The following is a 72,089-nucleotide window of genomic DNA, read 5'->3' on the forward strand; positions in this document are numbered from 1 at the left end:
TTATGGCTCCCAGGTATTGTTGTACCTTGCGCGGCAGAATTTTGGATTTTGTGAAGTGGACGGTGAACCCTAGTTTGAAGAGGGTTTGTATGATATGATTTGTGTGATTTGAGCACTCTATTAACGAATGGGCCTTGATTAGCCAGTCGTCTAGATATGGGAACACATGTATTTGCTGCCTTCTTATGTGTGCAGCGACTACCGCTAGACATTTGGTAAAGACTCTTGGTGCGGTTGTTAATCCGAAAGGCAGTACCTTGAATTGGTAATGTATTCCCTTGAATACAAACCTTAGGTATTTCCTGTGCGATGGGTGTATTGGTATATGGAAATAAGCATCCTTGAGGTCTAAAGTTGCCATGTAGTCGTGTAGTTTTAGCAATGGCAATACTTCTTGTAGTGTGACCATGTGAAAGTGGTCTGATTTGATGAAAGTGTTTACTACTCTGAGGTCTAGGATTGGTCTCAGCGTTTTGTCCTTCTTTGGTATCAGAAAGTACAGTGAGTAAACTCGTGTGTTTATTTGGGTGTTTGGCACTAATTCGATTGCATTCTTTTGCAATAGTGCCTGCACTTCTATCTCCAGGAGATTTGAATGATGTGTTGTCAAATTTTGTGCTTTTGGTGGTATGTTTGGAGGGAATTGTAGAAATTCTATGCAATAACCATGTTGGATAATTGCTAGAACCCAAGTGTCTGTAGTGATTTCCTCCCATGCTTTGTAATAATGACGTATTCTTCCCCCCACTGGTGTTGTGTGGAGGGGGTGAGTGACATGTGAGTCACTGTTTAGTAGTAGGGGTTTTGGGGCTCTGAAATCTTCCTCTATTCCTAGGGAATTGCCCTCCTCTATATTGTCCCCGAAAACCTCCTCTATACTGTCCCTGGTAACTGGACGGTGTTGCTTGTGAGGTGCTGGCTTGTGTGCTCTGACCCCGAAACCCCCCTCTAAAGGGTGTTTTACGGAATGTGCTGTAACTCCCTCTGCTCTGCGGGGAGTAGAGTGCGCCCATGGCTTTGGCAGTGTCCGTATCTTTTTTGAGTTTCTCAATCGCTGTGTCCACTTCTGGACCGAACAGTTCTTTTTCGTTAAAAGGCATATTGAGAACTGCTTGTTGAATCTCTGGTTTTAATCCAGACGTTCGGAGCCATGCATGCCTTCTGATAGTTACAGATGTATTAATTGTCCGTGCAGCTGTATCTGCAGCGTCCATGGAGGAGCGGATCTGGTTGTTGGAAATGGTCTGTCCCTCCTCAACCACTTGTTTTGCCCTATTTTGTAAGTCCTTGGGCAGATGTTCAATGAGATGTTGCATCTCGTCCCAGTGGGCTCTGTCATAGCGCGCAAGTAGTGCCTGGGAGTTCGCGATGCGCCACTGGTTTGCAGCTTGTGCTGCGACTCTTACCAGCTGCATCGAACTTGCGGCTTTCTTTATCTGGGGGTGGTGCATCTCCAGATGTGTGGGAGTTGGCCCTTTTCCTAGCTGCTCCTACAACGACAGAGTCTGGTGGCAGCTGTGTAGTAATGAAAACCGGGTCTGTAGGAGGCGCCTTATACTTTTTTTCCACCCTTGGTGTGATTGCCCTACTTTTGACCGGCTCCTTAAAGATTTCTTTTGGGTGCCGGAGCATACCAGGGAGCATAGGCAGGCTTTGGTATGAGCTGTGGGTGGAGGAGAGTGTGTTGAATGAAAAATCATCCTCGACCTGTTCTGAGTGGAGGCTTACGTTGTGAAATTGTGCTGCTCTAGCCACCACTTGAGAATACGCGGTGCTGTCCTCTGGTGGAGATGGCTTCGTAGGGTATGCCTCCGGACTGTTATCTGACACTGGGGCGTCGTATAGGTCCCATGCGTCTTGATCTTGGTCACCCTGGCTTATGGTGGTGTGAGCTGGGGAGTGTGATGGAGTTTGTGCTGGTGAGAAGTTAATCACAGGCGGAGGAGAGTGTGGTGGGGTAACTCTTTTCACCACTTTTGGTTGTGGTGTCTGTTCAGTTTGGAACTCCAACCTTCTCTTTCTTCTAATAGGGGGAAGGGTGCTTATTTTTCCTGTCCCCTGCTGTTTGAAAATACGCTTTTGCGTATGGTCCACATCAGTTGATTGTAGCTCTTCCTCAAACCTATGCTTATGCATTTGGGAGGTTAGCGAGTGCTCTTCTGTATAAGAGCCTGAAGCTGGGTCGGTTGCAGTTTGTTTCGGGACCGAAACCCTGTCTGCGTCCTTTTTCTGCTCCGAGGTGACTTTTTTCATTTTCGGGGCCGAAACCTGTCGGCGCCGATCTTCTTCGGGGCCGCTGTCTCGGCGTCGAGCCGTGTCCACACCAGCATCTCGGTGTCGAGGCTTGTCTCCAGCACTTTCTCGGTCCCGAGAAAGCTGCGTGCCGGTGTCTCGACCGGAGTCAGACGATCTCGGCACTGTTTGGGGCTTTTTCGGTGCCGACGGTCGGTCACCGAATTTATGGGTGGAGCCATGGCCTGGTGGCAGTGGCGTCCCCTGGGCCTTGTAAAACTTCCTCTGTGTGGTTTTCGACGTCTTACTCACGGTTTGTGTATCGTCGAATCCTTCGGAGTCTGAGTCTTGGATCGAGAAGGTACCTTCCTCTTGTTCCTCGAACTCTCAGTGGGCTGTCGGCGCGGACGCCATCTGAAGTCTTCTGGCTCGGTCTCGGAGTGTTTTTCGGGACCAGAACGCACAACAGGCCTCGCAGGTGTCTTCACTGTGCTCAGGTGACAGGCACAGGTTACAGACCAAGTGTTGGTCTGTATAGGGGTATTTATTGTGGCATTTGGGGCAGAAACGGAACGGGGTCCGCTCCATCGGCGTTCTTCAGCACGCGGTCAGGCCGACCAGGCCCCGACGGGGGATCGAAAAAACTACCCCCGAAGGGCACCGGAGCTCTTCGATCCTTCGACGCGGTGTTGAATCTAACTACGCCGATCCCGAACGCAACAATACCGACGAAAATCTTCCGAAATTAGCTATCTTTCCGTTCCGAAACTCGGAGCGACAGGAACACGTCCAAACCCGATGGCGGAAAAAAAACAATCGAAGATGGAGTCGACGCCCATGGGCAATGGAGACAAAAAGGAGGAGTCACTCGGTCCCATGACTCGAAAGACTTCTTCGAAGAAAAACAACTTGTAACACTCCGGCCCAACACCAGATGGCGAGCTATTGCAAAACATGCATATCTACAGCGACAGATGCCATCGAACCTACCAATTTACCTCCGTGGACCAATGTCAGATTGAAAACGGATACAAAGACACGTGCAACAGACGTGAGTCATAAACAGAAAACAAAGGACTACACAGACAAACCGCGACATGCCAGGAACATTAGCTTCACCCAAGTGTATATTCAGCATGTGGTAGAATCAATCATATGTGTATCATCCTCCCCAGCCGGTGCAGTAGCCAACAAATGCCACAGTTATTATACGTCTTTATTCTTCAGCATTTAACCACAAAAACATTCTGAACCCTGCATTCACTTCACCACATTCTAAAAACGTACGTCTCATTCTACAGTCTCTTTCAGGATCCACAAATGTTCCATTATACATACCCACAAGACACAACATATGCCCCTCTGTTGAATGAAAAAAAAGTTTGAGTTGTCTGGATCATGTCTTTGTAAAGTGAGAATCAGTAGTCCGAGTCATGATCTGCGTTGGTTATGCAAGAACAATGGGAGTCTGGGATTCTCCAAGTGTCCTCTCTGAGCCAGTCTAAACATTGACATTAGGATCTGATGAGATCAGAACCAGTGTGAGGAATCTTGCGTGATAGATGATCCATTATTCCAGCACTGTATTTTCCACATGCAAACAGCATCATGCCAATAATCTTATCCACCTAGTGTAATCTTCGGGTTCTGGGTGGGCTGTCCACAGCATCATGACAAGATTTTGACCCGAATGGTTCGAGAGGCATCCTTGAGTTCTGGATGGGTTTCCATAAAGCTGACACAGAAAGCCTTGTAAAGAGGACTTTGTTTGTTTTGGATTACTTAAAATCGTTACAAAAAACAGCCCAAAGCTAAAATAAATAAAAGCAGTATAAAATCTTGTACAATTATTAATTGGAAGGTACAAAAATCAGTAATAAAATCAAAGTTGATAAGGCCTGATTGAGTTACGGGTGCTCCAGTCATGGCCAATGTCTGAGAAGCTGCTTCCAGAGGAAGCCGCCGTACGTCCGAGAGCATGGCGTCGGATGGTGGCACGAGTGCGAGAGCAAGCAGATGCTGCCGAGAGCAAACAGACGCCGCCGAGATGCTAGGAGTCTAATACCCAGCTGATGAAATGCCAATGCTGGGACACGAACTGCTAAACCCTGAGGATTAAAGTTTGGTTGCGGCTGTAGCAGTGAGCTGGATTATTAATTACAACAGCAATGGTAAATTCGACGTTTTCGCGTCAGTTGAGCAAGCCAATGAACTGCTGCGCTCAAGAAAGGATGCTTCCCATTCAAGGGGGACATCAGGATACCAAGATGCTGTGTCACTGAAGGAAATAAAAAACTTCCTGTATACATCCCTTTGGTGGCTACTGGTTTAGATTTTTTTTTTTGCAAATCTGTAATTAAAATTTAGATTATGACCTTGACAGCAGGTTAAACTTGGTGCAAGAAAGAAATTAGGTAATAGGTAGCCGGGGAGTTGCGTCAGTTTTCCTCCAAACTGGGTTTAAGTTTTATTTGCTTCTGACAAATTGGTCATGATCTGTTGCCGAGTTTGAGTTAAGGTTTTTATTCACAAGTTGACGACTGCCCCACCCCAGGAGGGGGCTTCTGGGTGCTACGTCAAGGCACCTAGCAAAAGTGCAAAGTAGGGTGGGTGACTTCTAATCAAGAGCTCTGCCTCAATGGTGGTGTGCACTAGGTGCTTGGGGGGGGGGGGGGGGGGGGGAGGAACAAGGTGGAGGTAGGGAAAAGGGCGGTGAGATAAAGCAAATATTAAAATGACGTAGCAGTCTAACTAGAGGGCTAATTGCCAGTCAGTTACCAAGCACATGATTGGTGGGTATTTTGTTTTCTATTTGACGGCCCATAGATTCTTAACAATGTTATCACGTAATGTGAATAGCTTCAATAATAGATTGAAACTGAGCAATGCACACTTGGTTTAAATCTCTTCAGGCTAGTATAATTTTGTTGCAAGAGACTTTAAAATCAGCAGGATCCTCTATGAAACTTCCCAGCTACATACAGCATGCCTTTTATGCTTCCACTAACGCTGTGTTCCGGGGTGTTGCTATTTTAATTGTTAAAGATATTTGCGCTGAAATAAGTTCCTAGTGCTGGATGGGCTTGGGTTTAAATTAAGGTTTATAAACATCTGATTAATTTAGTTGGCGTCTATGGCCCTACTGAAGATTCGCCTCGGACCCTGCCAGCCCTTTAGTGATAGGTGGAGATTTTAACATTTGCGACCCAGCTGTGGACTGCTTGTGGGTGAATACATCACAGATGATACGTAAATACAGTAAACTTTTACAGGTTTTGATGTGCAATTTCACATTGATCGACCCCTGGCAGCATGATCACCCCAAGGATAAAATGTACACTTTTCTAAACAATTTGACTCATCCTTGCGCATTAATTTTTCTGATTTCACATTGTCTTGCAAGAGCAGTCTGAAATATGAGCAAATCATTTTTCAGATCAATCTATGATTACTACTCACCTCGATTTTTTAATAATATCATGCGATGTCAAGATGGATCTTTAAGTCCCTATTAGCCAATGAGTCATGGGTTTCACAAATGACTAGGGCTTTGGAAGACTAGAGTGCAATGTAAACTTGGTGTAGGAAGCTGGCTCTGTATATACTATCTCAAAGTGAGAGATAATGTGCACAGAGCCCAAGGGTTCCCCTTAGAGGAAGATAGTGGCAAAATGAGATAATACTAATGCTCTATTTTCTGGTAGCGTTGTCAAGAAGTAGGCTTATCAGAGGGTAGTGTTAAGCATTTGTTGCATCGGGTAAACAACACACTCGGACATAACTCCAGGCCAGTAGGTTTTTAAATAGAAAAATAGTATTTTCTTAATTTATTTTAGAACCACAAGATTCAGAATTCAAATACATACATACATAGTAAGGTACTTGGCATAGGTAAATATGGCACTTTACTAAAACAGTAATGTACACAATTTTGGCAAAAATGGCAATAAGATATTTTAAAAGTGGACACTGCAAAAATCAAAAGTTCCTGGGGAGGTAAGTATTGGTTAGTTTTTCAGGTTAAAAAAAAGCACTTATAAGTTCAGTCTCCGTGGCATAGGCAGCCCACCGTTGGGGGTTCAAGTTAACCCCCAATACCCAGCACCAGCAACACAGCGCTGGTCAGGTGCAAATGTCAAAATAGGGCCCAAATAGCATAGGTGTCTATGGAGACTATGGGTGCTCTGGTTCCAGTCTGCTAGCAGGTAAGTACCTGCATCTTCGGGGAGCAGACTTGGGGGGGGTGGGGGGTCAAACAGACAAAATACACCCTCGGTGGCACAGGCGCTGCCGGGTGCAGTCTGCGAAGTAGATGTCAGGTTGTAGATAGGAATCAATGGAGAGACCCGGGGGTCACTCTGGCGATGCAGGAAGGGGTGCTTCTTGGGCCAGCCACCAACTGGCCAAGGATGAGGGCTGCCTGCTGGTCACTCCTGCACCGGTAGTTGGTTTCTCTTGGGCCTGCGGAGCAATGCTTCTTCCAGGCGTCTGGTTCCTTCGTTACCAGGCAGTCGCAGTCAGGGGGAGCCTTCAGACTCTGCAGGCGTTGCTGTGGGGGTGTAGGGAGGTCATCTCAGGGTGTCCACACAGTGGGAGTCACCTGGGGGTCCTCTCTGCAGTGTTGGTTCTTCTGGACACAAGCCGGGGGTGTCAGGTGCAGAGCGTTGGTGACTCTCGCTTCCGGCGTGAGGCTGGAGTCCCTTTATAGATGTTTTTTTCTTGGACAGAGCTGCTGTCCACAGGAGTTTCTTGGTCCTTTTGGTGCAGGTCAGTCCTCAGAGGTTGCTGGACCCACTGGCTGCATCACTGTGCAGGTCCTTTGAGTCTGGAGACAGGCCTGTACGGATGGGGCCAAGTCAGTTACTATCTCTGCTGGGCTTTCAGGAATCGGATTTCCTGGGTTCAGGGTCACCCTGAAAAACTCAATTTAGGGGGGTGTTTAGGTCCAAGGGGCAGTAACCAATGACAACTGTCCTTAAGGGTTGCTACACCCTCTTTGTGCCTCCTCCCTGTGGTTGCAAGGCCTGCCAGAGGGGTGACTTACCTATGCCACAGGCAGTGGGTTGTAGGCATGGGAGTGGCATGTCGACTTTGTGTTGTTGGGGAGAAAACGACTATCTGCGAGGCAGTGTGCATGTGCTGAGTAAGGGGTCCACAGGGTTGCATACATGCTGCAGCCCTTCGAGACTTCCCCTGGTCAGAGGGGCCCTTGGTACCAGGGGTACCATTTACAAGGGACTTGTGCCAGGACTATGCCAATTGTGGCAACAAATGTACAGTTTAAGGAAAGAACACTAGTGCTGGGACCTGGTTAGCAGGGTCCCAGCACATTTACAATCTTAACTAGCATCAACAAAAGGCAAAACTTTAAGGGTAACCCTACCAGAGGCATCATTCCCATGGCAGTCTTGCTTGCAGTACGCTGTGTAATGTTTAGTAGTGTACAGCAATCAAGCTGAGCGCAGGGCATGCAATAGGTGAAATCCACAGCTGTGCAGCAGGAACGGACCAATTCAATGCTTGCCCCTTTTGCGGCAGCTCTGCCCAGGCTGCCCTGCTCCAGCTAGCTATGAATTGGAAGTGTCATCTTCGATCATCTTGTTTAGGTCACCATGCTGTACACAGGCCTGTGCACTCTTTTCCAATCTTCATACCCCTATCGAATCTGCTACTTTAAAGTATTACCTCTCCAGCCCAGTACAACTCTCACTTTTCTATCTGTCCAAGGTATTCATATCCTCTAAACTTTAACACTGGGTTTCCCACCATATCTGATATTATTTCTCCAACAGCAAGTGCAAACTTGAATACAAGCTAGCAGCACGTTTAACCAGTTTAGTTCACTACATTGGTCTAGTAGGTTCACTAGACACCAAAACATCAGCACAGCTACATGTGCCCATCATCAGCAGATTACTTAGCTCAGACCCAACACAGCTAAAACTAAAATTCTAGCAATGCTAGATTCTAAAACGGACACGTCATGGTGACTCTCCAACTTCAGGTTTGTGACTACACACCGCAGACAAACCACGTTCACAAATGTTAGATAACTCTTATTTGCCTGCTCTGCACTTCACTCAACTGATCCAGCGCTGCTAATCACTCGCTACCAGCATAATCCCCTCTGAAGAACTGCTGGCGTGCCGCTTTCAATCCTGCCACCGTCAGCATACTTTGCTAGGAACACGACTTCCTGCTCAGAACTACTGCTGCTTGGGTTCCCAGGTCTACCAGTGGCAAATCGCTCAAGACAGTCCTAGTGGTCTACACCAAACATACTACAAGCATCAAAAGATGGCAGGCATGAACTATACAAATACCAGTAGCCTCACAATCACTCGTTTGCTATCACCCCACCTATGTGGTTCTATCCTAGATAGACTAGACACCGGCACAAGGCATCAATGTGCATACCCCAGTCCTTGCACTGGACTTGTTCACAAGCAGTTTGAAGCCACGTGCCGTATGTAGTGGACGTATGTAGTGGACTACTCTGTACTTATAAGGACCAAACAGCTGAACCAAAGGAATCTCCATTACATGTCGGCACCACACAACTAATCCTTCCCTCAGGCAAGACACCCACATCCAGAACCAACTTAGACAATGGTAGCAGACTGGAAGAGAGGAGAAGAGAACAAACTGCCTGAAGATAAATACTGATAAGACTCAATCAAGTTCTGATCTTTGGAAACAAGACCTTACCCCATAGGACTGTCTGGTGGCCGTCTAAGCAAGGCAAACTCCCACCAAAACCTGGGGAATTAACCAAAACAAACCATGACAGCACAAGTCAATGCAGTACACTCCTGCATGCTATGTAAATCTTGGGAGTGGCTACCACAGCACACCAGACAGAAAGGCGCCCAGGTACTCATCACAAGCAAGCTTGACTGTGGCACTGCACTCCATGTCAGAATTTCCAAGCAACTCCTACAGACTATCCAGAACCAGTGTTGCCAGATTTTAAGTCTTTGATAGCCCAAAGCTGTTGAATGACCAGCCCAAAGTAAGCCCAAATGAACCGGTCCCAGCCCAAAAAGTAGCCCAAACTTTTAACACTGAACTAATGCAATTGTAGGTTGAAGCAAACATTTTAAATCAGAAATCAAATTTCTATTTTAAGCAAATATGAGATACTCAGTGCCTAGATTACTTATTGCATTACACACGCCGGGGCAAGCGATTTGTTTCAGGGCAGACAATTGACTCTTTGGATTTGTCATGTTTTGAAATGGGGAAAGGATGGCAACTCCCTCATATTCAAGGTTAAATAAGAGGTATGCACTAGCTTTCAAACTGGTTTTATAATAAAGCAACAACTCACCGATAACAGCAAAAAGTTATACATCTTAATGGGCTACCCCTCATACTTGCTCAACTTTTCATGCTGAACTCAAGTTTGTGGAAAGCAGACCCAATCCTGTTTTCCCTTTGCATTTTACAGTTCAAGTCCTGTTAATCCAAATAGGTCAGCCCCAACATGCAGAGATAACATTTGCTACATTAGCTCCGTCATTAACCTATGATAATGAACACCCCCCAAATGGATTCAAAGTACAACCTTTGTTCTTTTCACTGCCTTTCAGACTCGGGCACTACCCCTACACTTGTTTTAGCGGGCTACCTCTACCCTGGACAGTGGCGGTCAACAGGGCCCTGCAGAAAAATACATCCTTGTGTGGGGTGAAAAAGGCTGTTTGTGCGAGGCGATAAACACCCTTCTGCAAATTGCTACCAGAGGCCAGAACACTGTGACCCAAACTGTGAACTTGAACTTAAATTATTGGTAAAGGCTAGCGTTGTGTCAAATGCACGTAATAGCTACGCTGAGCAGAGCATGACTACAAGTGATTTCAATAATTTAGGCAGTAAGATCACGAACAACCATGCAGTGAGGCTGTGCACTGACCATGTACCCTCATTTCGCTTAGCTCAGCCAATGAGACCACATTTGTGCTTGCACTGCCTGCAACTGGAGTGAAATAAATTAATAAATCAGCTGAGCACACAGTTCAAAGTGCATTAAAAAAAAAAGTATGGGAACAGTGATGCTGCATGCAATGGGGCAGGGTTAAACGTGTGGCTAAAAAAAATATATATATATATTATATATATATTCTCTTTCAGGCAGCCACATACATAACGCATGCCTTAAAATAAAAAAAGTTACGTTAATCACTGTATTGAAAATGTCACTTACCCAGTGTACATCTGTTCGTGGCATTAGTCGCTGCAGATTCACATGTTTCGCACAGTCCGCTGCCTGGTGTTGGGCTCGGAGTATTACAAGTTGTTTTTCTTCGAAGAAGTCTTTTTGGTCACGGGACCGAAGGACTCCTCCCTCTTCGGGTCCATTGCGCATGGGCGTCGACTCCATCTTAGATTGTTTTCCCCGCAGAGGGTGAGGATGGAGTTGTTTGCTATAAATAGTGCCCATGCAATGGAGTGAATACGTATGTACATAAAAAGTTTATAATAATTATTTACAAATTTACAAATGTTTAAGATTTAAGATCTACTTCTAAACGGCTACAGGCTTCCCGGGGAGGCGGGAGGGCACATGTGAATCTGCAGCGACTAATGCCACGAACAGATGTACACTGGGTAAGTGACATTTTCAGTTCGATGGCATATGTTGCTGCAGATACACGTTTCGCATAGACTATAAAGCAGTTACCTCCCCTAAAAGCGGTGGTTTAGCCTGTAGGAGTTGAAGTAGTTTGGAATAATGTTCTTAGTACAGCTTGGCCCACTGTAGCTTGTTGTGCATTTAGTACGTCTACACAGTAGTGTTTAGTAAATGTATGAGGCGTAGACCAGGTTGCAGCCTTACATATTTCGCTCATAGGAATGTTTCCTAGAAAGGCCATTGTAGCACCTTTCTTTCTGGTTGAGTGTGCCTTTGGTGTAATAGGCAGTTCTCTTTTGGCTTTAAGATAGCATGTTTGAATACATCTGACTATCCATCTAGCAATGCCTTGTTTAGAGATTGGATTTCCTATGTGTGGTTTTTGAAAAGCTATGAACAGTTGTTTTGTTTTCCTGATTAGCTTTGTTCTGTCAATGTAGTACATTAGTGCTCTTTTGATGTCTAATGTATGTAGTGCCCTTTCAGCCACGGAATCTGGTTGTGGGAAGAACACTGGCAATTCTACTGTTTGATTTAAATGGAATGGTGAGATTACATTTGGTAGAAATTTTGGATTTGTTCTTAGAACTATTTTATTTTTGTGTATTTGAATAAATGGTTCTTGTATGGTAAATGCCTGTATTTCACTTACTCTTCTGAGGGATGTGATTGCAATGAGAAATGCGACTTTCCAGGTTAGATATTGCATTTCACAGGAATGCATGGGTTCGAAAGGTGGACCCATGAGTCTTGTTAAGACGATGTTAAGGTTCCATGAAGGAACTGGTGGTGTTCTTGGTGGTATAATTCTTTTTGGCCCTTCCATGAATGCTTTAATAACTGGTATTCTAAATAGAGACGATGAATGAGTAGTTTGTAGGTAAGCAGATATTGCTGCGAGGTGTATTTTTATAGATGAAAAAGCGAGATTCGCTTTTTGCAAATGTAGTAAGTATCCCACTATGTCCTTTGTAGAGGCATGCAATGGTTGGATTTGATTGGTATGGCAGTAGCAAACAAATCTTTTCCACTTAGATGCATAGCAGTGTCTAGTGGAAGCTTTTCTAGCTTGTTTTATGACCTCCATACATTCTTGTGTGAGGTCTAAGTGTCTGAATTCTAGGATTTCAGGAGCCAAATTGCCAGATTCAATGATGCTGGGTTTGGATGCCTGATCTGTTGTTTGTGTTGTGTTAACAGATCTGGTCTGTTGGGTAGTTTGACATGCGGTACTACTGAAAGGTCTAGTAGAGTTGAATACCACGGTTGTCTTGCCCATGTGGGTGCTATCAGTATGAGTTTGAGTTGGTTTTGACTCCACTTGTTTACTAGATATGGAAGGAGAGGGAGAGGGGGGAAAGCGTATGCAAATATCCCTGACCAACTCATCCATAGAGCATTGCCTTGTGATTCGCGGTGTGGGTACCTGGATGCGAAGTTTTGGCATTTTGCGTTTTCTTTTGTTGCGAACAAATCTATCTGGGGTGTTCCCCAAATTTGAAAGTACTTGTTCAGAACTTGGGGTGAATTTCCCATTCGTGGACTTGTTGGTGGTCTCGCGAAAGGTTGTCTGCTAGTTGGTTTTGGATCCCTGGAATAAATTGTGCTATTAGGCGAATGTTGTTGTGAATCGCCCACTGCCATATTTTTTGTGTTAGGAGACACAATTGTGTTGAGTGTGTTCCTCCTTGTTTGTTTAAATAATACATTGTTGTCATGTTGTCTGTTTTGACAAGAATGTATTTGTGTGTTATTATGGGTTGAAAGGCTTTTAACGCTAGAAATACTGCTAACAGTTCTAGGTAATTGATATGAAATTTTGTTTGGTGTACATCCCATTGTCCTTGAATGCTGTGGTGATTGAGGTGTGCTCGCCACCCTGTCATGGAAGCATCTGTTATAACGTATTGAGGCACTGGGTCCTGAAATGTCCGCCCTTTGTTTAAATTGTTGCTGTTCCACCATAGAAGCGAGAGGTATGTTTGGCGGTCTACCAACACCAGATCTTGAAGTGGACCCTGTGCCTGTGACCATTGTGATGCTAGGCACTGTTGTAAGGGTCGCATGTGTAGTCTTGCGTTTGGGACAATGGCTATGCATGATGACATCATGCATAGAAGTTTTAGCACAAATTTTGCTTGTATCTTTTGGTTTGGAAACATAGCACTTATTACCTTGTGGAATGCTTGCACTCTTTGTGGACTTGGAGTGGCAATTCCTTTTGATGTGTTGATGGTTGCCCCTAGATATTGTTGTGTCTGACACGGTTCGAGGTGTGACTTTGTATAGTTGATGGAGAAACCCAGTTTGTGAAGGGTTTGTATGACATATGTGGTGTCGTTTGTGCACTTTTTTACTGTGTTGGTCTTGATTAGCCAATCGTCTAGGTAAAGAAACACATGTATCTGTTGTCTCCTGATATGTGCTGCTACTACTGCTAGACATTTTGTGAATACTCTTGGTGCAGTTGTTATTCCGAATGGCAACACTTTGAATTGGTAATGTATTCCTTTGAATACGAACCTTAGGTACTTTCTGTGAGAAGGGTGTATCGGTATATGAAAGTACGCATCTTTTAGGTCTAATGTGGTCATGTAATCTTGCTATTTGAGCAGTGGAATGATGTCTTGTAGTGTGACCATGTGAAAGTGGTCCGATATGATGTAGGTATTTAGTGTCCTGAGATCTAATATTGGTCTTAATGTTTTGTCTTTTTTTGGAATTAGAAAGTACAGGGAGTAAACTCCTGTGTTTTTTTGTTGTACTGGTACTAACTCTATTGCATCCTTTTGCAGTAGTGCTTGAACTTCTAGTCCTAAAAGTTCTAAATGTTGTGGTGACATTTCGCGTGTTTTTGGAGGGATGTTTGGTGGGAATTTGTGGAATTCTATGCAATAGCCATGTTGGATTATTGCTAATACCCAATTGTCTGTTGTAATCTGCTGCCAAGATTGGTAGAATTGGCTTAGTCTTCCCCCCACTGGTGTTGAGTGAAGGGGTTGTGTGACTTGAAAGTCACTGTTTAGGTGGAGGTGTTTTAGGAGTCTGGAATCTTCCCCTACTCCTTGGGAATTGACCCCCTCTATATCCCCTGAAACCTCCTCTTTGGAATGAACCCCGATATGGTGTGGTTCTTGTTTGTTGGCTGGTGGTGTCTGGGGGTTGGCCACGAAACCCCCCTCTAAATGGAGTTTTTCTAAAAGAGCCTCTGCTCTGCGGGGAGTAGAGTGCGCCCATGGCTTTGGCCGTGTCTGTGTCCTTTTTAAGTTTAATGGCTGTGTCCACTTCAGGGCCAAAAAGTTGTTTCTCGTTGAAGGGCATATTAAGGACAGCCTGCTGGATTTCAGGTTTGAAGCCTGAAGTGCGGAGCCAAGCGTGTCTCCTTATGGTGACAGCAGTGTTGACTGTTCTCGCTGCAGTATTGGCTGCGTCCATTGAAGAGCGGATTTGATTGTTTGAGATCGTTTGTCCCTCTTTAACTATTTGCTGTGCCCTTTTTTGGTATTCCTGGGGAAGATGGTCTATGAGAAGTTGCATCTCATCCCAGTGTGCGCAGTCATATCGGGCCAGCAGCGCTTGAGAATTTGCGATGCGCCACTGGTTGGCTGCCTGTGATGCTACTCTTTTTCCTGCTGCATCAAATTTTCTGCTTTCTTTGTCCGGAGGTGGGGCGTCGCCAGATGTATGGGAATTTGCTCTTTTGCGAGCTGCCCCTACTACTACGGAGTCAGGTGGTAAGTGCGAAGTAATAAACACTGGGTCTGTGGGTGGTGGTTTGTATTTCTTATCCACCCTTGGGGTGATGGCTCTTGATTTTACGGGCTCTTCAAAAATTTGTTTTGCGTGCCGTAACATCCCTGGTAGCATTGGGAGACATTGATATTGGCTATGTGTAGCCGAGAGGGTGTTAAATAAAAAATCATCCTCTATAGGATCGGAATGCAGTTGGACATTGTGGAATTCTGCTGCCCTAGCCACCAGTTGAGAGTATGAGGTACTGTCCTCTGGCGGTGACGGCTTTGTGGGGTATGAATCGGGATCATTGTCCGGCACTGGGGTGTCATATAGGTCCCAAGCGTCTTGATCCTGATTATCTTGACTTATGGTAGTTTGCGCTGGTGAGTGCATTTGTGGCGGTGTTTGTGCTGGCGATGCCTGTTGTGGTGGAGAGGGCGGAGGCGTGACTTTAACCACTTTGGCTTGTGGTTGTGCGTCATCCTTGAGAAGTCCGATCCTTCTTTTTCTCATTATTGGGGGAAGGGTTGATATCTTCCCTGTGTCTTGCTGGATGTCAAGTCTCTTTTGTGTGTAGTCGGATTCTACACTTTGGAGCTCTTGTCCAAATCTGTGCATCTGGCCACTTATTCCTCTGTGTAGGATGGAGGTGTGGAACTTTTCGGCGCCGAGAGAGAATCTTTTTTCGGCTTCGGCACCGACAGAATTTTTGTGGCTTTCGGCAGTGTGTCTCGCTGCCGATGTTTTTCGGTGCCGGCATCTTGTTTTTGCCTCTCGGAGCCGCTATCTCGGCTCCGAGGTTGCTCCATGGCGGTCCCTCGACCGGAGTCTGGTGTCTTCGCTATGGGCGTGCCCTTTTTCGGCACCTTCGACGGCTCGCCGGTTTTATGGGTCGAGCCATGGCCTGTTGGCAGTGGCGTCCCCTGGGCTTTTGTCTTCTCGATGGTTTTAATTTTCGACGTCTTACTCACTGTTTGTTGCTGTTGTTCAACGTCGGAGTCTCCGGATTCTGATTCCGGAACCGAGAATGTTTCCTCTTAGTCGTCGAAACGTTGTTTTGTCGGCGTGGACGCCATTTGTAGACGCCTGGCTCTTCGGTCCCGGAGTGTTTTTCTGGACCGGAAGGCTCGACAGGCTTCACGGGTATCCTCCTTGTGCTCGGGGGACAAGCACAAGTTACAGACCAAGTGCTGATCTGTATAAGGATACTTACTGTGACATTTTGGGCAGAAACGAAACGGGGTCCGTTCCATCGGCTTCGATGTTGCACGCGGTCGGGCCGACCAGGCCCAGACGGGGGAATCTAAGCTACCCCAAAGTATTCCGATGATCGGTGTCGATGTACCCAACTATCCCGATACCGAACGGAACAATACCAACGCTTTCTTCCCGCTTTCTTCCGAGATTCTGACTAACTTTCCGAACCGAAACACGGAGCGAAAAGGAATACGTCCGAACCCGACAGCGGAAAAAAACAATCTAAGATGGAGTCGACGCCCATGCGCAATGGAGCCGAAGAGGGAGGAGTCCTTCGGTCCCGTGACCAAAAAAGACTTCTTCGAAGAAAAACAACTTGTAATACTCCGAGCCCAACACCAGGCAGCGGACTGTGCGAAACATGTATCTGCAGCAACATATGCCATCGAACATTATGAAACCTTTATTAGTTAATGCACTGAAAGGTGTGTGTGTGTATAACCAAAAAGCCACAGAATTAAATCTTCACTGCTGCAATGGAGAATTGTGTGTTGTGCAAATGTAAGTCATTAGGTTAAACTTGCATTACTGGCAGTACAAGACAGACTGCTACCAAACGTGCAAAAAGGTTTCAGATCAAACGGTTTAAGTAATAACCAAAATGAATGATTTTTTTATTTAAATGCCCTGCAAAGCACACACTGCACAACTCAGCTGGTAACCCCCTTGCATTACAAGACGAACACAATAACTGTCATCACCAACCTTCATGCGATTCCACCCAGTGCTTAATTTGTGCTTGTTGTTTCCGGTGCAGAGCACTGGCACTTATTTGAGGGACGGCACTCTTTTTATCCTGTCTCAAGCAATTACTGCAAGCAAAAGACATATGGGAAAGACGGAGGAATGCAAACATGAAAGAGCGCCAGAAAGGGAGAGAGCAGAAAGCTGCAGGAGTGAGGTGAAATGGCTTAAAATGGACTAAAGAGGCCCAACATGGCTTTAGGATTACGCTGTCCTAGTATTCCGTGTTTGCACATTTAATTGCAGCAGCTGCGCGTTTTCAGAGGAGAGCTGTGGACACAGGCACAGTTTTATTTACAAATTAAGTACTGGCTGTGCCACTTATTCTTATTCAATCCTGCCATGCTTTAGATCCTATGCACTCAATCCACAATTAGTCCCTGAATATTAAAAATAAGGAATATATCTACTCACAACAAGTCAAAGGTACAAATTGAAGGACACTTACCTTGTCTTGCGCAGCTGCGCACCAACTGGCCGCACGTCAGTGTAGGTAGGGGGCGTAGAAAGCACCTACACAACAGGAAGGGGCCGGGGTTCTCCCCTCTACCAGGCCCCAATCATGCACTCTGGGGCTGGGCGCTGGCTTTAATTCGGCTGAAGCACACAACAAGAGACTTTTCCAGGGGGGGGGGGGGGGGGGGGGGAGGGCACACCTGTGCAGGCGGAGGGCTGAGGCTCACAGCAGGGCCCAAAAAGAGAAGAGCCACACACCAGAGGACACCACCACGTGCGCAGCCAGAGAGTAAACAGTGGGCCACACACTGACTCGCTCACCACGTGGCACCCACCCATGCAGGCATTTTAAATAATGCCACCAGCAGGCCAATACTTCTTGCCAGGGCCATCAATTGGTAGCGCTTTCGCACTACTAGATTGACGGTCCTCTGCCCCACTGAGAGCTCTGTGATGTATGGCTGCGCTCTCAGTGGGGCAGAGGGTAGTCAATCTAGTAGCGCACGAAAGCGCTACCAATTGACGGCCCCCTGGTGCGACTGTGCGACACACGCTGCTCCCTGCAGCTGTGTGCGCGCCGCGAGTTGGTGACTCAGGAGTCAGGACACCTATCTCGCGGGGCCTGGCGGCACCGCCCCGCAAACAATTTTGCGCACAGGGCTAAAAATAGCCCAACTATCAGGCTCCCGCAATTGGGGTTTTTCCCCCGCACAAATGGGAAAAATCTCGCCCATTTGTGCAGGAAATCGCCAAATCTGGCAACACTGTCCAGAACGCTGTCCCTCAAGGAGTTCCACTGGCTCCTCATTCACAAACGTAGCCAATTCAAACTCCTTACTCACAGATGCAAAGCCCTACACAACTCTGGACCAACATACCTCAGCCATTTCCATCAGCCAACCAGGCATCTATGCTCTACCGAACTGGGTCACGTCCCCCAGCATTAACAAAAAACAGAGCAGCACGGCACTCTATATAGCTCGAAAAACATGGCATGACCTACATCAGGGTCTCCCTTTGCTCAAGTTTAAGAAGCTGAATACATGGCTCTTCGAATTACTCTGCGTGGAACAGACACCTTATTCACCTGCTTAAGCACCAGGAAACCCTCAATGGTGACTGACGAGCTCTTAGAGGAAAAAAAGAAAAACAAAAAAAAAACAAAATCGACCCAACACTGGGTCTAACGTACAGTACTGGCAGTAAGTTTACTCCGAGGAACTGTCCCAGTTCAAAGAATACCGCACCACAAAGAATCTTTTCTTTTTTTTATTTTCATGAACAGTAATAAAGGCATATTTGTATCTGCATATTTATCGTGTCCCAATGGTGACCTGCCACACTCTGATGAGGTTATCCGTGTACCCCGCAAACAAGGTCTGCAAAAGAAAACAAACAGGGTCCATTTGTGTTAAGCAAAAGCACAAAGCAAGCACCTGTACAGTACAGATTGTCAGTTCAATAATCCACCCCGCCAGAAGATCAGCTAGCACACTGCAAGTCAGTTTATGATCACCAGGACAGGTGCAGGATGAAGAGGTGGCTGGCTATACATGCACGATCTCAGTGGGGGCCCAGGGAAGGTCGCTGTGGTCACACCACATCAGTAAATACAGAAACAAGATATGATCTGTCGAAGTCAGCGTTAAGACTGCTACCCCACCCACCCTTAACACAACAGCCTAGAGAGCTGAAAGGTAGCATGCAAAATGCAGGTGTGTGTACCTGCCCATCAGCCGACCACGCCAGCGAGGTGCATTGTGGGGGTTCAGCTTTGCTGCTGTTGCTAATCACTTCCTGCTTCAGTTCGTCCACAATAATCTTCCCCTCTAGATCCTGCAGGATAAAAAAAAGAAAACGTTAATATGCAAAGGAGATTACGCTCGTGACAGAAGCTTCCAAGATGGTGGATACACATGGGTAAACTAATCTGAAATTTAAAGATCCCAAGCTGGAACAGTTAAGCAGCAGGCGTCAAGGACTGAACTGAAAAGCAGGAGTGTCAAGTTCAGTAAGTATTCAACCGGGGAACTGCCCAGCAACCACCTCTGATTTTCCACAGAAAAGCAATCAGAATGAATTTTGTGTTTCATCACAGCAAAAACTAGCTCCTCCCTTGCCAGTCCCCACCAACTAACTTCGCACCCCCTTCACCCCAGAGAAATACTAAACCATCCCACGTCCTGGAAACCTGGGTTTGTGGAAGCCAGACATGAACCTTGCTCTGGACTTGCTGTACTTTTGGGATTCACTGTTAAACTCCCAGCTGTGCTATATTGAGAACTCTCCTACTAGGGACTGGGAGGAGATGTTTAGTGTCCATGCAAAGTTTGGTATAAATCTGTTCAAAGGTATAGGCTGTAGGCAAGGGGGGGGGGGATTCCTGTGGGAGCTGAAGTGGGAAGACCCACTCATCCACATTTTAACTACATTTCCTCTGCATAAACCTGCATGAAAATATGCATACTGAACCGTAGCCGATTAGATACGCGATTGCCACATTTGGAGCAGATCTGCCGATTGAATCAAATGTTTGCTGCACAGTAGGGGGCACCCAATGTAGGCCCTGATGCCTAAACACCAAGTGTAGACAACTTAGGAGACTACTTTGAATACAAACTGCATAAAGCATGCTCCATTTTAGGTGGGTCTTACCAGTCGTCCGAAAGCTACCAGTAGCTCGCAACATGGAGTTCATTTTAGCATAAGGTCACTTTTTTTTTTTTTAAATAAAAGGGAAGGCTTTGCCTATTTTACATCAGGCTGCAGATAGAGCCAGATAACGAGCAGCGCTCAGAGCATTTACAAACAGGCCTCTTGCTCCCAGTATCCTGCCATATTGAAAATTGACAAAACAGTATTTTAAAAAAAGGGAGAAATATCAAGTGACAAAAATATTCCTATAAAAAATTAACTGTTTTCTCCACTTTCAATTGAGCCAATTACTTTCTAATGTTTCATGAAGCAAGATACCAGTCGTTTGTAAACTAGGCAGATGGAAATGGGAGTAAATTTAAAGTATGAGTTATGAAATCCTTGTAAAAATAAAAACTTCAGTTTATTTCTCACATTCCAAAGTATCGCCTTTACACAAAACAGGCATATTTGTAACTGACAAAGCCATTACTTTAAGTGGGAAAACTTTTAAGTGCAGAAAGTGTCCTATATTAAGACTACTTCTGCAAAAAAATGTTGCGGTTTAAAATTCTCCTACTCACCACGGTTGTGCGTTTGAGTCATACAACAGTGCCACATAGGGCGAAAGCTATATCCCGTGCCGCTAGTACATGTAACAGGGCTCTCGCTGACACTTAGCAGCCCTGTCATGGTGCCCTTAGTCCAAGTATTTTGTTGAACCCACAGTATCTGGCTCTATGGACATTACTTAATCAGCAAAGCAAGGTTTGCGGTGCCTGTTAACTGCTCAGCCTTCCGTAGCCCATGATTATTTTCACGGATCAAGAGTAACTTGCTGCGGGGAAAAAAGGCTGGAACCTCGCCCCGCCTCCCCTACCCTCTTCTCAAACCCAATAATGAAAATGTCACTTACCCAGTGTACATCTGTTCGTGGCATCAGTCGCAGTAGATTTGCATGTTCTGCAATAGCTCGCCATCTGGTGTTGGGCCGGAGTGTTACAAGTTGTTTTTCTTCGAAGAAGTCTTTCGAGTCACGGGACCGAGTGACTCCTCCTTTTGTCTCCATTGCGCATGGGCGTCGACTCCATCCTCGATTGTTTTTCCCCGCAGAGGGTGAGGTAGGAGTTGAATTGTAGTAATAGTGCCCATGCAATGGAGTGACTAAGTATGCACTTATTTAAGGTTGAGATGATACATATATAAATAATTGAAGGTAACTTCCAAACTGCTACAGGCTCCCGGGGAGGCGGGTGGGCACATGCGAATCTACTGCGACTGATGCCACGAACAGATGTACACTGGGTAAGTGACATTTTCAGTTCGATGGCATCGGTCGCTGTAGATACGCATGTTCTGCAATAGACTAGTAAGCAGTTATTTCCCCAAAAGCGGTGGATCAGCCTGTAGGAGTGGAAGTAGTCTGAAATAATGTCCTTAATACAGCTTGACCTACTGTGGCTTGTTGTGCGGATAACACGTCTACACAGTAGTGCTTGGTGAATGTGTGAGGCGTAGACCATGTGGCTGCCTTACATATTTCTTGCATTGGGATGTTTCCTAGAAAGGCCATGGTAGCACCTTTCTTTCTGGTTGAGTGTGCCCTTGGTGTAATGGGCAGCTGTCGTTTAGCTTTAAGGTAGCAGATTTGGATGCATTTAACTATCCATCTGGCTATACCTTGTTTTGAAATTGGGTTTCCTGCATGAGGTTTTTGAAATGCAATAAAGAGTTGTTTAGTCTTTCTGATGTTCTTTGTTCTGTCGATGTAATACATTAATGCTCTTTTGACATCTAATGTATGTAGTGCCCTTTCAGCTACGGTATCTGGCTGTGGAAAGAACACCGGAAGTTCCACTGTTTGATTTAGATGGAACGGTGAAATAACCTTTGGCAAAAATTTAGGATTGGTCCTTAGGACGACTTTATTTTTGTGTAGTTGTATAAAAGGTTCCTGTATAGTAAACGCCTGAATCTCGCTTACTCTTCTAAGGGAAGTAATGGCGATGAGAAATGCCACCTTCCAGGTTAGGAACTGTATGTCGCAGGAGTGCATGGGTTCAAAAGGTGGACCCATAAGTCTAGTTAGGACAACATTTAGGTTCCATGAAGGAACAGGTAGTGTTCTTGGTGGTATAATTCTCCTAAGGCCCTCCATGAATGCTTTAATGACTGGTATTTTATATAGGGAAGTTGAATAGGTAGTCTGCAGGTATGCAGATATTGCTGCAAGGTGAATCTTAATGGAAGAGAAAGCTAGGTTAGATTTTTGTAAGTGAAGCAAGTAACCCACTACATGTTCTGGAGTTGTGTGTAATGGTTGTATTTGATTAATATGGCAGTAGCAAACAAACCTCTTCCATTTACTTGCATAGCAGTGCCTGGTGGATGGCCTTCTTGCTTGTTTTATGACTTCCATACATTCTTGGGTAAGTTGTAAGTGCCCGAATTCTAGGATTTCAGGAGCCAGATTGCTAGATTCAGCGATGCTGGATCTGGGTGTCTGATCTTTTGGTTGTGCTGTGTCAACAGATCTGGCCTGTTGGGCAATTTGATGCAGGGTACCACTGATAGGTCTAGCAGCGTTGTGTACCAGGGTTGCCTTGCCCAAGTTGGTGCTATCAATATGAGTTTGAGTTTGCTTTGACTGAGTTTGTTTACCAGGTAAGGAAGGAGAGGGAGAGGAGGAAAAGCGTAAGCAAATATCCCTGACCAGTTCATCCATAGGGCATTGCCTTGGGATTGCTTGTGTGGGTATCTGGATGCGAAGTTTTGGCATTTTGCGTTCTCCCTTGTCGCAAACAAGTCTATCTGAGGTGTTCCCCAGAGTTTGAAATAAGTGTTCAGTATTTGGGGGTGAATTTCCCATTCGTGGACCTGTTGGTGATCTCGAGAGAGATTGTCTGCGAGTTGATTTTGTATCCCTGGTATAAACTGTGCAATTAGGCGAATTTGGTTGTGAATTGCCCAATGCCAAATTTTTTGTGCTAATAGGCTTAACTGCGTGGAGTGCGTCCCTCCCTGCTTGTTTAGATAATACATTGTTGTCATGTTGTCTGTTTTGACGAGAATGTATTTGTGAACTATTATTGGTTGGAAAGCTTTTAGTGCTTGAAAAACTGCAAGAAGTTCTAGGTGATTGATATGCAGTTTTGTTTGATGTACGTTCCATTGTCCTTGTATGCTGTATTGATCGAGGTGTGCTCCCCACCCTGTCATGGAAGCATCTGTTGTTATTACGTATTGTGGCACTGGGTCTTGGAAAGGCCGCCCCTTGTTTAAATTTATGTTGTTCCACCACAGAAGCGAGAGGTAAGTTTGGCGGTCTATTAACACCAGATATAGAAGGTGACCCTGTGCTTGAGACCACTGTGATGCTAGGCATTGTTGTAAGGGCCTCATGTGCAGTCTTGCGTTTGGGACAATGGCTATGCATGATGACATCATGCCTAGGAGTTGTAATACCATCTTTGCTTGTATCTTTTGTGTTGGATACATGCGTTGTATGATGGTGTTGAAATTTTGAATTCTTTGTGGACTTGGAGTGGCTACTCCTTTTGATGTGTCTATTATGGCTCCCAGGTATTGTTGTACCTTGCGTGGCCGAATTTTGGATTTTGTGAAATTGACGGTGAACCCTAGTTTGAAGAGGGTTTGTATGATATGATTTGTGTGATTTGAGCACTCTATTAACGAATGGGCCTTGATTAGCCAGTCGTCTAGATATGGGAACACATGTATTTGCTGCCTTCTGATGTGTGCAGCGACTACCGCTAGACATTTGGTAAAGACTCTTGGTGCGGTTGTTAATCCGAAAGGCAGTACCTTGAATTGGTAATGTATTCCTTTGAATACAAACCTTAGGTATTTCCTGTGCGATGGGTGAATTGGTATATGGAAATAAGCATCCTTGAGGTCTAAAGTTGCCATGTAGTCGTGCAGCTTTAGCAATGGCAATACTTCTTGTAGTGTGACCATGTGGAAGTGGTCTGATTTGATGAAAGTGTTGACTACTCTGAGGTCTAGGATTGGTCTCAGTGTTTTGTCCTTCTTTGGTATCAGAAAGTACAGTGAGTAAACTCCTGTGTTTATTTGTGTGTTTGGCACTAATTCGATTGCATTCTTTTGCAATAGTACCTGCACTTCTATCTCTAGGAGATTGGAATGGTGTGTTGTTAAATTTTGTGCTTTTGGTGGTATGTTTGGAGGGAACTGTAGAAATTCTATGCAGTAACCATGTTGGATAATTGCTAGAACCCAAGTGTCTGTAGTGATTTTCTCCCATGCTCTGTAATAATGACCTATTCGTCCCCCCACTGGTGTTGTGTGGAGGGGGTGAGTGACATGTGAGTCACTGTTTAGTAGTAGGGGTTTTGGGGCTTTGGAATCTTCCTCTATTTCTAGGGAATTGCCCTCCTCTATATTGTCCCCGAAAACCTCCTCTATACTGTCCTTGGTAACTGGACGGTGTGGCTTGTGAGGTGCTGGCTTGTGTGCTTTGACCCCGAAACCCCCCTCGAAAGGGCGTTTTACGGAATGAGCTGTAATTCCCTCTGCTCTGCGGGGAGTAGAGTGCGCCCATGGCTTTGGCAGTGTCCGTATCTTTTTTGAGTTTCTCAATCGCTGTGTCCACTTCTGGACCGAACAGTTCTTTTTCATTAAAAGGCATATTGAGAACTGCTTGTTGAATCTCTGGTTTAAATCCAGACGTTCGGAGCCATGCATGCCTTCTGATAGTTACAGATGTATTAATTGTCCGTGCAGCTGTATCTGCAGCGTCCATGGAGGAGCGGATCTGGTTGTTGGAGATGGCTTGTCCCTCCTCAACCACTTGTTTTGCCCTATTTTGGAAGTCTTTGGGCAGATGTTCGATGAGATGTTGCATCTCGTCCCAGTGGGCTCTGTCATAGCGCGCAAGTAGTGCCTGGGAGTTCGCGATGCGCCACTGGTTTGCAGCTTGTGCTGCGACTCTCTTACCAGCTGCATCAAACTTGCGGCTTTCTTTATCTGGGGGTGGTGCATCTCCAGATGTGTGAGAGTTGGCCCTTTTCCTAGCTGCTCCTACAACAACAGAGTCTGGTGGCAGCTGTGTTGTGATGAAAGCTGGGTCCGTAGGAGGCGCCTTGTACTTTTTTTCCACCCTTGGTGTGATTGCCCTACTTTTGACCGGGTCCTTAAATATGTCTTTTGCGTGCCGGAGCATACCAGGGAGCATAGGCAGGCTTTGGTAGGAGCTGTGGGTGGAGGAGAGTGTGTTGAACAAGAAATCATCCTCGACCTGTTCTGAGTGGAGGCTTACGTTGTGAAATTGTGCTGCTCTAGCCACCACCTGAGAGTACGCAGTGCTGTCTTCTGGTGGAGATGGTTTTGTAGGGTATGCCTCTGGGCTGTTATCTGACACTGGGGCGTCGTATAGGTCCCATGCGTCCTGGTCTTGGTCACCCTGGCTCATGGTGGTGTGAGCTGGGGAGTGTGATGGCGTTTGTGCTGGTGAAACGTTAATCACGGGCGGAGGAGAGGGTGGTGGTGTAACTCTTTTCACCACTTTTGGTTGTGGTGCTTGTTCCGTCTGGAACTCCAACCTTCTCTTTCTCCTAATGGGGGGAAGGGTGCTTATTTTTCCTGTCCCCTGCTGAATGAAAATACGTTTTTGCGTATGGTCCGCATCAGTTGCTTGTAGCTCTTCCTCAAACCTATGCTTCTGCATTTGGGAGGTTAGCGAGTGCTCTTCTGTATAAGAGCCTGAAGCTGGGTCGCTTGCAGTTTGTTTCGGCATCGAAACTTTGTCTGCGTGTTTTTTCGGCTCCGAGGTGACTTTTTTCCTTTTCGGGGCCGAAACCTCTCGGCGTCGATCTGTTTCGGTGCCGCTGTCTCGGCGTCGAGCCGTGTCCACACCGGCATCTCGGTGTCGAGGCTTGTCTCCAGCACTTTCTCGGTCCCGAGAAGGCTGCGTGCCGGTGTCTCGACCGGAGTCGGACGATCTCGGCACTGTTTGGGCCTTTTTCGGTGCCGACGGTCGGTCACCGATTTTATGGGTTGAGCCATGGCCTGGTGGCAGTGGCGTCCCCTGGGCCTTGTAAATGTTTCTTTGTGTGGTTTTCGACGTCTTACTCACGGTTTGTGTATCGTCGAATCCTTCGGAGTCTGAGTCTTGGATCGAGAAGGTACCTTCCTCTTCCTGTTCCTCGAACTCCCGTCGGGCTGTCGGTGCGGACGCCATTTGAAGTCTTCTGGCTCGACGGTCTCGGAGTGTTTTTCGGGACCGGAACGCACGACAGGCCTCGCAGGTGTCTTCGCTGTGCTCAGGTGACAGGCACAGGTTGCAGACCAAGTGTTGGTCTGTGTAGGGGTATTTATTGTGGCATTTGGGGCAGAAACGGAACGGGGTCCGTTCCATCGGCGTTCTTCAGCACGCGGTCGGGCCGACCAGGCCCCGACGGAGGATCGAAAAACTACCCCGAAGGGCACCGGAGCTCTTCGATCTTCGATGCGGTGTTGAATCTAAGTATGCCGATCCCGAACGCAACAATACCGACGAAAATCTTCCGAAATTAACTATTTTTTCTGTTCCGAAACTCGGAGCGACAGGAACACGTCCGAACCCGATGGCGGAAAAAAAACAATCGAGGATGGAGTCGACGCCCATGCGCAATGGAGACAAAAGGAGGAGTCACTCGGTCCCGTGACTCGAAAGACTTCTTCGAAGAAAAACAACTTGTAACACTCCGGCCCAACACCAGATGGCGAGCTATTGCAGAACATGCGTATCTACAGCGACAGATGCCATCGAACATATTAGTATGAATACCAGCCGTGACAATGTCACCACAACCATACCATGACCTCAAAAACAACTCCCACATGACAATCTAACCCGTCAAACATGCTAGGTCCACTGAATCAGTTGAGCGCTACAATACCACACTAGTGGCCTTTACAAGCTGCTCAAATGGGACAACAGCTGGGGAAGAGTGATTTACATCTGTTGTACAAAGATCTTTACATAATGGAGCCACAATCATCTGGGGTGGTGGGACAAAGGCTGAAGACGCAAGTTACCGCTCTAGTTAGAAAGGAAAGTAGTGAACTATAAAAACAAATAAGTTTTAAGTTAGCTATCTCTCACTAGCACACTTACCCAAATCTTGATGCTGGGGCCAGTGGCCGCACACAGCCAGTAGCGGTTGGGGCTAAAGCACAAAGCATTGATGGTGTCGCCACTATCCAGGGTATACAGGTGCTTGCCCTCATTCAGATCCCACAGCATGGCCTGTCCGTCCTGGGGAAAAACAGAAAAGCAACACCAATTGAGCAGAAGTGCATACTATACATTGTAGATTGGGGCAGACCACACGTCCGGTGTGGAAGGGGGCAGGGGGGAAGGGGTTGAAGCTGACAGTTATGTGCAATCTTTGCACTGATGCAAATTAAGATATGAAATTGTTTCAATCCGAATGCAGGCCTAAAAAATAAAAATGTTATTAGACCTGCCGGTAGAGTAGCTTAAATAATCTATTCAACCTAACTAATGTACTTGACCCAGAAACTGGTCTCAATTGTGTGATCCTAGGCAAATATATTTTAGTCACATTTTTCTTTTTTCTCGCATTAGTGCACCTTCCAATGAGATTCCAGCATTTCTGCTGTAAAAAAAAAATCCTTTTGATTAAATGCACTAAAAGTTTGCTCCATGTATAATAAATCTAGCCCACATTTAGGGTACACATGATCCATGCATGACTTGCCTCAGTTTACTAATAGCTTTGCCATCAGGGAAAGTGTTTCTCAGTTTATGTTTTAACACTCACTTTAAATATATTACTAAAGCATAATGTGTTAGTGCACTGTCATATACAGACAGTACATTTCTTAAGAATGTCAAAAAACCTTCCCACTAGCTTGCAGCTTTACTGATAAAACTATTGTATTAGTCTGTGAAAATGTATTTTCAGAAAACAATTTGCACATCTCCAAGCAAAGTGTTCTGTGTGATGAAAAAAGTCAGAAGTACAAAAAAAGTCTCACGGCAACTGAAATATATTTTGAAATGTTTGTAAATTTGACTTATAGAAATGTGTTAGGAAAAACCAGATACCAAAAGTCTCATTTCACATAGGTCAGACAGTTCACCATACAAAATCCTGGAACTTTGCAGTCACAAGGAAAAATATTCCCATTGCAAGACAAACTGACTTTTGACATGTCGCAAAACATATGCTAATTCAGTTTTAAACAGAACACCTTAGTCCACTCGTGGAATCTAAAAATAACACAACAAAATAAAACGCCATATCTGGTGGTCGACTACATTTTTTTAAACCTGTAAACGTGTAACATCCCATTAATAGGACACTGCACCATTGCCTTTAGCTTGGTGTGCGCCATGTAAATATGCTCAGCTTATGTAAGAGCTAAAAATATAACGAGAGGCACTTGAGTGGTCACAAAAGTGATAAAAAGTGAACACTGAGAAGCATGATGGCCAATGTAAATGACCATCTGATTGTTCAACGTTTGGAAAAGTAGTGAGACTGGTGCAAGAACATGTTTAGCTGAATTGACCTGCTAGACAAGATTCCCCAGCCATTGTTGCCTCTTAAGGTAAGCCTCCCTTAATATTCGAAAAATATGTCTGACAGTTTTAGTAAATTCTTTAACAATGAATTAGAGAGTGAGTGGAGAGAGTCTGGGTGAAATGCTTTAGAAATGGAGGAAGCGTCTGAGTTGGAAGAAAAGGGCAGTGCTTTAAGAAACTACTATGGGCACAGCAGAGAAACATGAATTCCTATTTGTATGCATTGAATAGGAACTAAGGCTGTAAATATGCCAGCACTATACGGTCAAGATACTAATTAGGGAGTTAGGAAATGCCACAAAGGAGAGTTGAAAGGTGAGATGAAGATCCCTAATGTTGGATGTGAAGGCTGTTGTCAAACATCACACTATTCCCTTGGCAAAACACACACTTGAAAGGTGAGAACCTTGCTGTAAAATTACTGCCTTGGTGGAACAAGGCTCAGTTCCTGGTAACATTCTTTTCATGTTGATTTCTTCCCCCCCATGCAGGGTTGTAGAATTGAATAAGTTATCTACTCGTCTACAGGACGAGTTGCTTCTTAAATCTACTTGCCCTGTAAAGGAAAAAAATATATATACTTGTCCCTCCCTTTGGTGCCATATACTGCGACAAACTATGGCAGCAATTTAATTATAGAAGAGTTCCGATAATATCCTCTTTGATTAGGCCAGGGCAAGGGCTTGAATACTTGTAATTTCAAACTCTACTATAGCAATTTCCTTATTTTGCCACCTTTCTGCATATCTATCTGAGGCTAGAGGAGGCAGTAACCAATAGTTTCAGGGCTGGAATGGCTTTTAGACTGGGCAAACGTACTAACTTGCATGTTTTATGATTGTCACCAGCTCTTCTCTAATATTTTCCAATACTGAGAAAGGATGGAAATGTACCCCTGGCAAAAGCAGAAGTTTGGGAATCAGGAAAAAAGTGTGTGGAGGTAACGTGAACTTTTACATGCTCAACAGATTTACACATGAGCAAATCTACACATGCATAACTGCTCATGCTAAAATACAGTTCACATACACCCCCCCCCCCCGAGTAGGATTTATTGGTTTACTTCTGTAAATTAATTTAAGCCACAAATGCATAGACATTAAATAAAAGACATACACCATGATTACATGTTTTTGACTAAGAATTTGGTAACTTAGAAAAAGGTTGTACTTGCTTTTTTTCATAACATTTACTTTGAAAGCAAGGAACCTACAATCTTGCTTACAAGCTTCTGCAAAAATTTACATCTAATCGGAGAGCACTTTGGGAGCATTATAAGTTGCCTCATATGGTTAAACTTTAAGTGTCTGTACACTTTAACGGAACCACTGTCAGTAATGCAGCCTCACCTTGCAACATTTAGAGTGCTCACTGTAATAAAGCCTTTGCATTGAACCATAAATATCAGTTCGAACAACATTAAGACTAGGACACAAATATTACAGGGAAGATTGAAATGTTCTTTCATACTACTGTACAGCTCAATCCTAAAAGCAAGTTACATTTAGAAGGGAACCGTAAAGTAACATGAAAAACAAAGCAGTGCTAATAAATCAAACTTGTAAGGTTTTTTCAATGTTATGCTGTACATTGTAAAACCCAAGTTTCATTTAATGCCAATGCAAGTCTTGCATACTACCGCACAGCTAACAAAGCCGCACAGTAGTATGAAAGTGAAAGACTTGCAGTGGAAGAATATCAAACTTAATGAGTTTTTACAATGTACATCGTAAGATTGCAAGAACCTAACAAGTTTGATTTGCACTGCAATTCTTTCATACTACCATAGGCTCCATTCTATAGGCATGTTACATTTAGAACATAGCCATACAGTAGTATGAAAAAGGAAGAACAGTGCAAATAAATCAAACAAGGTTTTGCACTGGTATGTTGTAAAACCACTCAAGTTGGATTTGTTTCCACTGAGTCTTTCATACCACAATACAGCTAACAAAGCTGCATGGTAGTATGAAAATAATAATAACTTGTTTGATCTGGTTCCACTCACTGCTTTATCTGCAACTAAAAACATACCAGTGCTGAAAGCTCTCCTCTGAAACAAGCAGCTGCTGCAATTAAATATAAGTGCACGGAACATAGAGGCAGTAATCCTAAAGCCATCTTGGGCCTCTATTTACAACCATTCTAACCCTTTGGTTCACTCTTACAGCTTTATCCCAAAGTGGAGCTCCTCGGCCCTTCTCTTACTAAGTCTTTCCCATGTGTCTTTGGCTCGTAGAAAATGCTTGAGTGCCAGTAACCCACACAATCTCAAATTAAGCCCTGCGGAATTAATCCGCTCAAATTAAGCACTGTAATGCTTTCTGTTTCATACTACCATAAGGCTCCATACTAAAGAATTTACGTTTAGAACAGAGCTGTATGGTAATATTAAAAATAAATAATCACAGTGCAAATAAATCAAGCTTGTTAGGGTTTTGTAATGTGCATTTGTGGTCTGAAGTAACCCATGTGAGAATGCCATGTGGGGAGTTATGGAAGTCAGTGGTCAGCATTTGGAATGGTCTGGACCAACGGGTCTACTGTCAGACGGGACTTCCAAGTGTGATGCTGCTGGGTCAAATATGCTAATGTGTTTTGTTAACCTGCCAGGAGAAAGCGCTATGGCAGACATTAAGAGCGTGATAAAAGTTGTGCACAGGCCACCTGCAGATTACTGGCAGTGCGTACTCCAAGTCACTCAATAAAAGTCCCTGTCTCAGAAGCCCTTTATGAGCTTCATCCCAATTATTTTCAGGGAGAAAAACGGAAGTGCTCCCGGGGCCTGGCTTACACCCCCAATCTGTACCAAAATAAAAAGTGACATAACGGGGAGCAGCAGCCAATGGGTCATGGGAGTCACTGGTCGAAAAAGTTTGGCAACCACTGGCATAGTGTGTAGTTTTCATTCGTACTTGCCACTCTAGCCTCAGTATAAAGGTCAATGTACATTAGTGCCTCCATTACTACCATAGAACGTTTAGAATGTCAAAGGTTTCAGACTTTGAACGGGATAATTAAGTACATTCAAATCAGTGTGAACGAAAACAGGATTGCTTTTGGTTCCATCTCTTGGGGTTAGCCAAAAGAAAGCTGTGCGAAGCGTTCTCCAATAGACAGTTTGTTTTTTGCCATTTTTTCCTTTCGATGGAATGCAGTGTGTGATGGTATTATCAAGCCAGGAGTATTACGGGTTTTGATTGTCATTTTAAAGTCAATACATACACAAGTAGTGAGCAGAATGGTTTTGGGATTGCCAAGAGACCAGTGGCTCTGCAGCGTGTGGGGGGGCCTTGAGCAGCAACTTGGGTTTAAGCGAAGAAAAGCTTCGGGCACATCACAGTCGAGGTGGGAGAGCGTCAGATACTGAACTGCTGCCCTGAAACGTATGGGACAAATGGCAGCTTAAATCTATTGACACGTTCGATCAGTGTTGGGATCGATGGCGAAGCCAAGAGACTTGCACATGGCACTGTTGATGGTGAAATCCCAAGCAAAAATGTATAAAGATTTTCTATGACTGGAGCGCATATCAAGTAAATGTTGAGCTCCGTTTTAGAAAAAAGGCAGTCAAATGTTTTCCATGCTCTAGAAAGTATAGGAAAACATTTTAAGGTTTGTAGACGCCGATTTATGGGTTTGTCTGTATGAAATGTTATTGTCTTTGGCATTTTAAGGCTCTGTTTAGTGGTTAATTAAGCATTCGAGAACTTTACCTCGAAGCACAGCAGCTTGCATGATAAGAGTAATTTTACATTTTTCCTATAACAGGGTGGAGTTTTTTTTTTTTAGTATGTTCCAGTTCAATCTTTTGAACTTTCCCCAAAAAGAATTTTGAAATGTTTGCCACTGCAGCTGGGACAACAATTTTTAGTTAGCCTATGTCCAACTGAGGTTCAGTTGCTCTATGTTCTACAGTTAAATGATATTCAGAGTTCGATTCACTATAAAACTGGTGATCCATGGTCTTTCAGACGTGGAGTGTTTGGGGTAACGTCTTCAAGCTGTTGCTTGAAGCGCCTGAAGTATGAATGGGATGCCACTGATTGAACGGTCTCCTAATGAGAAGTCCGATCAAGTAAAGAACTGGACAGGAGTACGGCTTGGAGAAGCTATACAATAGGTTGGCATTTCAATCCCGATTCCAGGGGACCGGGGTAATCCAAGAATGTTACAAATCGTTATTAAAGATATTCGATTATATCTTGTAATCGAAGTTCAAAAAGTAGAAGGTGGGTCATGGGAGAAACGCATTTCATAAGTGCCCTCGGATATGATAGCTCCCCATCTTCTGTTTTATTGTCCAGCTTGGTAAAGGATGTCATACCCACTGGGAATGTGTTGAACAGTGGGAGCGAAGTAGGACAAAACCAGGTCTCCCAAGCATGCACTTGATCATGTGTCAATGACCACACATTTTAAGGACCGTGTGCTGAAGGATCGAGGGGAGAGATTAATAGTGCCAATGTAACCCAGGTTACTGGTGTGAATCCCGGGAGGGAGTTATTGAGAATCAGGATGGATGAGTTTGGATTGGCCGGTCTTGAGAACAGGAAGGTAAGAGCATGGAAATCCCATCCAGCGGGGTGATATTGTGGGCATGAAATAGAAAATAAGATACAACTCGCACATCGACATGTGATCATAAAAAAAACAATGTGTTAGTGTAATTCTTGCTCAGAAACAGCCTCTGCTATCCACAAAAGACATTCGGAAGGCATTAGTAATGTTTCATCACTGCATAGATTTGTGAATGCATGGGTGGAATTAATGTGGGATTTAGACTTTGCAGCACTTGAAGCTCAGAACATATTCGGAGGTGAATGCACTCCAAGGAGAAAGGGATGGGGGAGGCGGTTAAACTCACCTTTCCGCCAGAGGCACAAAGCGAGCCGTCAGGGGAGACAGTGACCGTGTTCAGGAAACCAGTGTGTCCAATGTGGTTGGTCTTCAGTTTGCAGTTAGCCAAGTTCCACACCTAAGGTAGGACAAAAACTAATTTAAAATATCCTCCCCACTTATAACATAGATGTGTAATAACAGAACAAATTAAGAGGTCCTATTGTAACCAAGGAAGCATTTCCCCAGCCTGTTAGACGAAGTGCGAAAGCATACAACCATATGTAACATGCAAGCAAAGCCTATCCCAAGAGCTGGAGAGTACATCATTTCACGTTGATCAAAGGGATGAGGGCCTTTAACAGAACAGCCACCATGAAGTTTGCTCAGAAACAGCCTCTGCTCTCCACACAGACAATCGGAAGGCATTTATAAAGTTTCATCAGTGCAATACTCATGGTAGCTGGCCCTAATGAAGGACAGACATACGGCAATCTTCCGTATAGTAGGCAATGGGGAAAGCAAGGGATTCAAAGGCGAACAGTGGGCATGAACATCCGTGGAAAAAGCTCAAAACCCACATTGCTTCTTAGATAGGCCTTATCATTGATCTCCTGTGTCACTCCCATTTTCCTGCTGCCCACCACAACATACCGCATGGGCCAGACCTTTTGAGCAATTGCATTCTGTCCTTTGATAAGGAGCACACACACAAAGTAGTCCCTTAATGCTAGAGGCTACTATGAAAATGTGTTTTACGACCCCCAAAAAAAGTTTAGGCGTATTTATTTTGGAGCGGACCAGTGAGCACTCCCAACTGAAGCATTTAGCAAAAACAGTTATTCTAAAAGCCAAGAAACGAGCATTCAGTGACAGACATACTGGCTTTGCCAATGCTGGTTTACTGTGCTACCTCCCTTTGGAAGAATCAAACGGAAAAGAAACCCTGCTAGAGTTGCTACAAATATAAGCCCCCTGAACGGATACCAACTTGTTACATATGTAGCCTTTACTTTGATTCACAAAGGTACTACACATTCAGATGTGCCATCAATTTTGGAATCCCTCCATAACACTCGGACGTCAGTTTCACAGACGCACACCCCTTAATACCCCCTAGTAAGTTAAATAGCTCACTCTCCTAAATGGTGGCCCAACACACACTCCACTTTAATTACCTCGTATGATTCTGGCACCAGATGTTAGCTTTAGTTTTTACATTAACTGAAATGATTTTAAAATGCTTTCCCTGCGGTGCGGATGCTAACAGCTCAGTGGTCACATTTCAAGTGCACTAGGATACATGTAAACGAGGAAAGCCCGCTTTATACAAGTCTACACAACGGGCATTCTCTCGTTGGCCTGACTATTTGCTTTCACTGACGAGTGCACATTTGACTCATGTCAACGAGAAACCCTTTAGACTAGTTTGCCAGTTCTGCAGCTAACCATCACATGCACGCGGATACCCCACTAAACAAAACGTGACATGGTGACATTCATGACAGGCAAACAAAAACGGCACTGCAGAAACTGCGTGCAGTGTCAATACTAAGCTGGAAGGAGCCTTGACAGCACTGCTGCACTCCCTCCAAGCCATGCGATGCTCATCACAAGCCGGCTTCTTTCCCCAAAGAAAGACTCCGCAATATACACGACTTTTCATCGAGAGTCAAGTCACTCTTCAACTTCACCGGCTCCTACGGGTGACACTCACCTTGACCATCTTGTCCCAACCGCAGGACACAATGATTGGGTTACTGCTGTTCGGCGAGAAGCGGACACAGGACACCCACTCGGAGTGGCTCTCCTCCTACATGAAAGAGGAAAATGTGTGAGTAGAGGCAGACTGAAGAAAGATGAGCAGAGTAATGATTTAGGACAACACTGTACGCACCAACAGGGCACCAGAGACGCCTGCTGGGTCTACTCGTGTCAGACTACGCTCGCATCGTGTCCCATCATAATTGCAGGACTTGTCATCAAACCACAAGGTCCGCAGACGTGTCATATCTAATCATAAGGACAGCGAGGAGCGCAACTACAACCCAGGAAAGCGTTCGAGGCACTCCAGATGCCTCTGGCTGCCCCTCGCAAGCATCTTGTCCAGATACCCGATCACCCCTACGCCCACGCGGTGCATACCTGCACGGTGTACTTGCAAACTCCAAGTGTGTTCCACAGCTTAATGGTCTTATCACGGGAGCCAGATACAATCTGGCGGTTATCGGCAGAGAAGGCAACACTCAGAACATCCTTGTTGTGGCCCACGAAGCGGCGGGTGGTGGTGCCTCTAGGAGAAAACAAGGAGATATTACCCACGAGTCGTGAACACTGACGGTACTCAACAAGAAGCAGCCATGCTGGGATTTCATAAGTCAGAGCAACAGACGTCTAGAGAGGTGCGGCCAGCATTCCCACTTTAACTTACGTGGTCAGATCCCACAATCTCAAGGTGCCATCCCAGGAGCCTGAGAGCGCAAACTGGCCGTCGGAAGAAATGACCACGTCACTGACGAAGTGAGAGTGTCCTTTAAGAGCGCGCTGAGGGATGCCATAGTTGGTCTCGTCCCTGGTCAGCTTCCACATGATGACACTTTTATCTAAATAAAATAAAACGCAAACTACAGTTTGAAAAGAGCCAACATGCCTAAGTGGCAGAGACAAAGCCACTTAAATACATGTATTGGAAACTGAAAAAGGAAGCGCACAACAGTGGGAATTCGTTTAGATAGTGGTTCTGTCTTTGCACAGCTTAAGGAGGAGGGGCAAAAGCAACACCTCGCCCAACAGTGCCATGCAAAAGTTACTGTTTGCCTCGTCTGACACCACATTCACCTGCAGGGGAGCGAATGGGCAACACTGAGGCAAATACCATCCCCGCTTACAACACAAGTACTGAAAGAAAATCAGAGTGCCCCATGTAAGACCAAACTCGCTAGTCATTTAAGTCTGCAACAGTCCATACACTTCTGGTACTGCTCTTTGCAGTCACATCCTGAATACTGGCCCATATCCTCTAGGTAGGGCTGGGTTTTACCTCGCCGATGCATACTTAGCCGAAATCTTGACAGGCTGTCACTTGCTTCCCTGGGCAACACTGCTTTAGTAGGACCCCTCCCGCTGTACACTAATGCCTGTTAAGGATTTTAACTCCCAACATAAGTGAACGGCCTGCCTCTTTAATTCACAGAGCAGCTGCAAGTGAAAAACACGTCACATCACCTACAGCCTTCGTGAACGTGGCTTCCCTCTGAACCCTCAAACACATCCTGGCTACCCCTTCCCACCGGCTGATTACGTGCTTAAGTCCACTCAAGCCTTCTTCCACGTGGGGAGTATGTTAGTACTTCCGTTTACAAGTCGGATCTTTACAGCCTTCTTAAACCTTGCCGAATTGTACTTTCCTTCCTGTATCGCCCCACGTACCTAAGTGTCCGGTATTGTCAATACACAATTGTGAGGCACACAATCTACCATCGACTGACGGCAATGCACCCCACACACAAATCTCAAGCTCCAAATCAACGCCTGGACAGTCCTCACACAGCATGTAACATTCAACTTTCACGCGTATTTATTGTGAGGCTCTCTCTCCCACAACCACCTACTTGAACACGGACATCGGTTCTCCCCAGCAGGCCTTCAGCCTGCTCCACTCACCCCGGCTGGAACTTAAGATCATGTCGGGGAACTGCGGGGTGGTGGCGATTTGCGTCACCCATCCATTGTGGCCCTTAAGGGTACCCCGGAGGGTCATCTGCTCGGACATGTCGGCGGCTGGCCAGGAGGGGCGGCACGCGCGGAGGATGGAGTCGGATGGAGCACGGGGAGTGCACCGGCAGCTCCTTCTCTCAAACGGGCGGCCGAGCAAAAGAAAGAGCTTCCGGCGGAAGCGGATATAAAGCGGCAGCGGAGCCTGGTGGCAAGATGGATGCGCCCTGTCAAAAATTCAACATGGCGACACGCATGGCAGAAGCAAGGCTGCACAGCAGAATGCGCGTTTAGTTTTTCCGTACAAAAAGATGGCGCGTAGCTCTCGGTCAAACACCTGCCACTATAAGCATGTGCACGGGAGTGAAAGCCAATTAGCGATGCCCGTGCAAAGATACTTTGGCAACCTTGCACTGCTACAGATACATTGTCTTACGGTACGACTGCAAAGCAATTTCATATTAGAATGTTAGGCGTAGCGGAAAAGAAGCATCAAAGCCTTTAAACTCTACGGAGAAGTAACTATATCCCTACAGCAAGATGGCGGTGCAGTGTCACCACTGCTTGTAATTCAGATTTTCCTAGCTTTAGTAAAGGAAAGTCTAGATTTTATTAAAGAAGCGGAGGCGAGTATTATGCTTCCTTTTCTTGCTTTATTTTAAATAGCAGCCAAGACAGAAAAGCAAAACTACATATCCCAAGAGGCACAGCAAATACAATAAATGATGAGGTCATAGATAATAACCAATGAAAACCATTCAACCACAATAATTATCTTAACTGCGAGCAACAAGCCCTCTTTTCTTGCAGGAGCAGGTCAAAGTGGACGGAACAATGGAATAATAACCAAAATAATAGAGAAAGCCATAAGTAACGTGAAAAAGTCTTTGGCAAAGTCCAAGGAAGAAGGAGAAGCCGACTTCAGGTGGATATCACCACATCCGGAAGGCACTATCCGCTGATCGTAGGAGCAGGCAGAAGAACGTTCTTTCAAAGAAAGGGTCTCTGACACAAAACCAGCCTGTTCAAGTCGAAGCGGTTGGTGCAGGAGAAACCGGCACTGAAAAAGAAAAGGGTGGGGTAATAAAAGAGGTGGGATAATACTCGCCTCCGCTTCTTTAATAAAATCTAGACTTTCCTTTACTAAAGCTAGGAAAATCTGAATTTTATTACAAGAACGGAGGCTCCTATTATGCTTGTTTAAAGCATATTAACAACAGAATCAGCCATTGAAGAAATAGGTTTACAATAAAAGGTTCTAAAGGTAGTAACATTAGACCAATCCGCCGATCTAAGAATGTCCTCCAAGCGAGCTCCAGCCCAAAAAGCCTTAGAAGCCATGGCGCCTCTAGTAGAATGAGCTCCAAAAGAGTTAGTGTCAATACCCGCAAGGGTCATAACCCATTTAACCCAACGAGCTAGGGTTGGAGAAGAAACAGGTTTATGAGGTTTAGAAAATGAAATCAATAACTGGTGAGAGGAGGACGTTCTTAAATCTGCAGTTCTGGCAATATAAACTTTTAAACATTTACCCACACATAGCTTAGGATGCAAAGGAAAATATGGATAATGAATTATAGAAATATTAGTTTTAGTTCTCCTATGAACTCTAAAAGATACGTTAGAAGGAGAAAACTGGACGGAAGATATGTCCAAAGCTCTTACATCAGAAACACGCTTCAATGAAACTAAACATAACAACATAGTTAATTTCGCAGAAAGACACTTTAAAGAGAGTAAATCATTATCGAGCCAAGAATTGAACAAATTTAAAACCAAATTCACATCCCATAAATGCGTGTATCTAGGAGTAGGGGGATTAGAAAATCTTACTCCCTTCAAAAGACGGCACACCAGAGGATGTTCCCCAACCGGCTTACCATCGATTCGAACATGTTCAGCAGAAATGGCGGATCTATAAGTATTCACTGTTCTATATGCCTTTCCTTGGGAGGCAAGAGACGCTAAAAAAAAATTAACAATTAGAGTCACATCGGCTGAAAAGGGATCTGAGTTCCTGTCCAAACACCAGCCACACCAGACCAACCAGGCATACTTGTAGGCCTTGGATGTTCCTGGGGCCCAAGAGTGGCGGATATATTGAGCAGCTTCTTCCGAAATTCCTGGGGTTCTCCAGGCTGACCCGAAATCTTCCATGCTACCAGAGTTAAGGATTGGTCGAGAATCATATCGTGAGGAAGACCTTCTGGATCGAGGAGGCGCTCCGGGAAGGAAGGAATCAGGACAGGGAAGTCTATTGACAATTCTAGAACCGAGGGGAACCAGGGTTGGGTTTGCCAAAAGGGGGTTACCAAAACCAGGGAGGCTCGTTGACGACGAACCTGGGCTATAACTCTGGCAATCATCATAAAGGGAGGAAAGGCATAATTGAACTGAGGAGACCAGTCTTGGAGAAAAGCGTCCGTATCGAGAGCCTGGGGATCCGGTCTCCAACTGTAAAATCTTGGGAGGTGAGAATTCAATCGTGAAGCGAACAAATCTATCGACATGAGGCCGAATTTTGAAGAAAGTTTGTTGAATACTAAAGGATGAAGACGCCAATCGCTGGAATCTTTTAGGTAGCGTGAGCACCAGTCTGCTATGGTATTCATTTTCCCTGGAAGGTATTGTGCCGTGACCGACAATTTTCGGAGAAGGCAAAACTCCCAAAAGCTTTTGGCTAGATCGGCAAGGGGTTTGGATTTTGTTCCCCCTAGATGATTGATATATTTTACGGCGGAAATGTTGTCCATCTTTAGGAGAATAGAACAGCTTACCTTGTCCTTCGCGAAGGTCTTCAGAGCAAAGGAGCCTGCAAGCATCTCTAAACAATTGATGTGCAAGGCAGACTCCCTCTCTGACCATACGCCCCCAGTCGAGATGTTGCCACATCTCGCGCCCCAACCTGTCCGACTTGCATCGGATTCTAATACTAGATCTGGGGCCGAAGAGAAAATAGCTCTTCCGTTCCAGGCTTCCAAATGATCGAGCCACCATTGTATCTCCGCGCGAGAATCCTGATCTAACCGAACAACGTCCGAGTACTGAAGGCCCATGCGGAGATGACGAATCTTTAGTCTTTGGAGAGCCCTGTAATGTAACGGTCCTGGGAATATGGCTTGAATGGATGAAGCCAATAGGCCCACAATCTTTGCTAAGGATCGCAGAGATAGGTGAGAGAGACTGAGGACCTGCCGTAACTCGTGCTTTATACGACATACCTTCTGATGGGGAAGGGACAGAGATGAGGTTTTGGAATCTATGAGGAAACCCAGAAACTCCACTTGAGTTGAGGGAACTAGAGAAGATTTTTCCATATTTACTAGAAAGCCAAGGGACTGTAGTAGATGAAGGGAAATGTGCAAGTGTTGCAACAGGGTATCCTTGTCCTGAGCCATTATGAGAAAGTCGTCTAGATAGACGATCAATCTTATTCCCTGAGCTCTTAAAGAAGCTACCACTGGTTTCATCACTTTTGTGAAGCACCAAGGAGCCGAAGCTAGACCGAAAGGGAGTGCTTTGAACTGGAAAATCGAGTCTTCCCACTGAAACTGTAGGAACTTTCTGTAAAAGGGATGGATAGGAATCGCAAAATAAGCGTCCTGAAGATCCAGTCGAACAAACCAATCGCCCTCCAACAGAATGTCTCTGAGATGCAGGATCGTTTCCATTTTGAAATGATTGTAAACAACGTAGTTGTTGAATAGTTTTAAGTTTATCACTGGGCGAAATTTCTTGTTTTTCTTTTGTACCAAAAATATGGTGCTGAGAAAACCTGAGGGATGGAAGCAAGTCTCTTCTATTACATTTTTTGAAATTAAGGATAAAATCTCTAGATTCATCAAACGAGATTGTTCTTGAGAGAACCTTAGAGGAAGAGGTGGAGAAGTTTGGCTGGGAACCTGATAGAGATCTATGCAATACCCCTGAATGGTTTGAAGAACCCAAGGATCTGCGGTAATTCGATACCAATTTGACAGAAAATGGGCTAATCGACCACCTACAGGAAGAGGGCCAAAACATAAAACTCTTACCTGAGACCTGTCCTCCCCTTTGACGGAAGCTTCTGCTCCTGAAGCCCCTCCCTCTTTGGGGGTAGAACTGAGGTCTAAAATCCGTGGAGTAGATGGAAGAGCCTCGGAAACTGCCACCGCGGGTGGCGAAACGGCCGGTAAAGCGGCTCCTTCCTTTACCGGCCCTGGCAAAAACTCTGGAGTTGAAGATCTTTTTCATTGAAAATTGAGCCTTGTCCAATGTCGCAAAGGTAGAAACATATCTACCTAGCTCTTTAATGAATGAGTCTCCCAAAAGAAGGCCGTCCGCCTGCTGTCCTTCTTCCCTGGCTGCGAAACTGCCCAATTTAGGCTCTATCTTGAGTAAAAGACTCTTACGTCTCTCCTGAGAAATAGCAGTGTTTGCATTTCCCAACAAACAGATTGCCCGCTGGGCCCAATTGGACAGAGCTTCAGGATCAATCTGTGAGCCTTCCAACCTGGCATCCTCAGCTAAATCGAGAATCCTAGTTAAGGGACCAACCAAGTCCAATAATCGGTCTTGGCAAATGGACCACGCACGGTCGACCCCTTTCTTAGGATCCTTACCGAACTTGGAGAAGAATAGCACCATGTTAGGATCAATTACAGGGGTGGAAGTAATTTTACAAGGAAGGGAGGGACGAGGACATTCAGATCGAAGTTTATTTCTCGTGGCTTTATCTAACGAGTGTCTTAAATGACACGAAACATATTCTGCCACGTGATCAGACGGGAACCATTCCGTAGAGTTTGGGTGGTGTATTAGAGTCGGATCAAACATTGGTTCCCCCAAAGCATCAAGTACTGTAAAATCATTAACCTGTGAAGGATTTGTATCACAAAGAGAAACTTTCAGCCTCTTCTCTAAAGGCCCTTTCCAGAGGTCGTCAGAACCCTGTAAATCATCATCGTCCCCATCATCATAATCCATATCATCATCAGTATCCCTCAACTGAACAATATTCAAAGGAGAGGGACCCTTTTCCACCGTTTTTGTTTCCTTACGGGGGGAAGGACCAGCCATCTGGGGAGATTCATCAGCGCTCGATTCCACGTGAACTTTGGAAAATATGCGCTTTTTACCTTTAACCGGTTCCGAAACATTGGAACCCTTAGAGGACATTTTCTTAAAAGACAATTCTAATTTTTTTGACATCTGTAACATAGACGAAGATACAGCCTGTTGTACTGTTTCTTGAATAAAAGAATTTAAATCAGCACGTAAATTATCCATATCAGTATCATTGGAATGATCAGCTACTTGTTTTGACATAATAAACAAATAATTAATTAATAAAACAAATAATTAATTAATAAGGATGCCAGGCAGAAAAACTCCCAAATTGAAATAAAACTGTTTAAATTTTTTAACAGTTAATTAAGGGTTAAAAATTATTGTGGGCGAGCAAGGGATTCAAGAAAAAAAAGCAAAGATACTGAAAGGGGGCGTGTCGCGCCCTTCGCGATGAAGCCGAGACTGTCAGCTGGCAGCTGGAAGTGGAAACGGAGCCTCCCGATCCCAGGGGGAGGTTTCCGTAGCGACGCGTCAGTTTCAGTCAGACTCCTCTGAGGAAACGCGTCGAAGTGAGACGCGCTCCTCAGAGGAAAGCGGCGGGAGAGAAAAAACAATAAATAAATTAAAGTTAAACAGTAAAGCAATAATCTATCAGAACATTAATATAAAGAACAGTTAAATCGTAATACAAGAAATACACCAAGATAAGAGAACGATATGAGGAATGAACTTATCTTGACTGCGAGCAGCAAGAAAAGAGGGCTTGTTGCTCGCAGTTAAGATAATTATTGTGGTTGAATGGTTTTCATTGGTTATTATCTATGACCTCATCATTTATTGTATTTGCTGTGCCTCTTGGGATATGTAGTTTTGCTTTTCTGTCTTGGCTGCTATTTAAAATAAAGCAAGAAAAGGAAGCATAATAGGAGCCTCCGTTCTTGTAATAAAATCCAATCCGGACACGTATTTACGTTAGAGGTGTCTAAGAACCAGAAGGGGTGATTCTATGTCAGGCCCGGAGGTTCTGATTAAGCTTTCCCCAACTTTCCAACTCCAAAACAGCAGCCATTCAAAAAACAGTAAACATAAACCACACATCCATAAAGGCCCACCAATATTAAGGAGGCAAACACTACAAAATGGTGAAACATCATCTTGACTGACTTGCTTTGCAGTCAAGTGTTTTCCCGTTTTACTTTATAGCAGTTGTAGTGCTTTATTACTTGTGTATTGGCATTATTTAATGTCACGCTTCTTACAAGTTAAATTAACTGATTGCTTCCCTTCCAGGACAAGTTTAGTTATTTGTTTGACTTTTCCCCCCTGTTTAAGCCTGACTGCTACGGCCCGCTTTCTCTTTCCCTTTCTGCTTGGGAGCACATTCCTCTGCTTCTTTCCCTTGTCCAAATTCGTTGTGCCACAAGCGCTCTAGATGTATTTATGGCAGTCCCTTGGGAGCGTGTACTCTGGCTATGTGTACTTTCAATGCAAATAACATTTTATCTAGCTAACAATAAGAATTTTCAATTCTATTAAGGACATGGAGGCGAGGATTATGCTTCCCTTTCTTTCCTACACATAACACAGCAGCCAATCAGATACAATAAAGAAAAGCTGCAATAAAACTACAAATCCCATGAACCCCAGTTCGTGAATCACATGGACCAATCCCCAATCCTTTAGCCCTTCAATAGTCACTGCCACCATCTCAACTTCCTCTTTCTTTGCAAATGCTGAAGTAAAAAGTCAATCTCCATAAATCAGTGGGATGAACAAGTCTGAATGGTCGCAAACAGGACCTGGAACTCCGCCAACTTTCTTGGTCAAGAACAAAGACCTTCAGAAGAGGACATTGTAAACTGCCAAACCACGTGGAACCAAAACTCCAATTCATGGTTGTTTCTGGTCGTTACCTAGGAGAGGAACCGTAGCCATAAAATATGTATCCATAGCATGCATTAAGAATAACAACAACAGGTGGGAATTAATCTTTTATACATTAGAATGATTGAAACTCAGGGTGGGATAATCCTCGCCTCCGTGTCCTTAACAGAACTGAAAATTCTTATTGCATTAGCTAGATTTTTTTTTATTCTATGTCAGGATCGGAGTCTCCGATTATGCTTGTTCAAAGCTGTGCCACCACAACCGACGCTACATCCACAATCGGTTTGTAATAAAAAGATTTGAATGTGGATTCCGAAAACCAGTCCGCTGCCTTCATAATAACCTCCAAACGAGATCCCAATGCAAAAGATTTTGATGCCATAGCGCCTCGCTCCGAAAGAGCACCAAAAATCGAAATGTCAATTCCTACCTCAGATATCAACCATCGCATCCAGCTAGCCAGAGTGGCTGATGACACCGGTCCAAAAGGTTTCCGGAGAGCGATGAGCAATTGTCCCTCAGGCTCAACCCGAATTTCACTGGTAGCTGCCTCATATGGTTTGATACACTCTACCACACAAAGTTTTTGTCACAAGGAAAATCCGGATAAGACACTGACCTGATGTTAGTCTTCGCTCTGCGGGATATGGAAAAACTAACCCCCTCAGGAGAAAATGTCCTACTTCTGACATCTAGAGCTCGTCATCTGAGACCCTTTTGCAAGAAATCAGGCACAATAGCATAGTCAGTTTAGCTGAAAGTTGCTTAAGAGATAAATATTTATTATAAGGTCAAGAGATCAAGAGTCTAAGCACAATGTTCACGTCCCACATGGTCAAATATCTGGCTTGGGGAGGTTTAGAAAACCTAATGCCTCTCATTAACTTGCACACCAAGGGATCAACACCAACAGGTTTTCCATTAACCTGGATATGACCTGCTGAAATAGCTGATCTGTAGTTGTTTACCGACCTATAAGCTAAACCGGAATCCACCAATGATGATAGAAAATTGATTACCAGACAGACATCTGCTTGAGAGGGATCTGCATTCCGTTAGTTACACCAAGAAACCCATCTCCCCCATGCAGAGGCATATCGTTTCTGAGTATTAGGTACCCAGGCCTGCTCAATATAGGTTGAAGCCTATGCCGAAATGCCTGGCAAACTCCATCTTTTCCGGAAACCCTCCAAGCTACTAAATTAAATTAGTCTGATGTGATCAAGGGATGTGCAAAGCTCGCTGGGTCCAAAAGGAAATTGTGCCTCAACGGAAACAGGAGAGGAACCTTGCATGTCATGTCTAACGCCATGGGGAACCAATCCTGAGCTCTCCATAGTGACGTGACCAGAACAATCTCGGCCTTCTGGCGTCTCGTCTGAGCCATAACCTTGGGAATCATGCTGAATGGGGGAAAAGCATAGCACAGGAGAGATGACCAATCCTGCAATAACGCATCCGTTACCAGAGCCTCTGAATCCGGATGCTAGCTAAAAAAAATTGGAAGTTGATGATTGAGCCGCGATGCAAAGAAGTCCACTGAACATGGGCCCCATCTGCAATTAAGAAGGAAGAAAACCCTCAGGTGGAACCTCCAATCGCTGAAATCCCGAAGGTAGTGAGAGTGCCAATCTGCCACCAAATCTTTTGATCCTGGCAGATACTCCGCTATGAGAGAAATACGGTGCAGCAGACAAAAATACCAAAAATCCTTGGCAATCTCGGCCAACGTCTGGGACCTCGTACCTCCCAGCCTGTTGACATACCTGAGTGCTGAGATGTTGTCCATCCGCAGTAAAATGCAGCAGTCCTTCTTGGATGGGGTTAGACACTTGACCGCACAGGAGCCCGCTAGAAGGTCCAGGCAGTTGATGTGGAGCTGAAGTTCCTACTCTGACCAACTACCACCTGTGGAGAGGGACCCACATCTGTTTCCCCATCCCCACCTGCTGGCACCCGGCTCCAAGATAATGTCGGGGGCATTGCCAAAAATTGCCCTGCCGTTTCAGGCTTCCATGTGGGCTAACCACCAATTCATTTCCGGCCTGGTTTCTGACGAAATGTGAATCAGTTCCGAATAACTCAACCCCTTCTGAAGGTGTTGTATCTTGAGACATTGAAGGACCCTGCAATGGAGGGGACCCAGAAGAATGGACTGGATAGAAGAGGCCAGAAGGCCCACAATCTGAGCTACTGACCTCAATGATATTGTCTGGCCTTGCAGTGCAGCTCTCAATTCTTTCTTGATCGACTGGACTTTTTGCGATGGAAGAATCAATTGGCACAACACCAAATCTATCCAGAATCCCAAACATTCCATCTGCCGGTAGGGAACCAGACAGGATTTCGGTTGATTGATGATGAAACCCAGGTCCTGCAGAAGCTGAATTGTCCAAGACAAATGCAGGGTTACTGTCTGAGTATCTTGGGCTATAATGAGGATATCGTTGAGGTAGATGATTAACCTGACGCTGCAAGCCCGAAGAGCCTCTAACACTGGTCTCATCAGCTTGGTGAAACATCATGGAGCCGAGGAGAGACCGAAAGGAAGGACCTTGTACTCGTAACATTGACCGAGCCAGTAAAACTGAAGAAAACACATGTGGGGAGCAAAAATGGGAACTGAAAGGTATGCGTCCTTCAGATCTAGCCGGATCATCCAGTCCCCCTCCTGCAGTAGATCTCTAAGAAGATGAATACCTTCCATCCTGAAATGTCGATAGACAATCCAAGAATTTAAAATCTTTAGGTTCAGCATGAGGCAAAATCCGCCTCCTCTTTTGCTCACCGGAAATATAGAACTGATGAATCCTCCGGGATGGGGAGAAGAAACACACATGGCACCTTTTTGCCTGAGAGTGGAAGGTTCCCTTGAGATGAGGTCTCAATCTTGTTGGGAAAAATATAGTTCCTGAGGAGGATCTGTCTGTATCGGGGAGTTGTAGAAGTCCATCTTGTAGGTCCATGACAGCCTTGAGAACCCATGGAGGCCACGATTTACCTTTCGCTTACCGACCTGATCAGATGGAGATGACGTGCAACCTTGGTTCTTGTAGGTCCTGCTCTGGCTGAGGTAGGGACGACCCCTTCCGGTAGCCATGGAGCTGCTGACAATAGTACACCACCACAGTCCATGCCTTCCAGAAGGAGTCCCAGAGGAAAAACCCCAAAAGGAGAAAACCTCTAGACAGGAACTCCCTGGAACAGGAAAAAAGGACACGTGATAATCAGATCTCCAACTCCAGGAAGAATTTAACTGGAAAAGCTGGGAAAAAACAGGAGCAAAAAACTGTAATCAGAGAGAAAACCAGCCGGAGCGTGACCACCATGGGAAGAACTGTTGCAACGCAAACCCCTTATATACCCCTTAGCAGGAAGTGACATGCAGGAAGAAGTAGGAACGCCATCTTGGAACGGGAAAAGGGCTATAGAACAAGGCAGGGAAAGCACCATTTTAGTAAGGGAAACAGATGCATGCAGGGAAGGGGAAAAAACGAGAATGGTATGCGGGGAAGGATAAAACATGGCCCCACCAGGAAAAAGAAAGAAGAGGAGAAAACCCTAGATCAGGGCACCAGGTAAGTGAAAGGACTGGGTGGGGGGCGCAGGTACCCCGGGCGACCATCCACGCCGCGCATTGAATGGACGAGGCCTGACACCCAAAACTGGGCCTCCGGCCTCGCCGCAGGCAAGAAAATGAGCCGCGGTGGCCCCCGCGATCCAAAAGACGGACCATGGCCCCTACCGAGGCCTGATCAGCAGAAGCCAAGGGAGCCCGCGGCATGACAATGGATCCTGAGTCAGCGACCCCCAGTTGTGAATAAACATTCTAATCCTGCCCCCCCCAAAATCACCTTTGATAAAGGAATGAAACTCACTGGAATATCCTGGTTCAGAGTTGTTCCTTTGTTGGCCCATGCCGTAACCTCTGCGGAAGTGTTGGCAACTCCCACAATTCCTGGTGGGGTAGAAGGTTTGATCAGATTTCTGGTCCTGCCAACGTACCTGGGGCCGATTAAAGTTTTCTCTTTGGGAGCCCTGGTACACACCTCGGCTTGACGAACGGGTCCTATATCGTCCAGCCCTGCCAAAAAGGTGGTTTTGGAAGACCTTTTTCAAAGACAAGTGCGCCTTGTTTAAGGTGGTATACTTTGCTGCAAGGTCGTTGAGCTTAGGGTCTATCCGCATCAGGATAGATCACCTTCGTTCTGTTGAAATCACAACATTTGGCGTTGCCCAGCTGGCAGATGGCACGCTGTGCCCATCCTATGAAGACGTCAGGGTCCACTGCCACCCTGGATTCCTTAGCCTGGACTTCCATCTCCAGGATCTTAGTTATGGGGTCCAAAATATCCAGAAATCTATCTTGACAGGAATGCCAGGCCCTGTCCAGCCCTTTTTTGGGGTCCTTGGCCCATTTTGTCATGAAAGTCCCCATGGTGTATTGGAAACTTTGCCCTTCAGGTCTGGTCTAGGACACTCCGCCCTGAGCCTCAACCTGATGTCCTTATCGAAACCCTGTTGGAGGTGTGACTGGACATATTTAGCCACCTTAGGGAGGAGCATCCTGTTGGTGGAACGTGGATTAACTATTTCCGAAGGATCGAAAGTTAGCACATTGAGAGGCACCTGGTGGACTGATCCATGGTCCTTGCTGGGGCCAGGTTCGTCTTCCTGGTCACTATCTGAGGTCTCCTGAGAAGAATCCATACCTGGCCATTCGGAATAGTGGGAGGAGTTATCCGAGGGGGTTTCTTGAGCGCGAGGGTTACTGTAGCCATGTTCATCCAGAATGGTAGCTGACAACCGCTCGAAGGTCTCCGAGTGTGCCCACTTCTCAGCCTTGGATTTCCCTTTGGAAGGCTTAGTCAGCTGTGGAGGTGTCTCTGCAGCAGCCGCTATCGAAGGCAACCAGCCCTGCTGGCGTGCAAAACCCTTAAAGTGTGACGTCAGGGAGCCGAGGGTTTTGGCCAAAGCCTTGTTCACAGAAAGCTGGACATTGGAATCCAACGCCTCCACCAGACTGTCTTCAAATGAAGGGGGTATCTCTTGCCCAAACTCCTCCTCATAGGTGTTAACCATAGCGCAGACTAGAGAGGGCAACCACTCAGCAAGGGCAAACAGTCTGTGAACTGTATGATGGAGGAGTGCAACCCCAGAAGGCACAAACAATATAAAGCGTGGAGGGAGGCACCTACAAGCACTCTAGGCAGAGCCTATGCACAATTTATATGACCCTGGACACTCTCTGATGCCTCAGGATGTAGGGGGCAAGGTAGCACTATTTAAGTAGATTTCTTGCCTGTAAGCATTTTCCACAAACAGGTAAAGTGCACCATAAACGGCCTTTCCAGTCTCACAATCGCATTCAAAAGATGCACGGGCGAATCAGCACATGCGCGCAAGTGCCACCGCCTGATAGGACTAAACTGGGGATTAGCGGCCTACCCATGATGGCGGCCGCTCTCCCTCTTCACAAACAATGAGGCGTGTGACGAGCATTGTCGCCTTGGAGACCAAAGCGGTCCCCTGAAATAGAAAAGACACCCGAGCAATGCTCAAGGAATTGCTCCCGAAGATGCGATTGCGCCGACACTCAAGCTCTGCTGATGGCCAGAAAACCCGGTGTCATCAGCCACACAGTCGTCGTAACCAAACACGCTTTGCTAGATGCACTCACAATCGTTAGATGAAGAACAAATCAACAAAATCAACATATCATAATGAATGAAAAGAGTGACTTAACTAGCTGCCGAGCAGCAAAGAAAGAGGAGGTTAAGATGGTGGCAGTGACTATTGAAGGGCTAGACGGATGGGGATTGGTCCATGTGATTCACAAACTTGGGTTCATGGGATTTGTAGTTTTATTGCAGTTTCTCTTTATTGTATCTGATTGGCTGCTCTATTATGTGTAGTAAAGAAAGGGAAGCATAATCGGCGACTCCGGTCCTGACATAGAATTTGCCGACACTGAGGCCAGTCTCTGCTCTGCAACTTTGCTAGGAACATCGATTGTGCCACCCAGCACCGGCTGAAATAACAGGGCGAAGATTGGCAGGCAATTATGATTCTTGGGGCAAGATTCTGATAAATTCCCTGTTTTTTGACACTTTTGTTCAATAAAAGACTCTCTTCACAGAGACTTAATGTTTGGAAATACCCTTGCTTTGATTAATCTGTTGGCCTGCGTCAGCTTGCTCCTGTGATGCCCTTCACTTTGAGTCTGGGACTGTGATAAATGTATTATACTTTCTGGTCAAGCTTTCCCCGATTGACTTTTCAATCTTTACCTTGTTTCCCCCTGGGAATTTTTGACTCAGAGGCTCACTCACTCTTACTACCTTGTCTGAATATGACCAATACGAGCAGGGCCTTGAAGCTTATGGCCCTAATGAAGATGAGGGCTGTTGTTATGACAATGGTTTTGTTGAAGTCATCGATCATTCAGTCCAGTGCTCGCTGGACAAGGCTCCCTCCTCATCCCTTCAACCCATTACTGTCAGAGTCACAGATCCTCGGGGTCTGTGCACGTTCCCAACACTTCCACCACAAGACAGCTCCAATACTCTGATTAGAATTGTCACAGAGTCCAAGTGGGGAAAAGGGGATTAGGAAGGGAACAGCTGGGAAGGAGACCTGTAGGAAGTAAAAAGGTTAAAACACACAATATCAAGATTATATGATATTAATCAATACTAGGCTATGACTCTAAGCATTGTCATTCTGAAAACATGGACAACCTAAGCATAGACTTAAATAACTAGGCTTCAAGATGACTGGATACCTGTGAGTGAATCAAGAAAGGTTAAATGCAACTTTCAAATTCAAGTATTATCTTTTGCATGAGGATCAGGAAATAATCTGAATGATTTCTAAACCATCATATGAATCGTGTTTGAAAAAACTTATTATGTACACACAACATTACATCTAGAACTCTAGCTTTTTTGTTTCCTCAAAATTGCTGGAACATGAATTGCGCACATTGCAGATTTTTACAAAGGTTGTAAATACCATGGAATGCTTGTGCACCATGAATAACATAAATTTGATTCGAGAAATAAATCACGCGTCTTGCCAACTCGAAAGCCACCAAGTAAATGCCTTAAAATGTTAGCGCATAATGAACACCGTGATTTTAAACACAGAAAAGGAATCGCGCGGCTTGCCGATTTGAATGTCACCATATGAATGTCAGGAAATGGTAGCGTACAATGAATAACATGAATTACACACAAGAAATTAATTGTGCGTCTTGCCGATTCGAATGCCACCATGTAACTGCCAAGGAATGGTAGCGCACAATGAATATCAAGGGTTAAAGCACAAGAAACAAATCACGCGTCTTGCCGATTAGAATGCCACCATGTAACTGCCAAGGAATAGTAGCGCACAATGAATATCAAGGGTTAAAGCACGAGGAACGAATCGCGCGTCTTGCCAATTCGAATGCCACCATGTAACTGCCAAGAAATGGTAGCGTACAATGAATATCAAGGGTTAAAGCACGAGAAATGAATCGCGCGTCTTGCCGATTCGAATGCCACCATGTAACTGCTAAGAAATGGTAGCGCACAATGAATAACATAATTAAGCACAAGAAATGAATCGCGCATCTTGCCGATTCGAATGCTACCTTGTAAATGCCATAAAATAGTAGCGCACAATGAATAACATGAATTAAGCACAAGAAATGAATTGCGCGTCTTGCCGATTCAAATGCTACCTTGTAAATGCCATAAAATGGTAGCGCACAATGAATATCAAGAGTCGCACACAGGCAAAGAATCGCGCGTCTTGCTGATTCGAGTATCAGCATGTAAATGCCATGAAAAAAACAAACGCACATTCACAGGCACAAGAGTAGAATTGTTTATCATGCAAAATTAGGCCCAAGAACTCGAAAGCCTTCGAGAACGGGATCGGGGGCCCAGCCCGACCTCCGTCTTACCGCCCTGATCAAGGATCACCAAACAAAGTGAAATGGGCAAGGCCTGGAAGATCAAAGTAGGCCACCAGAACAGGAGCTCAGGAAGTTGCTGCTGCTCTGCACCGGGACCTCTGAATAGTGAGCACGTGGAGCTGGGCTGGCTCCCTTTTATAGAGTCTTAGCCCAGCCCACCAACCACACCAAGGCATGCTGCAGGGAAAGCTTCTAGAAGGCCCTGGAAGGGGACCACACCCTGACACAGTCTAAAAAGCCTGCAGCAGTACATTACATGTGAACAGTATTTATATGCATGCTGAACATAAGTCTTCAGGATTAAACTCTGCAATGCAAAAGGTTAAACAACATCATATCAGCACAATGCATAAATTATGTTAGCTTGAAATTGTTAGGTTTTGGCATTCTAGTCGCCTGTAGAGCGTGCACTGCCCTGATGTTGACAATTACTAAAAAACTGGAGGAAATTTCCGGACATTCCTCAGCCCCATCCACCACCCCTCCCCCTGGCCAATCCCAGCCTCCTGAGTTACCTGACAAACCTTCTTGGCCGCCTACCATTGCCCTTGTTAAATTATCCGAAGGGGTTTTGGGAAATATACTTACAGGACTAAGAAGCTCTCAAAATCTCCTCCCACTTCAACAGATATAAATTCTGACTCCTCCTCTTCTCATCATTCCAAGCACTCTAAGAGATCCAAGAAACGTAAAGTTACTCTCACTCCTGCAGCTCTTCCCTTCCTTCCAACTCTTTCAAATTTGAGTCCACAGGCATAATCCACCCTAGGTCTGAAGAGTGTGTCCATGCCTCAGCAGTTGTGGAATATATGCAGAAACATTTGCGCAAGAGTTTTAAGAAAGAGGTCCGAGCCAGGCTCAGGGCAGAATGACCAAGGCCAGAATTTCCGCACAGGACTGCCCTGACATTTGATGTACACTCTAATATGCTCACCTTTTAAAAAAGGTTTGCCAAGGATCCAAAAAATAGGATCGACAGGGCCCTTTGAACCTGCCAAGACAATGTTCTGGACATTTCAGTCATCTTACTAAAATTCTAGAATTGGCACTGCATGCTCAAGAGACGAACACCCCCATTAATCCAGAAATACTAGCGGAGTGGACCCAACAGGCCATCTATCTGTTAGGCAATGCTAATTGTGCCCCTGCCTCTGAACGAAGGAAATCAGTTTTGGTACAAATCGACCCACAGCTTGTGGAACTAGCCATGACTGAACCTGGTCCTTTAATTGAAGGACAGCTGTTTGGGGATTGTTTTGTCAAGGATTATGGCAAAATTATGAATACCTTCACATCTCTTGACTATGCGCATCCTCAATAAAGAAGGCTCTAAATCCCTTTTTTTGGCAGGGCCGGTCATGGCAGAGGGTGTCCAACCGGCCGCTTCATCCAACAAGGACCTCAACAAGGATTCACTTGCAGGCATAGAGGATATTGGCAGGATCCAGCCCATGCAGGTTTCTTCCCTTCAAGATACATAGGTTTCTAAGGGAGATTCCACAGGGGTGTCAACAGGGGTAACCAGGCCTCCTCTTCTCAATCTGCAGGTAATGGTTCTTACTTTTCCAAATCTTACATTCAATTTTGTCATTTTGTGCACAACTGGGCATTGATTTTGATAGATTTTTGGGTTCCGGAGATGGTTCAAGGTTATCATATATAACTCATCCAACCTCCTTTTCAGACCTCCCCCCCTTCCTCTACTTTTTTCCCAACTAGATACGACTTTCATAGACTCAGAAATGTAAGAACTCCTTACAAAACAAACTGTTACTTTAACTACCCCTCATCCAAAGGGCTTCTGCAGCAATGTGCTTTTGGTCCAGAGAAAAGGTGGAGGTAAGAGACTTGTCCTCAATCTCAGAAGATTCAACCTCAGGGATGTGGAATTCCTATCCCCCCCCCCGACGACGCCGGATGTTTTTATGTTTACTTTGTCCTTGGGACAAGTAGGCCCAACCCTCTGCAGCACAAACCCTTTGGTTGCTTGTTTACAGAGAGTGGAACTCTCTGCAGTTGAGGTAATGTGTTTCCAAAAGATAATGCTGTTCGAACTTGTATTTATGGTTCATTATTTGAAAGCCTTCATTATTAGGGTGAGTGCTGTAAATAAATGTTTTAAGGTCACACTTCTACGGACCTTGGTTCCAGTACAAAAAAAAAAGTGTATACACATGTTTGAAAAGTTTAGGCTATGAGGCTAAGTATAATGCTCCCAGAATGCTCTCTGATTAGATGCAAATGAAGTGTCATTTAGTAAAATGTGTTGATGCATGCTAGTATTTCCCAAAAATATTTCTAATGGAAAATCAGTGTAACCATTTCCAACACGAATATGGGAAGCATGAAAATAAACAAACACTGACAAAGCCAACTGATCTGACATATTTTTATACGTCTTTTAGTTTCATCAATGCGTGTCTTGTTTTGACATGGCTTTTGTAACACTTTATTGTTGTGGGAGCTACCAGGCCCTCAACATTGTAACAAACACTGGCAACAAAAAAAAAAAAAAAGTTTTTGAACTCTACAAGCACACATTGCCACCAGTGGCATAACAAAGGCCCCGCAGCCGCCCTCCAGGGGGCCCCTTCAGCACAGCACCTGCCCTGAGTGAGTCTGGAGAGGGGGCTCCTCCATGTTCTTTGCAAAGGGGCACCCTCCAGTTTCGTTACGTCACTGATTGCCACTGTAGTTCCTGACACTGAATAAAACTACTTTGTGTGCCAATATGCTCCTTGTGGAAGAGCAGAATGCAATCACTCACAGTAAAGCCAGCCGAAAGAGAGAGAAATAGAAGTTTAATAAAAACAAAATGTCTTTGTTAACACCAGACCTAATTAGGGACCAAGACCCACATGTAGGTAGCTTTTTGCATGTCGCAAACAGCGACTTTCGCTGTTTGCGACGTGCAAAAAGCACATTGCGATGCATAAACCCAGTTTTGCGGTTCTTTAACCTGGTTACCGAATCGCAAAACGGGTTGTCGCAATTAGGAAGGGGTGTTCCCTTCCTAATTGCGACTCGCAGTGCAATGTAGGATTGTTTTGTGACCGCGAACGTGGGCGCAAACCATTCGTAGTTTGCACCCATTTCAAATGGGTGCTAACACTTTCGCAAAAGGGAAGGGGTCCCCAGGGGACCCCTTCCCCATTGTGAATGTCACTGTAAAAAAATTTTCAGAGCAGGCAGTGGTCCAGGGGACCACTGCCTGCTCTGAAAAAATGAAACGAAAACGTTTCATTTTTCGTTTTTGTAATGCATCTCGTTTTCCTTTAAGGAAAACGAGCTGCATTACAAAAAAAAAAAACGAAACTGCTTTATTGAAAAGCAGTCACAGACATGGTGGTCTGCTGTCTCCAGCAGGCCACCATCCCTGTGAGGGCCGCTATTCGCAAGGGGGTTGCGAATTGCGACCCACCTCATGATTATTCATTAGGTTGGCATTTGCGAAGCCCTTGCGAATCACAGATGGTGTCAGGGACGCCATCCTACATTCGGATTTGCGACTCGCAATTTGCGAGTCGCAAATCTGAACCTACCTACATGTGGCCCCAAATTCTTAAAGAAAGTCACAAAAGTGCACCATGGTATATGTCGTACCCCTATAAAATATTTGTGAACTGTATTTTAGCATGGGTAAATACGCATGTGTAGATTTGCTCATGTGAAAATCTATTCATTTTCAAGTTCATTTTCCCTCCAGCCACTTTCTTCCCAAACCTGGAAGAAGTTCTAATTCTGCCATTGTCAGGAGTAAATGTCCAACCTTTCTTATTATGGGAAAATATTAGAGAGAAGCTGGTGAAAATCTTTAAAACATGCAGGTTAGTAGGTTTGCAGACTTAAAGGCACTCCAGCCCTGGAACTATAGCTTACTGCTTCCTCCAGCATGCTGATCTGCAGAAAGGTGGCAAAATAAGGAAATTGCTACAGTAGGGATTGAAACTGAAAGTATTCAAGCCCTACTTTGGTAGTAGCCCTGGTATAATCAGAGAGGCTTTTATCAGAGCTCTTACATAATGAGATTGCTGCCATAATTTGTCGCCACACTACATGGCACCAAAGGGACAAGTAGATCTTTTTACAGGACAAGTAGATTTGAGAAGCAACCTGTCCTCTGGACAAGTAGATATTTTAATAAATTCCACACCCCTCAACCCGTGGCTTCAATTTCAGTGGAGGAATCAATGGTATAAGTATCTTTCTCTTACGTTCGGGCTTTTGGCAGCTCCTTGGGCATTCACAAAGCACATGAAACCAGTGGTAGAGCACTAAGAGAGATGGGAGCTTGCATGGTCGTCTACTTGGATGACATAATTCTGACATAATTCTGATGGCACAGGATAAAGCCCTTCTGTTGAGGCATAAGTCCTGAGCAGTGTCCCTGCTTCAGAGTTTAGGATTTGTAATCAATTCCAAAAAATCCATGATGATTCCATCTCAACAAATAAAATGATTAGGTTTTCTAATAGATTCTGTCAAATCTCACCTTCTTCCCCACATGAAAGTGAAGTCCATCCAGATAGAATTGAAGCTGACTCTGTCCAATCAGACGGTGTCTGTGAGATCCCTAGCACAGATTGTGGGCCTGTTAGCTTTTTCTACTCAAGCGATCTTTCCCTGTCTGTTACACTACAGTGCTCTTCAAATGCTAAAAATCCATTATCTCCAGAAAGGTCTATCTTACGATACTCACAATCTCTTATCACCAGATGCTCAGGAAGAGATCCAATGGTGCCCCTTCACATGGACGAATGGAATGGCAAGGCCATTTTCAGGCAACCCCAGATGTCACCATTGAATCAGATGCCAGCCGCCGGGGTTGGGGAGCAAGGTGTGGGGACTTTTCTACAGGACGTTGATGGTTCTCAGAAGAATTGTGACTTCACATAAATTGCCTGGAACTTCTGGCAGGGTCCTTCGTCATAAAATAATCTCTTTCCCCCGAAAACAGCAATTGTTGCATTCTTCTTTGGATGGAAAATGTGTCTGCAGTCAGATACATCGATCGCATTGGGTCAGTATCAGATAGATTTCTTTGCTTCTAGTGTGAACACTAAATTCAAAGATTTTTTCAGTTGGAAACCAGATCCGATGACTCTTGCCACAGATGTGTTTCTTAAGGATTGGTACGGTCATCTGAACTATGCATTCCCTCCCTTTGCCATGATTCAGAGGGTCACTGCTCAAGTCAGGCGATAGCTAGCATCCATTATTTTGATTACCCCTGCTACTGAAAACGCAAGCTTGGTTCCCCTTCCTTCTGGAGATGTTGATTGCTCTTCCTCTCCTACTTCCATTGTTCCTTCAGTTGCTCCTAGATCCCGTGGGCTATTTACACCCTCTTCTTCTTCAGGGCCATCTGGTTCTCATGGCATGGAAAATATTGTGAGACATGGTAAAGTCGAAGGCATTTCAGAGGCAGTTGCCTCATTAATACAACAAGCTTGGGCTCCTTCCATCCAAAAACAATATTCTTCGGCATGGTAGACATGGGTGGGTTGGTTCCATGAATGGAATGTGGATCCCTTGGGATTGGAGTTAAAAGATGTGCGCAATTTTCTTTCAGAATGTGCTGAATCTGGATTATGTTACAGGTCAGTAAATAATTTCAAATCTGCGGTGTCTGCTGGTCATGATCTCATTGATGGTAAACAGGTTGGTATGCAGCCTCAGGTGTGTAAATTTCTCAAAGGTATTCCAGTGGCTAAGCCTCCAAAACCTAGATACTCTCAACTATGGGATGTTAATAATGTGTTATCATTATTCAAACCCTAGCCCGACAGCCCCGATTTGTCTATTAAACAGATCTCTGCCAAATTGACAATGCTTCTTTGTTTGGTTTCCTGTAGAAAGGTGTCAGAGGCCAGAGCCCTGAATCTAGCAGGTAAGTTATTCTCCCCTGGTGGTGTTTCTTTTATTATTTCAAAAAGGACTAACACTGTGGCTCTTATTATAACTTTGGCAGTCTTCCTTGGAGACCGCAAAAGCCACGGGCGCCAGGAGACCGCCCGCCATATCACGGGTACTGCTGGATATCCGCCACACTTTGGGCGGAAATCCAGCAGTAGTCCTGCTGGTGGGGCGCTGCCAGCGGTGGAAATGCTCCATCCCGTTCCCTGCTGGACGAGCTTCTCCCTGGTAAGGTGATCGTCTGACAGAAGAGGGGGTGGGAGGGTGGGGGGTGTTGTGTGTGCATGTATGAGTGTGTGGTGTCTGCATGTGTGCATGAATGTGTGTGTGTGTGGTTGTATGCATGTCTGTAAGTCACTGTGTATGCGTGTCTGTAAGTCAGTATGTATGTTTGGGAGTATGCATGTTTGGATGCATGTGAGTATGCGTGCATGAATGCATGTATGGAGTTGTGTATGGTTGGAGTTGTGAATGCGTGTATGGATGTTGAGAATGCGTGCATGTAAGTGTAGGTGAATGGGTGTACGCGTGGTGCGTGTGGGTGTCTGTGTGCATGTATGCGGAAAGGGGGTGGGGGTGCTGGGTGAGGTTTGAGGGGGTGCTATGCCAGTAGGGTGTGTGGGGGCGCTATATCAGTAGGGGGGATAAGGGGTGCCATGGCTGGAGGGGGGTCTAGTGCTTGCTGGGAGGGTTGTGGGAGCTGTCTACTGGTGACAGGAAAGGAATTCCCTGTCAAGAGTAGCCCTTGCGCTATGGCTTACGTGGCAATGGTACAGCCGCAGAAACCATGTCGAAGGCTGGCTCCTAATACCGCCAGCAGTCTTCTGTGGACCGCCGGGTTGAAGATGATCATCCCCGGCCCAGCGGTTCAGACCGCCATGGCAGTATGAGTGGAGATGTGGCAGGTTGGCAGAGGCCAACCCGCCACACTCATAATGTGGCGGTCTTCACTGCCAGCCTGTTGGTGGTGGGACCACAACATTTACCCTGGCGGTCAACATGACTACCATAGGCTTGATGTGTCGATTATCCAGCTTTTCCTCCTAATGCTAAATTATGTGTGGTCAAATGTTTGAAAGTGTATGAAGAGCATACTTTGCCCTGTAGGACCAAATCTCTTTGGTCCTCTTTTATTAGCAATTTAAAAGCCTTTCAAACCAGTGTCTGCTGCAACTTTAGCCAGGTGGGTTTGTTGGACCATGGCAGAAGTGGGCATTATTGTGTCAATTCATGGCGCGCATTCTGCTAGGGGGACAGTGGCTTCGAAGGCGTTAGTGCTCAGTTCCAGATTAGAAGACATTTTACGAGCAGCTGATTGGTCATCTAATTCTATGTTTAGAACTTTTTATTATAAACCTATTGTGCATACTTCTTCTATTGTTGTTGGTCGGCTTTGAATCAGCATAATCAGAGCCCCCGGACTGGACATAAAATAGAAAAATTTCTAGCATATGCAGCAAGAATTTTAGATTCTATTGAGGACACAGAAGCGAGGATTATCCCACTTATGGGACACAAACACTACTTTGATAAGATGAGTTGCTATTGAAATGCATATCATGTTGATGATTGTTGCTTATGACCCGACCCTTTAAAGGTACCGAATATTGGTTCTGATTTCATGTGCTTGTTTCTTCCCAGGAGCTGATCAGAAGCAAGGCTGAGATGTTCCAGAGTGCCTGTGTCTTTGGATATCGGTGTTCCTACTGGCAGATGGAGATTACTACCTCATGGACTGTTTGTTAGTTTGTTTTTCTGTTATTGTTGTTCCAGTTGATATTTGAACTGTATCACAGCAAAGAAAGAGGCAGTCAGCATGATGGTTCACTGTTTTGTAGGGTTTGCTTGTTACTATTGGCGGGTAATTATGGAGATGTGGTTCAAAGCCTCATGGGATATGTAGTTTATATTCACTGTTTCCTGATTGGCTGCTGAGTTGGAGTAGAAAAGCTAGAGAACGCATAATCCTCGCCTCTGTGTCCTTAATAGAATTTAAAATTGTTGTTGCATATGCTAGAAAATGTTCTACTCTTAATCGCATTTTCACATTTCGATACTGCCAAGGTTACAGGTGTAGGGTCGATTTTGGTTCACACGTTTTTTTCTGGTTGGACATCTCAGAGGTTATGCACAAAGTAGAGAAATGCAGGGCACAAGTCCTAATAAAAGAAGGGGGGGGGACTAGTAACCAAGTTTAGGCAGAATGTAAGTAACATCACTGCATGTGACACCATGGCGCGTGTCTGCACGTGTTTTTTTTTTTTGCAGTTTTATATAGCGCAAAGTTGACCAGAAGGTATTGGAGCTCTTTACATGAGCACCAGCTCACTGTACTGTAGTGGGGAATGACACGTAACATTGGTTTTATTCCTGATGAGTAATAAGCCCACAACGGGGCGAGTCTCATACCGTTTGACTCCCCAAGCGTAGAAGTACTTAAATAACAGCAAGCCATAACATTATAAGAGAAAGCCTCATGGCCTCACAAGGCTAGTTAATACAACATTTCCCTCGAAAGAACAACAAAAAGATTTCCCTAAGCAACTGTGTGAAAAAGGTTTGAGTGAACTAAACAGTCTATGACTAAAACATTGGGGCATTTCAAATAAAGGACAACACACAGTTATATAGCACCAAAGGGCACTAAACTTTACAGCACTGCAGGTAAAAGATAAAGCACAGTCATATAGCATAGCAGAACCAGGTCAACTTAACACTTAGGCCCTCATAATGACATTGGTGGTAAATCCCACTTACCGCCACGCTGATGGCTGCCAACTTACCGCCGCCGTGGCGGATATCCGTTCACCATATTATGACACACAAACACCAATCCGTCAGTATTCAGCTACATACACAAATCCGCCACACCAAAGGTCAGTGATAAACTGGTGGCATCAAAACCCAACAGTTACGCCAACAGAACTACACCCACCATATTATGACCCACGAATCACCACGGCGGACATTCAATGGCGGTAAACCAATAGCGGTACATACCACAGTGCTACAATGGACACCCACATACAAAACACCACCACATTGGACAAGTCAAACAACACACACCTGACACCCATACACACACCACACCCACACCACTATAAAACACACACCCACATTACCCACAACCCTTTACAAACAACAATTACTGGCAGGAGATTGACGCCAAGACTACTGACACAACTAGAGCTACACACTATTCACACCTATACACCACTCACGCACTACACATCACACACCCGACACATCACCCAACACACCCTCACCAACACACCTCACATAACACCCTTGGCACCACAAAGACACCCCCGTTTCACAGAGGAGGAGCTCAGGGTTATGGTGGAAGAAATTGTCAGGGTAGAGCCACAGCTATTTGGAGCATAGGTGCAGCAGATATCAATAGCTAGGAAGATGGAGCTATGGCAGAGAATCGTGAACAGGGTCAACGCCGTAGGACAGCACGCATGAACTAGGGATGACATCAGGAAGAGGTGGAATGACCTACAGGGGAAGGTACGTTCCATTGCAGCAAGACACCAGCTCGCTGTACAGAGGACCGGCAGTGGACCCCACCTCCTCCCCCACAACTCAAAACATGGGATGAGCAAGTCTTGGCAATACTGCATCCTGAAGGCCTGGCCGGAGTCGGAGGAGGACTGGACTCTGGTAAGTCATCTCTCTATTACTATCACCCCCCCTACCTGCATGCCATCACATACCCTCATCCTCACCCTCACTCCCATCACTCTACTACTTCCCACACACCCCACCATCACATCTCACTCATCCCAATGCCAAGCCCTGCATGCCATACCAATGCATGGACACCCCTCACAGCCCCGCATGGACACTCATCACTAAAGCATGCACACCATAGAGAACTAACAATCCCACCATACACTAACATACACAAGTGAAAGGTGCCAGGGCAAATCCAAAGAAAGAGGGGAAGCCACAGATGTACAATATGTCAGACACAGAAAATATAACACATCATTTACATCCCCACAGGTACCCCAGCCAATGTCACCGGAGAGGAGGTGCCAGCACTATCCAGTCCCACAACAGAAGAGGCCCACAGTGATGACAGCAACTCTGGTTTTCAGGATCTGGATGACCTACCTGGCCCATCAGGGACCATTGGACAGCCGATTCCCCAGGCCCAGTCACACACCACCACAGAGCCTTCCCATCAGGAAACACCACCACAGCACCCACCCAGCGTACCCATACCTCTGTCCCCAGGAAACGTCAATCAGCAGTGTGTCCACCTCTACAGGGACCCCAGGGCACACCTCGCCCCCAAGACAATCAGGGGTCTGGGGTCAGGGTCAGTGGGCACACGGTTCAGGGGACAGAGGCACAGGCCAACAGGGACACTTCGACTGCTGTGTGCCAGGGGGAGGACAGGTCCAGGGAACTGACTCTCCAGGAGGCTCTCGCAGAGATCCTGGAAGCACATCAACATTCCCAGGACACTATGGGCCAGATCCTGGACAATGTGCAGGAGGGACAGTACCAGGGCATCAGGGAGGACTTGCAGGCCATTAACAACACCCTGATCTCCATTGCTGGGGTGCTGGCTGACATGGTTAACATTATGAGGGAGGCAGTCACACAACAGCGGGTCCCTGCCTCCAGCCAGACATCTGAACAGCCTTCCACTTCTGCTGCCGCTAGTGGCCAGGAGGCCCCGCCACAGGACACAACAGCCACCAGCACCCCTACCCCTGCAGAAGGTGAACCACCCCACAAACGTGCCGTGCGATCCAGACAGAAGCCAGATACTCTTGCCAAGACCCCACCAGGAAATGAGACTCTCCTGATTGTCACCCTTGTGTCCTACTCTGTCACCCTGTCCACCTTTAACTGCCATTGCCCCCCTTCCTATGTCCCCATGGACAATGCACTTGTGCTACAAATAGATTGGAACAATACCCTGGACTTTCCTCCATCATCACACCATCCCATAGCACTCGCCCCTCCATATATTAGCACTTCAATAAACACCCTTTGAAAAAAAAACATTTCGGAGTATGTCATGTATATCAAATATGTATTAATTGTAACAGGTACAAACATTGCAAATCAAGTGTACAGAGAATGAGCATAGATTAATCACCTGCAGGTGGCTGTGGTGATCAAACCAGGAGTATATATCAGGTCACCAACATCTGCAAAATGAATTGCCCGAGGGAAAAGTGGGCATAGAAGTTGCAAATATCAGCATGCCATAGCCACACAAATTAAAACAAAAGTCATTGAAATGTGAAGTACCACTGTCCTACCTGTGTGTCATTGGAAGTATTGTCGGATCACATTTGTTCTGTTGTCCTCATCCTCACTGTCCACAGGGTCTACTGCTGCCACACGGGCATCTCCAGCCTCCTCCTCCTGCAGGAATGGGACATGGCATCTGAGGGCCAGGTCATGCAACATGCAGCATGCCACCACTATCTGGCAGACCTTTTTTGGTGAGTAGCACAGGGATTCACCTGTTAGATGGAGGCACCGGAACCTGGCCTTCAGGAGGCCAAAGGTCATTTCAATTATCCTTCTGGTTTGCCCATGTGCCTCATTATAACGTTATTCTGCCCTTGTCCTGCCATTCCTCACAGGGGTCAGTAGCCATGATAGGTTTGGGTAACCAGAGTCACCTGCAAATATTGAGGGACACCATTTAGCCGCACACTATCCTATATGGCCCACACCATACCTATACACCAACATATACTCGGTGGGAACCAGGGCTCACCTATTAGCCACACCCTGTGCCTCTGTAGTTGGCCCATCACAATTGGGATGCTGCTATTCCTCAGGACAAAGGCATCATGCACCGACCCAGGATACGTAGCATTGACGTGGGAGATGTACTGGTCCCCCAAACACACCATCTGAACATTCATAGAGTGGAAACTCTTACGATTCCCGAACACCTGCTCAATCTGCCAGGGGGAACAAATGCAATATGTGTTCCATCTATTGCCCCAATTATGTTGGGGATATGTCCCATTGTATAAAACTCAGCCTTCACTGTGGCCAAATCCTCAACCTGGGGGAAAACAACGTAGCTGCACATGTGTTTCATCAGGGCAGACAACACTCTTGTCAGCACGTTAGAGAACATTGTCTGTGACATTCGTGCTGCCAAGCTCACTGTCACTTGGAAAGAACCAGTTGCCAGGAAATGGAGTACAGATAGCACTTGCACAAGAGGGGGGATCCCAGTGGGATGAAGGGTAGCAGATATCAGATCAGGCTCCTATTGGGCAAATAGCTCTGTGATTGTGGCCCTGTCAAGTCCATAGGTGAGTATTCTGTGGCTGTCCTCCAGTGTCGCCAAGTCCACCAGGGGTCTGTACACAGGGGTATGTCTCCATCTCCTATTCATCCCCAGTGTAAGGTATCTAAGGGACAAATGAGTGAGGAGCAGGTCACAAACTGAACAATGGAACCAAAACAGAACTTTGCATCCTGTAAACATGAAATGGGTCATTGTGATTTGTCCAGTATGTGCTAATATCTCCTGTGGTGCAGCATTATTCCAGGGCCTGCCCCCCCCCCCCTGAAATGGCATCCGCCTGTCCTGAGTGGAGGGACAGGTGAAAGTGAGGTAATTCCGCTGACGTTGTCCGCCGTTGCAGTAGGAGTTCGGGAACTGCCGTGCAACACCAGTTAGTGGGTTATAGTTGCCAATGGTGATCTACGCCGGCGGTGACAGTATGCACCGCAGCAGACGAGACTGCTATTTTCTATCTGATTCCTCGCTTGTTACCTGACCTTCCATAAGAAAAGACCTACACTGCATGTGCTGCTGTGACCTGTGTCTGGAAGCTTCCATGGCCTTTGTGACCGGGGAAAGGGCCCCATCCTTCACTACGGAGGACTTGGAGAGGCTGGTAGATGGGGTACTACCCCAGTACAGACTGCAGTATAGGCCTTCAAAGCAACAGGTGAGTACACTGTGAGCACGATGCATGTGGCATGAATGCATGGAGTTGTATGTGTGATGGCCTTGTGTAAGGGGGTGGGTGGATGTCCTCTTAGCGGCGTACAGGTTGTGTGCTGGGCCATGTGTGTTGCAATGGTGATGGAAAGGGGTATGGTGGGCCGTATGTGTAACAGACAGGACTGTTTGTCTAATTCTATTTTTCTGTATGTATTGCCTCTGCAGGTCAGCGCCCATCAAAAGAAGGGTATATGGCATGCCATCGCCAAGGAGGTGCGGACCCTGGGGGTCTATGGCAGGCAGAGCATCCACTGTCGCAAACTGTGGGAGGACCTGAGACACTGAGAGCAGGGGATGTGCAGGAGCCTCCCACCACCACCACCAACACAGGGCATCCATCCGAGGGACCTCTTCCCTACTCCTCCCACCACTCTGTCCGGCACGCATGGGCAGGGTATCAGAAACCCAGCCAAGCACCGCAGCCACACAGTCCATGGGCCCAGTACTAACCGCACCCCCTAGTGGTGGAAAGGGATCCAGGCCACATGTAATGAAGGGGAAGGAGCCTGCACCAGCCAGCCTCAAGGGGAGGGAGACAGTCCCAGCCAGCAAGAAGGGCAAGGAGCCTGTATCTGCCACACAAACGCCCAAGGAGTCTGCCCTAGCAGGCAGGAAGATCAAGGAGCCTGCACCAGCAGGCAGGAAGATCAAGAAGCCTGCCCCAGCAGGCACGAAGGGCAAGGAGCCTGCACCAGCAGGCTGGAAGAACAAGGAGCCTGCTCCAGGAACTGTGACGGAGCCCCCACCAACAACCATGGTTGTGCAGCCATCCGAGGTTGCATGGGATGGGCAGGAGCCTCCTCCCACCAGCAGCACCACCACTGTGAAGCCGTCCGAGGTTACAGGGAATGGGCAAGAGCCTCCCCCCACCAGCGGCACCACCACTGTGCAGCCGTCACCGCCAGTGGACGGTATGTAATACTGCGTCCATGGGCTGCTGTGTGGCCTGTACACTCTAGAACCAGTGGGTATGACACCCACCTTACAGACTATGGCCCATCACTCCCCAGGATTAAGCACAGGGCACGTTGCCCCTCCAGAACAAGTGGGTATGACACCCACGTTAGAGACTGTGGCCTTGCACTCCCCAGAATCAAGCACAGGGCACGTTGACCCCTTCAGAACCAGTGGGTTTGACACCCATGTTAGAGACTGTGGCCTATCACTCCCAGGATCAAGCACAGGGCCTGTTGCCCCCTCCAGAACCAGTGGGTATGTCACCAACTTGAGAGACTGTGGCCTATCATTCCCCAGGACCAAGCACAGGGCATGTTGCCCCCTCCAGAACCAGTGGGTATGACACCACCTTAGAGACTGTGGCCCATCACTCCCCAGGATCAAGCACAGGGCACGTTGCCCCCTCCAGAACCAGTGATCTTGTTACATCTCCCAGCTGAGGTGCCCCCGTCCCCTGCCCCCTGAGGTGCCTGCCTATTTACCAACTGATGCCCCTGCTGTATTTTCTCCATGTTGAAGCAGGTGACATGTGGCCTACGAAAATTGAGGACTGGGCTGTGTCCCTTTTTTTTGTACATATGTATATATCTATTATCTTGCCTAACTTATTATTTCTACTGTGTTGATCTTATTACAAACACTTTTGCTAAATAGTTTTGTCCTTGCATTATTCAGCCGAGTTACAGGGTCAAATTGTTTATTTAATGCATCTGGTTGTGTGTATGGTGTGTGTGTGGGGTGTGTGTTGTGCGTATGTGCCACTCTCTTTTTCCTCCCCCTCCCTTGTGTGCTAGGCGGCTGTACTTACCGTCATCGTTTTCGCCGGCGTTGGTGTTCGTGGTGGAGCAGAACGTAGAATATCATTGGAAATACATGCAGTTCTGGTTCCATGGCGGCGAGGTTCTTCCCTGTGTCTCCAATGGGGAGTCCTTTCACTTCTGAGCTGTTTCTACCAGGCTTTTGATGTTGTTGGCACCGCCCCGGAAAAGGTGGCTAATTGTGTTGTTGCAATATGGTGGGCGGAACTTTGACGTTGATTAGACACACGGAGTTGTGAAGAGAAAGGTGTTGCGTGAAGAGCGTCACCCAATCTAGCCTGGGAAACCAAAACGTGACGTTTGATGCAGCAGAAACAATGCTCCTACACGCCATGGACGTCGATTCACCAAAATGCCAGGACTGGCGGAAGTGACATCGCACACCCTTTGACCCAGATCGTTGACACGGATGGCATTACAGGAAGTGACTTCATTGTAGTTAAAACAAACTGCTGATAATGGAAAAAACTATACTAAAATAGATAAAAATGTATTTTAGTTACCAACCATGCATTTACAAAGCTGCTGTCATGATTTCCCAGGAGTGTAACAACAAAATGCCACAAGGATAGCCATCTTATACCAGGGGGACAGACGCCATAGGTGGGATACAGTCATCATATTCCTAAACATAAATTCATATACAGTGTTATGATAACTACAGCAATCATGTTCCTAGGCACAACTATATTATGCCTTAACAAGGCCTGAAATGCCTCACTACAGCCTCAAAAGCCCAGACAAATCTCTAATCTAAACAAAACCAGTATATGTGCAGTCATTGCTACATGCACCCAGTGCTGACCCAAGATGATACTCATGAAACAGAGGCTGGTCCTGAATGGTTTACATGTGCAAGCTGTACTTATCAAAGTCTTCCTGTACACGTATTTCACAGACCCACCCGCAGGCACAAATATCCGGCCAAAAAATGCACCACTGAGCTAACACACGTTTTTCAGTTCTGTGCCATTCTTCCCTGACAACGGACTGCATGCACAGGAAACCTGGGTGCCTAATCTGGTAAAACATTTTTGTTTTATAACTTCTTGGTTTCACATACATATGGAGTTTCCACCATAGGTCAAGGTGGACTTGAGCCAGGCCAGATTTTCTTGAAAAGCCACTGACTCTGCAAGTCAGTTGCATCTAGATGAGTTCAGTGTACATGTGTGTTTTTTGTGGATGTGGCCATGCTGGATATATGTTGAACACCCTTACATATACTCAAGATGTTGGCCCTGACTTTCACTTTATTAATACGTATTACCCTAAAGAAAATGTTTTACAAATTCAAGCCTGTATGTTATATATCCTCCACAACTCATAGCTTGGCTTATGACTTTTTGTTCAAACCCTCAGAAATTTTTGAAGGATCTGCCTTTGGAAGGGAAATCTAAAATACTTGAGGGACTTCTGTGTGGAAGCGATACTGATTAGGTTTGCTAATTTCTGTAAAACATGGGGGTTTAGGACAACACATTTTCAGTTATATGATTGATTGTTGGCCAACATTTCCACAAGAACCAGAAGTTCATTCAGTGAACCAGGTGCAATTGCAATTACAGGAAGGGGAGAAATTGATCTGTACGCTAGATATGGTGCTCTTACCTTGGAAAAAAGTTGAAAAATTTAGATTTTCCTAGTAATTTATGAAGGAAAGTCTTAATTTTATTAAAGACACAGAGGTGAGAATTATGCTTATTTCTTGCTTTTATTTTTAATAGTAGCACAGAAAAGAACGAAAAAACACCAATCCCATGACGGCCAGAGGAAGAACTTGGCCAATGGGAGAAAAGAATGAACAGAAAGGGCCAATCAGTACACAACATAGCCAATATATACCTATCTAAACCTCTAAATTCCTCTTTTCTTGAGCGAGAAGTCTAAGAATAATCAGAAAATATTGGAAAAATTGAACTAACTAACAGAATAGCCAATATCAAAGAAAAACAGTCTTGAGTAAGGTGAATCCAGTGAAGAACAGGGTCGGAAAGCTGGAAACAGTTTGATGTGAAGATCTTTGGAACACAAGAGTAACTTGAGAAGACTACGAGAATGTAACAGGGAGACCCCGATCTTCATGCGTTATTTGCTGGAGTGGCGGCTGATGAAACTGTTGGGTAGGAAAGTAATATGATTAATATGATCTTGTGGTGGGATAATACTCGCCTCCGTGTGTTTAATTAAATTAGGACTTTCCTTCATAAATTACTATGAAAATCTTCATTTTATGTCAAGACCGGAGGCTCTTATTATGCTTCTTCAAAGCATATCAACCACCATAGAAGAAAATGTATTAATTGGTTTGCAATAAAACGTTTGAAAGATACTATCATTAGACCAATCAGCCGATCTTAGACTGTCCTTTATCCGAGACCCAGCCCAGAAGGCCTTAGAAGCCATAGCTCCCTTGGAAGAGTGAGCGCCGAATCTGGAGGTATCGATCCCCGCCAGCGACATGACCCACTATACCCAACGGACTAAAGTGGGAGATGAAACTGGCTTGTGAGGCTTTTTGAAAGAGATGAGCATCTGGGAAACAGAGAACGTTCTAAGATGTACTCTCATTTGTTCATACACTTTCAAACAATTTCTCACACAAAGGTGGTCATTCTGACCTCGGCGGTAAAAGGCGCTTACCGCCAGTCAGAAGACCGCCATAACACCGCCGCGGCCGCGGTAAACCGCCACGGTCATTCTGACCCGCAACTGCCAAACCGCCAAAAACCCGACCTCCACTGAAGGCCGCCACACCAACGGTCAGCGATAAACTGGAGATGACCAAACCTCCAACGTCACGCCAACAGAAATACGCCCATGCCATTACGACCCACAAATCCACGCAGCGGTCTTTCAAACGCGGTATTCCATTGGCGGTACACCCAGACGCGGTCAAAATACGCACCCAGCTCCAAAAAATAGCCACATTGGATAATTTGAAATACACACACCTGATACACATACATGCACCACTCCCACACATCCAATCAACTATAAAACACACACCCACATCACCCACAAACCCTCACTACTAGAAAATCGGAGACAAGGTGAGAGACTGAGAGAGAGAGCACAGCGAACGCAAACCACAACACACAGAGGAACTAAACATCATCACCCACACTACATCCACGCACAAAACACCACACACCACCACACTCATCACCACAGACACCACCCCACACCTCATCCACACCACCCCATGGCACCCCAAAGACACCCCAGGTTCTCGGACCAAGAACTCAGGGTGATGGTGGAGGAAATCATCAGGGTAGAGCCCCAGCTCTTCGGGACACAGGTGCAGCACACCACAATAGCCAGGAAGATGGAGCTATGGCAAAGGATCGTCGACAGGGTCAACGCTGTGGGACAGCATCCCAGAAATCGGGAAGACATTCGAAAGCGCTGGAACGACCTATGGGGGAAGGTGCGGTCGATGGTGTCGCGCCACAACATCGCCGTGCAGAAGACTGGCGGCGGACCCCCACCCACTCCACCCGAATTCACAGCATGGGAGGAACAGGTCTTGAACATCCTGCATCCTGAGGGCCTCGCAGGAGTAGGCGGAGGAATAGACTCTGGTAAGTCTAATCTCAACTACTTCATCCCCCCCACCCACCAGCATGCCAACCCACACCCCCACCCTCACACCCAACCCCCATCACACATCCTCCCTGCTAATGTCTCACCAGCACAACCCACCCAACCCAACACCAAGCCCTGAATGCCACCACAAACCATGGACACCCATCACCTAAGCATGCCCACTGCACATACCCATCCCCCCCACAAACCACCCTCACAACACCTCCCCCAAGGGAATGCCAGCACTGGGGGACAAGGGCACCCACAAATCGCATGCTATAGCACACACAGAACCAATAACCATACTCTTTTACCCCTGCAGGACCCGAACGCCAACACACCGGCCAGGAGGGTCCAGAAATGTCCATCCCATCCCCAGAACAGGCCCCCAGTGATGACAGCAGCTCTGTCGACCTGGAACCAGATGACCAGCCCGGACCATCGGGGACCTCTGGACAGTCGGTTCCCCTCAGACAGACACAGGCCACAGCAGACCTACCCCCCTCTGGGAACACCAGCACAGCACCCACCCAGCGGGCCCATGCCTCTGTTTCCAGGACAGGTCAAGCAGCGGTGTGTCTACCACTACAGGGCACCCAGGGTAACCCACCACCCCAACAACAACAGGGACCTGGGGGCAGTGGTAGTGGGCACACCGTCCAGGGGACAGAGGCCCAGGAACAAAGGGGAACTGGGAGGGCTGCTGTGCGACAGAGGGAGGACAGGCCTAGGGAACCCACTGTCCAAGAGGCCCTCACCACCATCATGGGAGCGTACCACCACTCCCAAGAGACGATGGCGACGGTCCTGGCCAGGTTCCAGGAGATCCAGGCCATGCAGGAGGAACAGTACATGGGGTTCCGGGAAGAACTGCGCAGCATCAGTTCCGCAATGGGTACAATCGTGGTGGCACTCAACCTGATTGTCACCACATTGCGGGACCATGTGGCCCCCCAAAGGGCCCCTGCCACTAGCATGGAGGAAGAACAGCCGACCACCTCTGCCGGCGCTAGTGGACAGGAGGCCCCAACACAACAGCAACGGGCCACCCGAACCCCACCCCCTGCAGAACAAGAACCACCCCGCAAGAAAGGCCTGAGATCTAGGAAGAAGACAGAGTAGGATGTCAAGACCCCCGCCATGAAAGGATACCCCCGGATGTCATCCCACTGTCCCACTTGTTCACCCTGCCCAACCTTAGATTGCCTCTGCTCCATCTTCCACAGCCATATGGACAATGCACCTGTGAGACTGAGAGTCTGGACTCTGCCATGGACAGTCCTCCACCATCACCCATCCCCCTTTTCAAACTATTCCACAATATTTGCACTTCAATAAACACAATTATTGCACAAAATCCATCTGGAGTCTGCCTTTTTTTTTTAAACCAAATGTATTAGACAAAACCAACAAAAATAGTCCAGTTACATTGTGATGACAACATACCAGTGTCACACAGCTGTAGTCCATGGGGAAACAAAGCAGAGGTCACGCCGTGGGGCCCACAACTCTGAAATTGGAAGGGAAAATCACAACTCTGTTAACATACACTGGGGGGAAAGGTCAGACAGTAGAGAGCCAGTACTGTAAAAGTTAATTTAAAATGCTGGTGTGGAGTCTTACCTGTGTGTTACTGAAAATACTGCAGTATCACTGTGTCCCTGTTGTCTGTGTCGTCCTCTTCGTCTTCCTCCTCTTCACTCTCCGCAGGCTCCACAGCTGCCACAACAACACCATCTGGACCGTCCTCCTGCAGGAAAGGCACCTGGCGTCGCAAAGCCAGGTTGTGAAGCATGCAGCAGGCCACGATGATATGACACACCTTCTTTGGGGAGTACATTAGGGACCCACCTGTCATATGCAGGCACCTAAACCTGGCCTTCAGGAGGCCGAAGGTCCGCTCGATCACCCTCCTAGTACGCCCATGGGCATCATTGTACCGTTCCTCTGCCTTTGTCCTGGGATTCCTCACTGGGGTCAGTAGCCACGGCAGGTTGGGGTAACCAGAGTCACCAATTAGCCACACACAGTGTCTCTGTAGCTGTTCCATCACATAAGGGATGCTGCTATTTCGCATGACG

General features: G+C 46.0%; 1 protein-coding gene and 1 non-coding gene across 2 annotated transcripts; both read right to left on the minus strand.

The window, feature by feature from the left end:
* Nucleotides 1-18,315: 18,315 nt before the first annotated feature.
* RACK1 (receptor for activated C kinase 1) lies at nt 18,316-36,998 on the minus strand. The gene is made up of 8 exons (XM_069237374.1): nt 36,771-36,998; nt 35,539-35,710; nt 35,253-35,400; nt 34,825-34,920; nt 33,136-33,246; nt 26,832-26,972; nt 18,785-18,895; nt 18,316-18,438 (listed from the first exon to the last, which is right to left on the minus strand). Exons 1-8 carry the CDS (start codon nt 36,877-36,879, stop codon nt 18,373-18,375), a joined length of 954 nt encoding a protein of 317 aa, XP_069093475.1. The 5' UTR covers nt 36,880-36,998; the 3' UTR covers nt 18,316-18,372.
* Nucleotides 35,846-35,977, minus strand: LOC138302288 (small nucleolar RNA SNORA13). The gene has a single exon (XR_011205375.1). It is a non-coding gene; the product is annotated as a small nucleolar RNA SNORA13 (small nucleolar RNA).
* Nucleotides 36,999-72,089: the final 35,091 nt, after the last annotated feature.

The sequence above is a fragment of the Pleurodeles waltl genome, chromosome 6 (assembly GCF_031143425.1).
Source record: "Pleurodeles waltl isolate 20211129_DDA chromosome 6, aPleWal1.hap1.20221129, whole genome shotgun sequence".
In the NCBI taxonomy this organism is placed as follows: Eukaryota; Metazoa; Chordata; class Amphibia; order Caudata; family Salamandridae; genus Pleurodeles; species Pleurodeles waltl.

Excerpts from the sequence above, each read along its gene's own strand:
- RACK1 (XM_069237374.1), bottom strand. The coding sequence starts at position 36,879 with ATGTCCGAGCAGATGACCCTCCGGGGTACCCTTAAGGGCCACAATGGA. Across the intron at positions 35,711-36,770 it reads GATCTTAAGTTCCAGCCGGG|ATAAAAGTGTCATCATGTGG; the intron begins GTGAGTGGAGCA and ends TATTTTATTTAG. Across the intron at positions 34,921-35,252 it reads TTTGCAAGTACACCGTGCAG|GAGGAGAGCCACTCCGAGTG; the intron begins GTATGCACCGCG and ends TCTTTCATGTAG.